This window comes from Ochotona princeps, chromosome 4 (assembly GCF_030435755.1).
Source record: "Ochotona princeps isolate mOchPri1 chromosome 4, mOchPri1.hap1, whole genome shotgun sequence".
NCBI classification, from domain to species: domain Eukaryota; kingdom Metazoa; phylum Chordata; class Mammalia; order Lagomorpha; family Ochotonidae; genus Ochotona; species Ochotona princeps.
In genome coordinates this window covers 39,118,160-39,171,830 of record NC_080835.1, presented here as the reverse complement: position 1 = coordinate 39,171,830, position 53,671 = coordinate 39,118,160, and the positions used below count along the sequence as shown (strand labels likewise).

The 53,671-nt window shown below is 47.3% G+C and overlaps 2 protein-coding genes across 4 annotated transcripts; both read left to right on the top strand.

The window, feature by feature from the left end:
* Positions 1-2,151: 2,151 nt before the first annotated feature.
* On the top strand, positions 2,152-11,568 carry LOC101536610 (L-lactate dehydrogenase A chain). Of its 2 annotated transcripts, none has more exons than XM_004593734.4 (8): positions 2,152-2,309; positions 4,172-4,327; positions 5,834-5,951; positions 6,363-6,536; positions 6,825-6,998; positions 9,302-9,419; positions 10,540-10,663; positions 11,348-11,568. In XM_004593734.4, the coding sequence occupies exons 2-8, from the start codon at positions 4,202-4,204 to the stop codon at positions 11,510-11,512; spliced, it is 999 nt and encodes a 332-aa protein (XP_004593791.1). In that variant the 5' UTR covers positions 2,152-2,309; positions 4,172-4,201; the 3' UTR covers positions 11,513-11,568. The 2 variants fall into 2 exon arrangements, with proteins under 2 accessions (XP_004593791.1, XP_004593790.1); XM_004593733.3 differs by lacking the exon at positions 2,152-2,309 and adding an exon at positions 3,798-3,999.
* A 3,217-nt stretch (positions 11,569-14,785) lies between these two features.
* On the top strand, positions 14,786-51,021 carry LOC101517020 (L-lactate dehydrogenase C chain). 2 transcript variants are annotated; one of them, XM_058662476.1, is made up of 8 exons: positions 14,786-14,853; positions 15,094-15,228; positions 22,739-22,856; positions 33,003-33,176; positions 34,026-34,199; positions 41,176-41,293; positions 45,748-45,871; positions 50,778-51,021. In XM_058662476.1, exons 2-8 carry the CDS (start codon positions 15,103-15,105, stop codon positions 50,940-50,942), a joined length of 999 nt encoding a protein of 332 aa, XP_058518459.1. In that variant the 5' UTR covers positions 14,786-14,853; positions 15,094-15,102; the 3' UTR covers positions 50,943-51,021. The 2 variants fall into 2 exon arrangements, with proteins under 2 accessions (XP_058518459.1, XP_058518460.1); XM_058662477.1 differs by lacking the exon at positions 14,786-14,853 and adding an exon at positions 14,904-15,009.
* Positions 51,022-53,671: the final 2,650 nt, after the last annotated feature.

Here is a 53,671-nt window from a genome sequence, read left to right as displayed (position 1 = left end):
TGTATTTGAGGTGGGAGCTCTGGTAGGACAGGTGGGAGAGATGCCAGGCTTTTCTGGGGTTGTGGTCAGTGTTTTTCCTTGGAAACCCAGGAACCCACAGCTTAAGAGCTGGTGCAGCGCCAGCAGGGAAGAAATACTGATCCATCTGTGCCCTGGAGGGGATCACTTTCTGGCAGGGCAGCCCAGCACCCACCCCATCTGTCTTGCAATGCGTGGAAAGGATGTCAGAGCCGTGTGGGGAGCAGATACATGGGTGATGGAGTGTTCAAAACCTTTCCCCTTGTACTCTGGCATTCCCTCAGAACACTTCTGTAGCCAGAGCAGTGGGTTTCCCCTCTCCTGAGCAATCCTCCAGCACACACCAACTGGGTGTCCTATAATCGGATTTAATCTAACTCCATTCTGATAGTGTCCATCTGGAGGAAGTACCCACAGGGACAGACTCGGTGCCGCAAGATTGTCCCCCACTACAGAAACTAACCAAAAGCAATAGTTTGTGATTGTTTCGGGACAACTATGGGGAAATAGGGTAATCCTTTTTAAAAAGATTTATTTATTTTTATTGGAAAGTCAGATATACAGAGAGGAGGAGAAATAGAGAGAAAGATCTTCCGTCTGATGATTCACTCCCCAAATGGCCGCAACGGGCTGGTGCTGTGCCGATCTGAAGCCAGGGGCCAGAAACTTCTTTCGGGTCTCCCACATGGGTGCAGGGTCCCACAGCATTGGGCTGTCCTCGATTGCTTTCCCAGGTCACAAGCAGGGAGCTGGATGGGAAGCGGGGCTGCTGGGATTAGAACTGGCAGCCATATGGGATCCTGGTGTATTCAAGGTCAGGGCCTTAACCACTACACTATCGCGCCAGGCCCGAAATAGGGTAATCCTATGATTTATTCTGCTTTGGTTTGATAATCTCCTAAGATGACTTGCAGAACTCACGGAAAATGTTTATTGTTTTATTTAAGATTTATTTATTTTTATTAGAAACGTGGATTTAAAGAGAGAAGGAGAGATAAAAATCCTTCATTTGCTATTCCCTCCTCCAAATAAATGGCTGCAATGGCTGGAGCTGAGCCAGTAGGAAGCCAGGAGCCAGCAGCTTCCTCCTGATCTCCCATGTAGGTGCAGGGTCTCAAGAATTTGGGCTATCCTCTGCTGCTTTCCCAGGTTATAAGCAGGGAGTAGGATTGGAAGTAGAACAGTTGGGTCATGAACTTGCCCATGTGGGATGCCGGTGCTTTAACGATTAGCCTGCTGAGCCATGCATCGGCCTCTGTTTTATTATAAAAGTCAACATGAAGGACACGAAAGAACTGTGCTTGTGGGCACCCACAGTCTGGCCACTTCACCCTGCCGACACCTGCAGCCCCAGGCTCAGCAAACATTGTTCCTAGAGGTGGGTGGGTGGGGGCAAGAGCTCCAATCTTGCAATGGTGGGATCTTTGCTTTCACTTAGGAAATCCCAGGGATCTACCAAATGTTATTTCAAATCATTCCACAGTGAGGGAGCACCAGAAATGAGAGATGCGGGAACAACAACGCCTAAAAATATTGAAGAAAAAAAAAAAAAAAAAAGAGAAGTGGCAGCAGCTCAGAATGGCGGTGCCCAGGGCCCAAGTCGAGGGTGGGGTGTGGAGATGTTGAGACACCAACGTAGACGGTGTGGGTGCAGCTGAGCCTTCCGAGGGGTGGGGCACGAGGCAGCGCGGAGGAGGAGGAGGAGGAGGAAGCAGGTTTGACCTGAGTCACCCAGCAAAGGCCGGCGCGGCCCAGGCTCCCCGAGTTGCAGGAAGCAGTGTAGGATTCACAGACGGTCGGAATGGACAGATAGATAGTCGCAGGGCTGGGCACCGACTTCCCCTAATTCAATAACTGCTTTTCCACTGCTTGTTGCGGGGGTTGGGAAATCGCGATGAAGACACACACTAACCTCCGGAGTTTGTGTAAGGGAGAACATAAAGGGTCCGCCCGCCTACAGCTCATGGCTCCCGCCAGGCTCCGGCGGCTGCCGGGAGCACAGCTCGTGGTACCAGCCGAAGATGCCGGCGCGCACGAGGGTCGTGCTGCAGGTCAGCGAACCGGCGGCGCGCGCAGCCCAGGGCTCTCCAGCGCCCCGCCCGGCTAGGCGCCCGCCCCCTGCCCAACCCACACGTGGGTTCCCGCACGTCCGCTCAGCTCCCCCCCTGACGTCAGCCTCGTGGTTCCATTTAAGGCCCCTCCTGCGACCATCTCCGAGTGCTGGAGCTGCTGCCGCCGAGTTCAGATCTCATCTCTTCCCGTCTCCCACGCCCGCCCGACTTTCACCCCAGGTAGGTCGGGCCCCACGCACACCGCACCCCAGGGTAGAAAGGACTAGCCCTTGTCTCCGGCTGCGTAGCTGGGTGCTGCCCAGCTAAGGGTCCGTGCTCCTGGGGCTGAGGGTGTGTACGCGTTGCTTCCCAGAAACCGAAGCGAGAGACCTAGGCGCGCCACGCTCTGCGTTTCCATAAGTGGGGAACGTGGTCTGCGGCCTCGCGGGACTCCCAACAAGTGGCCGCACACAACATGAGGGCGGATGCAAAAGGGGGTGCCTTTGGGTGTACGCGGGCCAATGGCTCAAACTTGGGAACTCGTGGAGCCGAAAAATCCTTAGTATGTCCGGGGCGGGTTCCTGGGAGCCAGAAAGCTGCAGAGCGCCGCGCGGTGTGCGTTTTTTAGCCCAGGACGCCGGAGAGGGGCCCTCCAGGGGGGCGCCTGCCGCCTGCGGGTTACTCGGCATTCTTGGCGCAGTGGTATCTCCTACTTGGCTCGTGCTTAGCGTGTTCCCCTGTCTCCCAGCGCGGTGCATGCGAAGGTAAAGATGTTTCAGGCAGAGCCCCAGTCCTCTGGCACCTCAGACGGATCTCGGAGTGGAAGAACCTCCAGTCCATCCCCCGCCTTTGGACACGGAAAGCTGGGAGAGGGTTAGGAAACCTGCAGTCTCCCCTTGGGCGCTTGTCTCCACAGGCAGCCCTTCTCCACGAGGAAGGGAGCCTTGCAAGCCTAGGGTTGGGGTGTTGGTGAGGCCAGCAGGTTTTTGCTGGGGAAGCTCCCTTCCCCCTGCCGCGCCGTAGGAACCTTTACGAGGCCGTCTCGAAATAGCAAGGATTTGTAAGGAGAGACCTGGCTCCTGCCCGATGTCTCTGGCAGCCTGCCCTGAGGCCCTAGTAAGTATTTTTGCCCTTCTGGGACTGACCTGCAGTTCTGTCCCGGGGAAGGCAGCGCAGGATTAGGGGTGCAGGACGGGAAGCCTCTGTCCGGGCTCTGGGATCCCGCAGATCCATCCCATATCTGTTAACTACGGTGCTCCGGGCTTCTGCACTCCCACGGCTTATTTCTGCATTTCCTGCACTGGTAGAATGTCCCAACCCCGGCCTCACACCTTTGCTCAGGATCACGGCAGCCACACGAGGCTCCTCCCCGCCGGTTGGCTAACAGTTTTACACCTCTTTCTGGAGGTTTAAGAGGCCCTGACCCCCACGCAGGTCAGGCCTGCGGCCAGCCAGGCTTCACGCTCCTCGCGGCTGCTTCTGAAGTCTAAAGTCGAACTCTTGACTGCAGAGCTCTGGATTATCTCCCTCTCATGCGGCCGGCACTCGGCCACGCACCGCCACTGCTGTGCAGTGCGCACGCGCAGCTTTCCGGAGCTCCCTCGCCTTCCGGATCTGGGCGGGGCCTGCCACCTGGGGACTTCCTCCCCTAGTGGACTGGAAGCCAGCAGTCGCGCATGCGCGGAGTGGGTGTGTGTGGCAGCTAGTGGCCGTTAATGGCACTTTCTGCGCGTAGTTCTGGTCCTTCTAGGAGGGGCTTGACCGTGTCCTTGCTGTAGGAGCCTGTGTGGCTGGAGAAGAGTAGGACGGGCCACTCTTTGATTTCCTGTCTGAGGAAAGGTCTGCCCCTCAGGGTTAAATAGCCAAGATGAGTGAGCCTTCAGGAGGCTATACTTACACCCAGACGTCCATATTATTTGTGCATGCCAAGGTGAGGTCTTCCAGGCACATGATGACTGTGGCTATGCCATGGACACCTTTCGGTTTTTTTTTTTAAAGTCATCTCTTGTGGTTTTCAGTGGCAGGTACCTAAAGGGGTGTTGAGGTCTTGGTTCCAAAACATGAAGCAGACTGGTGACCCTGAATGTTTTTCCTCCGTGTAGATTCCTGCTGGTTCCAAGTCCAAGTCCAAAATGGCAGCTCTCAAGGATCAGCTGATTCACAACCTTCTGAAGGAAGAACAGGTCCCCCAAAATAAGATCACCGTTGTTGGGGTTGGTGCTGTTGGCATGGCCTGTGCCATCAGCATCTTAATGAAGGTGAGAGTTCGAACCCCATCCACTCCTGCTCCCTCCCCAACACTTGCTTTGTCATATTGTATATGAAAATATGGCTTATGCCATCAATTCAAGATCTTTATGTGGAAGCAGCTTTCCAAGCATGACCATATAAAGTGTACCTGAAATAAAATTTCAAAGGACCTAGAACTCTGTGCTGCATGTAGGAGGAGGTATGTATGGATTGAGGAAGAGTTCAGAATCTACTTTGCTAAGGTGATTTTTTGACATGATAACATTGAAATCGTACTGAATCTGGGAAATGTTAAGTTCTCCTACTCTAAATCTTCAGTTAAAAATTGTGGAACCAAAATTTCACTAGAAGAAAAGAACTTGTGAATAAAAAACACTTGAGAATATTAAAACTTGGTTTATTTCAAAAAGAAATAGAGGCAGTTTAGAACAAGTCTCGATTTGGAGCTCCAAATTGGGAATAAAAGGAGGAATTTAGTTTTCTGAACAGAAGTTAACTGGAGGAAGAAGGGCCCCGGGCAGGAATGGGTAGGCAGGGCCCTGTGTTTCTCCACGTGTGTCCAAGCTTCAGAGGAGATGCGTGATACACCAGCTCTTAATTCTGTTCCTGCTGGATCAGAAACTGATGGTGTGTTCCCCACACTTGGAGGGGTGTGTGTGCTTCATCTGGAGCCTCTGACTCACTGGGTGGTAGCTGGGCCCAGAGCACATCCCGTTTGTATTAAAGCTGTTCTTGGCACTCCTGGCCTATGATGCACCCATACGCTTCTTTCTGTAGGTGCAAGGCTGTTTTTTGCCTGTACTATGCATTACATAATCTGTTTATGAACTGACAGTTCATAAACTATCTTTATGAACCAATATGTTAGTATTGGCTCATGTGAAAAATGTCCAGAGAATGATACAGGTTCTTTTTTAAACTTGTTTTTATTGATCTGAAAGGCACAAGGCAGAATCTACTGTCTGCTGTTCCCCTGTCTAAAAGTGAGAGCCAGGATTAGGCCTGGCTCAAACTAGGAGCCAGGTCTCCATCTGGGGACCCACACACTTGGAGCCTTCTCAGGGTGCACATTACAAGGAGGTTAGATTAAGTATGGATACAGGCATCCCAGCAGCGGCCCAGTCCAGAGCACCATAGTGCTCACCCACACCAAAATACGACTTCTTATTTCCAAATATTGATATTGACTAATATAACCTACTTAATGAATAGCAACCTCAAGTCATTAGACTGAATTTGAGGTAACAGAACAATTTTGCACAGTTGGGAGTTATTCTAGATACTTCCAGTCTGCTCTGCTGCGGTGGAACTCCCGTCCAGGTTGCTTTACTGGAAAATGGGGCACTAGAGCTGGTCAGTGTTGGATTTGGGGGCTTCCGTGAGTCAGATTTAAAAATGGAAGCGTGTGTCTGATATATGTCCTGAAACATGGTCTCTGTGCTGATGTTTTAGAAATTCTGTAATAAAATATAGGAATCTTATTTCTCCATTTAACTAAAAATGTCGTCTCTTAGGACTTGGCTGATGAACTCGCTCTTGTTGATGTCATGGAAGACAAGCTGAAGGGAGAGATGATGGACCTCCAGCATGGCAGCCTCTTCCTTAGAACCCCCAAGATCGTCTCTGGCAAAGGTCAGTTGAGCAAGTCTATATAGTTCATACTAGGCTTACATCTTTAGGGAGAGGGAGAGATTTCTCCTCCATTGTTCCCTTCCCCAGTGGCCACAGTTGCTGGGACAAGGCCAGGCTGAAGCCTGAACTCCCATCTTAGCCTCTCATCTGAATTGGGAAAAATTAAAGAAGCCTGATCCCAGCTTCCCCAGCTGGTCATATGAAGCTGCAAGTGGGGTTCAAATTGGATTTCAAGGAAGACATTGATGTAGTCTTCCTCCACTAACGGGGCCAGAGAACCAGTGGAGAGATCTCCAGAGAAGGAGGAGCATGTACTCTACTCTATGCACAAAGCTCTGATACAACTCCCCTGGCCAGTTGGCTAGAGAGAAGAGTTCTCCCAGAGGTTATAATCCAGGTTCGTTTCTCTAGACTACAGCGTGACTGCCAACTCCAAGCTGGTGATCATCACAGCTGGGGCACGGCAGCAGGAGGGAGAGAGCCGTCTGAATTTGGTCCAGCGGAACGTGAACATCTTCAAGTTCATCATTCCCAATGTTGTCAAGTACAGCCCCAACTGCAAGTTGCTTATTGTTTCCAACCCAGGTGAGACTTAACTGCATAAAACCAAATAGAAGAGCTGTGGGAAAGCTGCTAATGCATGCTGGGGTTTGTTAGTTGCTGTCCTCCCTATTGCTATACAGTGATTTAGTTAATGCACAATTACTTAAGCTAAGTATTGTTTATTTTTTAATAACTAATTTTTTTAAGTGCTTAGTGGAGTTGGCCTATATTAGCTGGTGATGTTAAGCTGTTAAGAAAAATATTGATTCAAAGAGCCAGTCCTCAGCTAATGATTTAGCTACTAACTTTTCCTCAATATGTTCTCTGTAGTGGATATCCTGACCTATGTGGCTTGGAAGATAAGTGGCTTTCCCAAAAACCGTGTAATTGGAAGTGGCTGCAATCTGGATTCAGCCCGGTTCCGATACCTGATGGGGGAAAGGCTGGGAGTTCACCCGTTGAGCTGTCACGGGTGGGTCCTTGGGGAGCACGGAGATTCAAGTGGTAAGCATAAGTTGTTTTCTTATGTTTGCAAAGATTGTGTGAAAGTTGACAGGCGTATTTATTACTAAATTAGAGCTTAAATCAGGTATCCATTAATGGTGTGAGAATGGTTCCCTGCTATGGTTTGAATAAGAGTTCATGCAACTAAATCATGCAAATAAGAAAGGAGAGGGTTCAACATTGTGGCATCCCATATGGGTGCTACTTTGAGTCCTAACTGTTCTACTTCTGATCCAGCTTCCTGCTAGGAAAGCAGCAGAAGCTAGTACAAGGAGTTGGGCATGTATATAGGTCACCTGGAATAATAAGCTCCAAGTTCCTGGCTCTGACCTGGCGCAGAACTGTTGTGACCAAAAAAAGAGGGTGGAATCTTGATAGCATGTTTAGGGGGTTGCCCTAGTGGGACGTCACTGGGGGTCTGTCTGGAAAGGAATTCAGGAGAGGAGTGATTATAAAGCCTGAGTGGGACCTTACATCTTTGGTTTCTTCATCAGATGCCTAAGTGCTGAGGCCACCTGATCTTGAACCTCCATAACATTGCTTTCTAAAATTAGTTTTCCCATATTTTGTTGTAGTTATGTAAACTTGATTAATATACTATAATTCTGTATTATATGGTAAGAATTATTAAAATTTAATCATTTAGTGTAGATTTTTGATGGTGCAAAAGGTGGGAATAGAAGCTTCTTCGATGGGCATGTTAAAGGCAGTTCGTGGCTAACGTTGTGGCAGAGTAAGTTAAGCTGCCACCTGTGATGCCAGCATTCCACATGCCCTCTACTTTGTGTCCCAGGTGTTCCACTGCCAATCCAGTTCCTGTTAATGTTCTGGAAAAAGTAGTAAAATATGGCTCAAGCGTTTGGGCTTTTACCACCAACCTGGGAGACTTAGAAGAAATTCACTGCTCTTGACCTTGGTCTGGCCCAGTCCTGACCATTGCAGCCTTTCAAATTATTTTTGTTGAAGATTTTTTTAGCTCATGGAATGACCTCAGTTACTATTTCTTAAAGATTTATTTATTTGATTAAAAAATTCATTTGAAAGGCAGAGTTATAGAGCAAGGGACAGACAGAAAGCTCTTTCATCCATTTGTTCGCTCCTCAAATGGCTACAAAGACTAGGGCTGGTCTGGGATGAGATCAGCAGCCTGGAACTGCATCTGAATATCCCATGGGGGTGCCTGGAGCCATCATCTGCCTTCTGAGTTGTATTAGCAGGGAGCTACACCAGCAATGGAGCAGGCCGGAGTCAAGCCAGCACCCTGATGGTGGGATACCAAAACACTATGCTAACCCCAACTTCAATTGCCTACCTTGGCAATTCAGTTAATCTAGCCCAACAGCCCATTGGCTAAATCCTTGCTTCCACTGGGATCCCATATAGGCTCTTGGTTTGTATCCTGGTTGCTCCACTTGCCATTTATTTCCCTGCTTACAGCATAGGAAAGCCATAAAGAATGGCCCAAAGCCTTGGGGCCCCTGCACCTGCTTGGGAGACCCAGAAGAGGCTCCAGGCTCCACTTCAGCCATTGCAGCCACGTGGGGAGTGAACCAGTGGACAGAAGATCTTTGACTTTCCTTCTCCATAAATCTGCTTTTACAATAAGTTAATAAACTAAACCAAATACAATACATGAAAAATCTTATCAAAGTTGAAAGCAATTCTGTTTTTTTTTAAAGATTTATTTATTTTATTACAAAGTCAGATATACAGAGAGGAGGAGAGACAGAGAGGAAGATCTTCCATCCGATGTTTCACTCCCCAAGTGAGCCGCAACGGGCCGGTGTGCGCCGATCCGAAGCCAGGACCCAGGAACCTCTTCCAGGTCTCCCACGCGGGTGCAGGGTTCCAAAGCATTGGGCCGTCCTCAACTGCTTTTCCAGGCCACAAGCAGGGAGCTGGTTGGGAAGTGGAGCCGCCGGGATTAGAACCGGCGCCCATATGGGATCCCGGTGCTTTCAAGGCGAGGACTTTAGCCGCTAGGCCACATGCTGCCGCCGGGCCCAGCAATTCTGGTTTGTGCAGAATTTTAATTCTTATGTCGACGTTCCCCTTATATTCTCATTTCGTCTTTATATTTTGAGTGTATATGGATTTAGCATTCTAACAGGCTAAGAAAACAGGTTACAATGTTATTAGTTTTATACAATCTAAACAGATGAAAATGAGTAAGGACAATGATAATGTTGATCATCTAGCAACAGGGAGTAACCCTTTTATGCAGAAAGAGTTAGAAAAATGAATCATGATTACCAAATTTCTTGTGCACAAAAATGAAGTATCCTCTGTTGTGTTTCTTTCAGTTCCTGTATGGAGTGGAGTGAATGTTGCTGGTGTCTCCCTGAAGACTCTGCACCCAGAGATGGGCACTGACACAGACAAGGAGCAGTGGAAGCAGGTTCACAAACAGGTGGTTGACAGGTAATAGAGCTTGTAATTTGGTAACATGGAAGACTAGCTTTTAAAGTTTTTATTTGAAAGATTAGATCTCAGGTCTTTTTGTTAGAAAACTTTAAGATCATGCAACAAAAAGTTAACAAGAACAGAAAAACACTAGAAGAATGGCTTAAACGAAAGCCACGACAGCACCGATTGCTGGTGAGAATTTGAGAAATTGGGTCACTCAGCCATGTTTTGTGTAAGATTTGTTTCAAAAGCAGAGTTACTGAGAGAAAAGGGAGAGATCTTGAATCTGTTGGTTCACTTCCCAAGCAACTGTAAGAGCTGGGGTCAGATCAAGCCATAGCCAGGAGCCTGGAATTCCACCCAGGTCTCCCACATGGGTGGCAGTGGTGCAAGCATTGCACCATTGTATTCCCAGCTGTATTAGCAGGAAACTAGATTTGAAGTTAAGCAGCTGGGACTTGAACTGCTACAGATATATGATGTTGGCATTGTAGGCCAGTGGGGTTCATCTGCTGTCACATATACTAGTTCCAATTCATCCATTGTCGGTGGGCATGTTAAATTGTACAGCTACTCAGATAGGTGCTTTAAAACTAAAAATGGAGGGATCAGTGTGATGGCTCAGTGACTAAAGTCCTCGCTTTGGCATGCGCCAGGATCCCATATGGGTGCCAGTTCTTGTTCTGGCTGCTATGCTTCCCATTCAGCTCCCTGCTTATGGCCTGTGAAAGACAGTTGAGGACAGGCCAAAACCTTGGGTCCCTGTGTGGGTGACCTGGAAGAAGCTCTGGGCTCCTGGCTTCGGATTGCCTCAGCTCTGGTCGTTGTGGCCACTTGGGGAGTGAATCAGCAAATGGAAGATCATTCTCTGTTTATCTGACTCTCCAATAAAAATAAAGCCTTTTTTAAAAAAACCCTAAATGGATTCAAATGGATTTGCATACAATTCACCAGTTAATATATTCCAAGGAACTAGAAACTTAAGTTTACATGTACAGAAAAAAAAGCTACTGCACATTAAGGGTTACTTTTAAGTACACAATACAGCTGTGGCATTACTTATTGAAACATGCAGTTCAGTAATAGTTTGTTTTGCTTTGTTCCTCTTGTTTCTCTGCGGTTTCCTGCACTGCAGTGCTTATGAGGTGATCAAACTGAAAGGTTATACATCCTGGGCCATTGGACTATCTGTGGCAGACCTGGCAGAAAGTATAATGAAGAACCTCAGGCGGGTACACCCGATTTCCACCATGATTAAGGTGGGTTTCTGCAGTGAAACTTTGTATTTGTGTGCTGTATTTCATGTGTTTTTTAAATGTTTCTGAGGAATTTAAATAATTTTGAGGAAGCAGGAGATGAATGTAAGTCTTCAATCACTAACTTCTATGGAATCCTGGAAAGAAGTGGTTGACACTGAATATTGGTGTTCTAGGACTGTGAAGCACATTAGGGGTGGGGAGCCTTTTTCCTGCCAGGGTCATCTGAATATTTATAATGTCATTTGCAGAGCATCTAAAAGGATTGCCTTAATTTGCCTGCTCTGGATTTCTCAAATTTCAAGTGCTGCCTGCTGCTGCCTTGGCAGGGCCAGACCATATTTGTTTCAGGCTAGATGTTTCCACCCCGACAAAGATTTTTTATTTTTGAAAATTTGTGGCGCAAGCTAATTATTGAGGTAAATCAAGACTAAAAGAAATTGTATCTTTTTTTTAATCTAGAAGAAATAGAAACTACATTGAAGGTACCAAAATGTTTAACAATGAAAATTGGAAAGTGCTATGCATAATGATAGGATTTAGATTATCTAGAATGGAAATCTTGTATTTTGATGACATTGTTTTATAGCACTAGGAACTAGCGAGTTGTGTTAAATAAGCTTCCTAGGGATCAAGAAACCCAGGATGCACATGCCAAGGGTAAAATATTTACTGTTTTGTCTTCAGGGTCTCTATGGCATCAAGGATGATGTCTTCCTGAGTGTTCCTTGCATCTTGGGACAAAATGGCATCTCTGATGTCGTGAAGGTGACGCTGACTCCGGATGAAGAGGAACGTTTGAAGAAAAGTGCAGATACACTCTGGGGGATCCAGAAGGAGCTGCAGTTCTAAAGTCTTCTACCATGCCGACACTCCACTATCTAGGCTACAACAGGGTTTAAGTTGGAGGTTGTGCATGTTGTCCTTTTAATCTGATGTGATGAAAGCAGTGTCACAATAATTGCCCCGAGAGAGGGAAGAATCTAGTTAGAACGGCCTCTAAAATCCCACAGCTACATCCAGATGCTGGCCACTTCATTTGGTGGCATCCTAGATTGGTTAGGGTGCGAGCTGACCACCTCTAAGGAGCCACTGCCTATGTTGCACAGGCTCCAGTTGCCCATCTGACTAGACGTGTTTTATTGTGTGCTTTGTAACTTCTGGTTCCTTCACCAACTGTGTTTAGTCCAACTTTCCCAGCCAGTCACATCCTGGATTTCCAATACTGTACAAATTCAATATCGCATGTCTTATGCAGAACTGTTGTTCTAAAGGATCTTATTTTGTATACTGTATGTATGAGTAGTATATGCTGCTGTGTAATGTAAAAGGGAAGATCTATGAACAATGCAACCAGCTATCCAAGTGTTATGCCAACTGAATCGCCAAATAAACCTTGAACAGTGACCCCTTTGATTTATTCAGTTAAACTTCTGCAGCTGCCATTTATTATAGATTCAGAAATTACTAAACATGAAATCAGTTAAAAATGAAAGGGCAATTGGCAAAAGTTTTTTTTTTAAAGATTTATTTTATTACAAAGGCAGATATACAGAGAGGAGGAGAGACAGAGAGGAAGATCTTCATCCGATGATTCACTCCCCAAGTGAGCCGCAACAGGCCGGTGCGCACCGATCCGAAGCCGGGAACCAGGAACCTTCTCCAGGTCTGCCACGCGGGTGCAGGGTCCCAATGCATTGGGTGAGGACTTCAGCTGCTAGGCCACGCTGTCGGGCCCGGCAAAAGTTTTTTTAAAAAGATTTATTTTTATTGGAGAGTAAGATATATAGACAGTAGTTGAGACAAAGGAAAATTCTCCCATTTGATGATTCGCTTCCCCCAGCACTGCAATGGCCAGAGCTGAATCCATCTGAAGCTAGGATCCTCTGAGTCTCCCACAGGTACAGGGTTGAAACTGGGAACTTCAAATCTCCAAGGTGTGACAGGACCCACCTATTTGAGCCATCATCAGGCTGTGCATTAACTGGAATGGAGTGAGCCGGGATTCAAACTCTGCCGCCAGCCCCAATGGAAATTATTTTTAAAGATTTATTTTTATTGGAAATACAGAGAGGAGAGACATCTTCCGTCCGATGATTCACTCCCTGGCTGATGCTGTTCCAATCCAAAGCCAGGAGCCAGGAACTTCTTCCACGTCTCCCACACGGGTGCAGAGTCCCAAGGCTTTGGGGCATCCTCGACTGCTTTCCCAGGCCACAAGCAGGGAGCTGGATGGGAAGTGGAGCTTCCGGGTTTAGAACCAGTGCCCATGTGGGATCCCGGCGCATTCACAGCAAGGTCTTTAGCTGAAAGGCCTTGCCATCGGGCCCAGCAGTTATTTTTAAAATAAGTAGCTGTAGGGGCTGGTGTTGTGGTACAGCATGCTAAGCCTCTACCTGTGATACCAGCATCCCATTTGAGCACTGATTTCTCTTATGATTCCTCTGCTTCCAACCCAGCCCTCTGCTAAGAGTTTGGGAAAGTAGAGGATGGCTGGAATCTTTGGGTCCCCATATCTTGGAAGAGCTGGAAGAAGTTCATGGCTCCTGGTTTTAGACCGACCTAACTGGCCTTTGGCCAATTGGTGAATGAACCAGCAGATGAAAGATGTTTGTAACTCTGCCTTCCCAATAAAGTCCTCACCTTGAATGCACCAGGATCCCATATGGGCGCTGGTTCTAATCCTGACACCCCAGTCTAGCTCCTTGCTTACTTCCCATCCAGCTCCATGCTTGCAGCCTAGGGACAGTAGAGGACTGCCCAAAGCCTTGGGGCCCTGCACCTGCGTGGGAGACCCAGAAGAAGCTCCTGGCGTCAGATTGACTCAGCTCCAGCCATTGTGGCTTGATCCTAGGCACTCCCATATACATTTTGGGCATTCCAAGCAGCAGCTATTAACTAAATGCACGATTCCTTCCACCTTTAAATCTTTTGAAAAAATGTATATTAGTATATTTTATAAAGTTAATACCAACAAAGTAGATTCATTTACATGAATGAATTTCAGATTAAAGCTTCCAAAGCTTCTTTGCTCTCCGGCACAAGTGTTTCTGGCTCACGTTGTGCCCTCTTGCTTTGGATAAATAGGTCAGTCCTGTGAGGAAGCTCCGTAAGGAGATTAGGCACCAATTGGTGGAGAACAATGTGGCAGTCCCTTATTCACCAATTGAAACTTGAAAGGATGATCTTTCAAAAATTCTTTTCTGCCTACTGCTATACCAGTGGTAGATGCTGCAATACAGAGGGTACTGTTTCTGGGTGGGCCCAGCACAATAGCCTAGCGGCTAAATCCTCACCTTGCAACTGCCAGGATCTCATATGGGCGACATTCCTATCCTGGCTGCTCCACTTTGCATCCAGCTCCCTGCTTGTGGCTTGGGAAAACAGTAGAGGCTGGCCTCAGAGGAGACCTGGGAGAAGCTCTTTTTTTTTTTTTTTTTTTTAGATTTATTACTGGGAAGGCAGATTCACAGAGAGGAGGAGAGACAGAAAGATCTTCCATCTGTTGATCATAATTTTGAAAATGCCTGCAAGTCAAAATGTTAATAAGCATGTGGTAGCTGCATCATCCAACGTTCCTTAAACTCTGGTTGGTCACTCCAACCTCCGTAAATTCCTTTCTCCAGGTTTCTGGGCTGGGTGTGGTGTGGTGGGCGTGCCCTCTCCGCTGCCTGTGAACTCTGCCAGCTTGTCTCGCCGCATGCAGCCAACCGCTTTCGCCTCAAGAGCGGGAAGCCTCAGTGGGCAGCGTGGTGGAAACCAAGTGTTCCAGATATCTCCCCAGGAACCTATACTCTCAGTGGCTGAGGGGTGGGGGTAGGGTTTCCAAAGGAACCTGGAGCTTCACATTAATCCCGGACCTAGTTGGGTTGAGGGAAATTAAACAACATCGGTATCCTGGTCTTGCACACTCAGGGTGCCTCTAGAAGCCTCGAAATCAACATTGGGATAACCACGCAAAGGAGCTGTGCACACGGACACCTAGCCTTGCCCAATGCGCCTGCGCCTGGGCCGCTGTAGGGGTGGAGTTTGCGTGTGACGTGGACAACAGCGCGTGGAAGCGTCCTCACGTGGCAGCTCGCGGGCAGTGACAGTTGCTGGGCTTGGCACGTTAACTGTCGTTGGTGTCGTTTGCCGATGCCACTCTGGTCTTTGCGCTCTCGGGCCATCTGTTGACGCCAAGCAGAGCATTAGTGAGTGGCGGGGGCGGGGGCGGGGGAGATGCTGGTGGGGGGTGGGGAGAAGAAGTAAGGAAGCTTTTCCTCAGAAGACAACTTTCCCACCACACTGACTAGGCCGTTCTTTAGCTTTCCTCCTCCCAGCTCCAACATTCTGTAAGCTCAGGAGAGGTAGGTAGTTCCTTGGCTGTTCCCTGTGTTTAGTACCTCGTGGCTGTGAGAATGGGGCTCCCTGAATGGCCGTATTCCTGTCAGGCCCTCAGGATGTCGACAGTGAAGGAGCAACTTATCGAGAATCTGATCGCAGAAGACAAGGCCTCCCAGTGCAAGATCACCATCGTCGGGACTGGTGCTGTGGGCATGGCTTGTGCTATTTGTATCTTGCTGAAGGTGAGTGCTTAGGCAAGTCCATCAGTGGCTAGACATCAAGGAGGCACTTTTAGGTCTTCGATGTTGCTGAGTTCAAACAGCAGGGTGAATTTTCGACAGCAAATACGTGTCTTCTCATCCGATTTGGATTTAGTTTGTGAAATATTTATTTGGAGCTGAATATGGCTAGGCTATTGAAATTTATTCACGGGGTGACCTTTTGGGATGCACTTGGGATGTCTAGTTTCTGGTCATGACTGCTCCCCACTTCCAGATCAGCTCCCTGCTAATGAGCACGTGAGACAGCACATGATAGTTAACCTATTGGGCCCCTGCCACCTCCCCACACTGGAGACTCAGCTGGAATTCCCAGCTTGATCCTGCCTCGTCCCTGTTGCTGGGAGGAATTGTGCTTGCTCACTCTCTCCTTCCCTCCCCCTCTGTCATTCTGCCTTTCAAATACATCTTGAAAAGTGCATATTTCAGGCTAGTATTGTGGTGCAGTGGGTTAAGTTGGAATCAGGAGTCAGAGTTAGAAGTTAAAATCAGATACTTTTATATAGGATGCAGGATGTAGACCACATACCTCTAACAAATATGGACAACTAGCTTAGACCTTCCAATCCGTGAACTTGCAGTGTCTTTCCATCTGTTTTATGGTTTTTGTTCTCTTGTTTTGAATGTATTATTTATCTTCGTAGTAACTTTCAGAGCTTTGTTACTTTGATTGTCTACATTTATAAATAGACACCTACTAGGTGGATGAGTCAAATCTGAACATAGGTTCTGTGCTCCTAATTACCGTACTAAACAGTTTAGTGTTTGGAAACCTTCAGAGCAAGATGACAAGAAGCAAAGCCAGTTCAATTCCAGAATGCAAGAAAAGCTTAGAAATTGCAAGTGCAGATTCCTCATGAAGTGGAAGTGTGACATGGGGTTAAAAACAGAAGGGTTGATTGAAGGTTTATGAGGAGAAAGAAAAGCATGAGATTCCCATATGTATCTTAGTCCACCAGGCAGCCACCTTTCACATTCCCACAGGCAAACGGGGAGTTTGTTCTTTGGTGACACTGAATTTCACAGGCTTTGCCTTTAAAGACATCAAGGACAACAGAACACAGGCATCCTATTGGGTGCAGTAGGATTAGGTGAATGTCTGCATGGTGTGCAGTGAGTGTGAGCTTTCTTGCTCCTGAGCTACTGGGAAGTAGACTGTCAGACAAAGATGGATTGGAAAAAATCGTTGAAGTTAAAGGATCAATTCTTCAAGTGATCCAGTAACATTCAAGAGAAAACAGGGAGAAAATTATTAAAGATTAAGATGGGGCCCAGCGCGGTGACCTAGCAACTGAAATCGTTGCCTTGCACATGTCAGCAACCCATATGGGTGTTGGTTCTAATCCCAGCAGCTCCACTTCCAATCCAGCGCCCTGCTTGTGGTCTGGGAAAGCAGTTGAGGGATCCTGTACCTATGTGGGAGACCTGGAAGAAGCTCTAGGCTCCTGGCTTCGGACTAGCGCAGCTCCAGCTGTTGTGATCACTTGGGGAGTGAATTATCGGATGGAAGATCTTCCTCTTTGCCTCGCCTCTTCTCTGTATATTTGATTTTGCAATAAAAATAACTAAATCTTTAAAAAAAGATGAAGATGAAACTTTTTAAAATTATAATTATTATTTCATAATGCAGTTGCATAGGCTGTAGGATTTCCCCTTCCCCCTCCGAACTCTGCTCCCCTCACTGATTTCCCCTATATTATTACAGCAATATAGTCCTTCATAAACAGTCATATGTCCATCATTGTGCAATTTAAGCATACCCTCACATTGTAGATATGGACAGTGGCAGAGAGGCCTTCATCCTGTTGTCAAGATACATTTTTAAAAAAGATTCATTTATTTTTATTGGAAACTCAGATATACAAGAAGGAGAAGAGACAGAGAGGAAGATCTTCCGTCCGATGATTCACTCCTCTAGCAGCCTCAACGGTCGGTGCTGTGCCGATCCAATGCCAGGAGCCAGAAGCTCTTCCAGGTCTCCCACACGGGTGCAGGGTCCCAAGGCATCGAGCTATCCTCGACTGCTTTCCCAGGCCACAAGTAGGGAACTGGATGGGAAGTAGAGTTGCTGGGATTAGAACTGGTGCCCATATGGGATCCCGGGGCATTCAAGGCGAGGACTTTAACCACTACGCTCTCGTGTCAGGCCCTATCAAGATAGGTTTAACAGTTTCTTTGGCAGTTCATCTTTGATTTGGAATTAGAAATGCATATTGCATTGCATCTTCACAACTGGTTATGATAGTTTTCAATTACATAGTTATTATACCTTCCCTTAAATGAAAAGCTGTAAATGAAAATCATAACAGGAAGAGTAATAGAAAATTTACAACAACATGAAGTTCAAAATCATGCTACTGAATAACCAATATGTTGCTGAAGAAATAAAAAAGAAAATTGAAACCCTTTTTGAGGAAAACTTCTGAAATGGCAGGACATAATGTTTGTAGATACATAAACGTCACTGTTCAGCATGATGAATCACAAAGACCTACTTCCAAGGCATCTTTACCATGAGATGTCAGAACTCTAGTTACGAGGAAAGGCGAAGGGTAAAAAAAACCCTTAAAAAAAAAAACAGAAATAAACTACACTCTGGCAAGTAGCCAAGTGAGGTAGAATAGTTTAGGACCTTCATATAATGTTCATGTATATTGTGAATACATTGGAAGTAATGAAGGATATTAAATTATATATATTCATGGACTGGATGTTTAACCTGCGTGTAAGATGCCAGTGGAGAAACCCATGTTCCAGAGCAGAATGCTGGGGTGTGGTAGTTGGCTCCAGCATCCAGTTTCAGCTCTCTGCCAATGCACAACCAGGAAGACAGCAAGGGATGGCTCAGGTGGCTGGATCTCTTCTGCCCATGTGGGAGCTCTGGATTAAGTCCCTGGCTTCTGGCTCCAGCCCTGGCCCAGCCCCAGCCCTAGCCCTGGCCCAGCCCCAGCCTTTGTGGGTATTTAGAGTGTAAACAAGTAAATGGGGAACTTATTCCCCTTAGTTTTGTGAATGGTAGCTTCTAATTGTGGTTGCTGTCTATCTCTGGTTACCACAAATATTCCGTTTTTGCTCTTTGAAGCCTGTGAAATCAGTCTAATCAATTCCCTACATTAAATTCTGGAGGCCTTGATTGTGGTGTAATGGTTTAAGCTACTGGCTGCAGTCTACCATCCTTTATGGGTGCTTGTTTGAGTTCTGGGCACTCCACTTCTGATCCAGCTCTCTGCTGGTGTACCTGGGCAAGCAGCAGAATATGGCTCAAGCACCTGCTGCCCATGTGAGAAAGCCTGAGAAAGCTCCTAGCTCCTGGCTTGGCTTGGCTGAGCCCTTTGGAGCCATTTGGAGAGTGAGCAACAGAGGTCTCTCTCCCTCTGTAACTCTGCCTTTCATATAAAATCTTTCTAAAAATTTATGTTGAGGGCCTAGCGCGATGGCCTAGCAGCTAAAGTCCTCGGCTTGAATGCGCCCGGGATCCCATATGGGCGCCGGTTCTAATCCCAGCAGCTCCACTTCCCATCCAGCTCCCTGCTTGTGGCCTGGGAAAGCAGTTGAGGACGGCCAAAAGCCTTGGGACCCTGCACCCGCGTGGGAGACCCAGAAGAAGTTCCTGGTTCCTGGCTTTGGATCAGCGCGCACCGGCCGTTGCGGCTCACTTGGGGAGTGAATCATCGGATGGAAGATCTTCCTCTCTCCTCTCTGTATATCTGACTTTGTAATAAAATAAATAAATCTTTAAAAAAATAAAAAAATAATAAATGTAAAAAAATTATTGAAATGCTTGGAATTATTTCTGCTTTCCTGATCAGACTCTGAGACACAGACTGATATAGAAGATCCACACATGTGATCTGGTTTTCCTATCAGTTAGCTAAGAAGTGTCATGTGATCCTTCTGTATTAAATTTCTTATTCTCCTCCCATTTTTGATGTATTACACATGGCTTACTTTTAGAATATAGTTGGGCTTCCGTGTCTCCATAGGTTCCACATACATAGATTGAACCAGCCATGAATTGAAAATGTTAAAAGCCAGGAGCCAAGGGATTCCATTCAGGTATCCCGTGTGGCATTTGGACCATCAAATGCTGCTTCCTACAGTATGTTAGCAGGAAACTGCAGAGAAGCAGAGAACCTGGGACTTGAATTGACACTCTGATATGGAATGTGAAGATCCCAAGCAGCAATTTAACTGAACGTTCCACAATGTCAGCCCCAATTATAGCCATTTAAAACAAGGCTGGAGTGTCTGTGGTTGTTGGTATCTTGAAACCAGTCATCCCGTCATCCATGGGTAACATGGGTGACTGTCTACAGTTCTCCAAAAAGACCAGATGGCATCTGATCTCATAAAAAAAATAGTAGTAAGTAGGGACTTTGACCATGTCTTTTACTGTTAAGCTTTGGAAGTCTTGCCACTGGAATCTACTATAACTGAACTCCGTTTTCATCTGATGAATGTTGAAAATTAAAGTTAGCAAAAAGCATTGACATTGATTAAATAGCAGAAAAATCAGCAGAACAGGCTTCGTGTGCTCCTGGGTTCTGACGCTCAGATATAGCAAGACGTGGTTCCACATATCTTGTTGGTTTAGATTCCTTCTGTTGGCTTAATTCTTAGGCATGGTCTTTCCATATCGTGGTAAAGGTAAAGAGATACAATTTATTTATAGAAAGTCCTATGTCATTCTTCGAGCTCATGATTCCAAAGAAAACTAAGATTTGGTTTTCCATGTTTCATTTTCAAACCTGGTCAAAATTGTGTCCATGTGTTGTGTCTGTGCCATATGCCGTTTGGGAACTAACTGCTGTAGTTGGAAGAAAGGGATGGTACAATAGGCTGATGCTGGTCATAGCTAGCTGTTGAACTGCACTGCATCACATTCAATAGAGTTTCTATAGAAAAGAGGAATTTTATTACCAGAAAAGGGGATACCAGGGACAGATATGAAGAAGAGATTGCTGAAAACAGCAGATGTTCACTGTAATTAGCTGCCTTTTCTCTGGCTGCAAGATTGTAGGCTAAAAGTAGCTTCTGCCAACTCAAAAAATTAGGCTTAATATTTGGTATAGAAATCCTGTCAGAGAACTTCATAACTTTCCCTTTAGAAAAAGATTTATTTATTTGGAAGGCAGATTGTCAGAGAAGGAGGGAGTACAGTAGGGAGGGGGGAAGTAGTAGATGGGTGGGTAGAAGGGGTAAGAGAGAGACATTGATTCATTTCCCAAATACGTTGCAACAGCTTGGGTTAGGCCAGACCAAAGCCAGGCACCTGGAACTCCATCCAGGTGTTCCATATCGGTATCAGAAACTCAAGTGCTTGGGTCATTATCTGATGCCTCCCAGGTGTATTAGCCATGACTGAAACCAGACACTCTGACATGGGATAATGGGCATCCCAAGTACCATCTTAACACTCTTCCACAGTGCCCTTCTCGTCCTGGTTTTGTAACTGTTACATAAAGGATAACAATCTCAGTTCCAGCAATTTTTTTCATGATGTTTACATAGTTGAGAAGGATGCATGCCCATCTGGACCTGTGATTAGGGTGGGAAGGGTTGAGGAGTAGGGGCAAATGGATGAGACCATTGTTTTCAATTTTCTTTTACTTCTTCCTGTATCTAGAGGAAGGGGAGATAGAAGCAGGGAAGCCACACCCAGCATCCTAACTGCATCAGGACCTGGGAGTGGGGAATGGCCATCCAGTGTCATCCCAGGGTCCCTGATGTGGAGCATGCGCCAAGAGTACTGCTCAAGTGGTCTTGATGGTTCTGAGATGCAGTTGATGTCATTGCTCCAAGGTCCATTGTTGACATGGTGCACCTTGGTCTCCATTCGTGCAGATGCTTGCTGTCAATGCTTGTCTGGGAGAGTTGTTCAATTTGTTCTGTCCTCCATGCTCTGCTATGGTACCAGATGTCCTGTGCAGTCGCCAATGGACTGGCATATCTATCTTGCATGTGCGTCTGGGCATGCTGTCCACTACATCGTGTTCAGCAACTGAGGAAGGCCAGTTCTGACACAGGCACTCCATGGTCAGACCACAGATGCTGCAATTATTCTAGTAGTTCAGTTGGGTGGGTGGGAGGATCTCCAAAGAAACCTCCTCTGAAGTGACCCCAGACCTGACTGCTGTATGTGCTGGCTAGTCCAGGGTCTGGCTCAATCTGTCACAAGCATCAGCCTTACACGTACACTTGTGGTTGCAGTTGCTGGGTTCTACCTCTGGCCCCATCTCTTACGCAAACCAACGGATGCTGCAGCCTAGCCCAACCCTGCTTACCTCATGCTCGGTCCTAATGTACACCAGAGGAAACTGTAGCCCAGTCAGAATGACTCCCAATAACTCCTATAAAGCCTGCCCCTGTCCTGGTTCGTGCATATGCCAGTATGTGCGTGGACTGGTCCATTCTGTCCTATATCCCATTTAGCTTTTGTATACACCAGTGGGTGTTGGAGCAAAGCTCAGTCCAGTCAGTGCCACTGTCTAGCCCACACTTATGCTGGTGGGTGCCACACCTATCCAGTCAGGTCCACCCCTACCCCTGGCTCTCATGCTCACTGGTGGGAGCTGCAGTCCATCAGGGAGGTGCCCAAGTTTCCCTACTGGGCCCACTCCCAGTTCTGGATCTTGTACTTTGATGGTGCTTCTGCAGTCTAGTTTGACAAGGCTTGCCCCCGCATTTCCCAACACTTGCCATCTGATGGTGTCGCAAAATCTGACTAACCTGTGCTTGCTCTGGTTCATGCATGCACCAGCGGGTACAGTCAGCCTAGCCTGGCTCTCCCTCTAACCCAGCTCAGCTCACATGCAGGCCAATGGGTGTTGTATTCCTGGCTAACCTTGTCTGCCTTTGCTCCCAGTTCTCACACTTGCTAGTGGGAGTAGTTGCCCAGTAGGGCAATTTCGCTGCCTCTTTACCAGGCTCGCCTGTCACCCCAATTGATGCTGTAGCCTGGCCTTATCCAGACTGCTCCTAGTTCCAGCATATGCTGGTGGTTACTGCAGCCTAGCCCAGCCTGCCTCCAGCCCTGGCCCTAATGTGAACTGGTTACTGTTGCAGCCCAACCTGCCTGTCCCGTACCTCAGATATGGCAGTGGGTGTTATGAACTGGCCCAGCCTTGCCTGCCCCTGACCTGTGCCATTCATATGCCAGTGTACAGTGTAACTTGGGCTGGTCTGGACTGCTCTCAGCCTTGATTCTTGTGCTCACCTGCAGGGACTGCATCCTGATAGAGGAGTTGTTCTACAATTTCTTACAGTTATGATAAAGCAAAAACATAATTTTTTGCTGCTGCTTAATGTTTAATTTGACTGCTGGTCAGTCTGAGGTAATTTGTAAACCGTTTTTGTATCATGTATTGCCATACCATAAATATGAGACTCCTTTGATTATAAGCTTCACATTCTCCTAAACGTTATCTAGGAACATTTTCCGGAACATTTTAATTTGAGCTTTTATGTGTTTTAGGATTTGGCTGATGAGCTTGCCCTTGTGGATGTTGCGGAGGACAAACTGAAGGGAGAGACGATGGATCTTCAACATGGCAGTCTCTTCTTTAGTACTTCAAAGATTACATCTGGAAAAGGTTCATTTTAGTTTCATAAAGTTATTTTCAGAGCTTTAGAAAAAGTGGTACATTTATTAAACTGATCTTAGGCATAAAATTTGAAATACTTTGTCATCAGGACATACTGTCTAAAAAGTTAATTTGTAGGAAAAAGCATTATAATTTAGAGAACATTTTGAAAGTGCAGGCTAGTTGTAAAGAAGGTTTGAATCTCTTCTGTTACGATTTTGTTTATATCTGTATGTGACTGCAATGGCTGGTGCTGTGCTGATCTGAAGCCAGGAGCCAGGAATTTCTTCCAAGTCTCCCACGTGGGTACAGGGTCCCAAGGCTTTGGGCCATCCTCGACTGTTTTCCCAAGCCACAAGCAGGGAGCTGGATGGGAAGCGGAGCTGCTGGGATTAGAACTGGTGCCCATATGGGATCCTGGCGTGTTCTAGGCGAGCACTTTAGCCGCTAGGCCACGGCTCTGGGCCCATCTGCATGTATTTTTTAACCTGGTGTAATAATATTCAAATACCTCTTAAATTTGTCATTCTGTCTTACATATTTTCCTAAGGATATGTAGTTGTGAGTCATTTCTGTAATACAGTGAGTGTGTTTGTTTGTATGCTTCAACCTGGTTTTCTTTCTATAGTAGAGAAGCAAAATTCAAAACTTGGGATGAGGCCACCGAACACAGAACATCGAGAATTTGGCCCCATTTTTATTGACATCATAGCACAGACAATTAAGAAGCCTTAGAAAATTGGAAAAGTAATTGTTTTGTCATGCATTGAATTGTGCTCGTATAGTGCTATCATTGATACTGTATTTCAACAGATTGACTCTTTTTTTTTAAAGATTTATTTATTTGTATTACAAAGTCAGATATACAGAGAGGAGAGACAGAGAGGAAGATCTTTCGTCCGATGATTCATTCCCCAAGTGACCGCAATGGCCGGTGCTGTGCCGATCCGAAGCCAGGACCCTGAACCTGTTCCGGGTCTCCCACACGGGTGCAGGGTCCCAAGGCTTTTGGCCGTCCTCAACTGCTTTCCCAGGCCACAAGCAGGGAGCTGGATGGGAAGTGGAGCCGCCTGGATTAGAAATGTCATCCATATGGGATTGTAGTGCATTGAAGGCGAGGACTTTAGCTGCTAGCCCACGCCATGGGGCCTGCTTTCTTAAATTTCTTTACTTTTTTCAAAGTCAGAGCTAGAGGGAGCAGGAGTGGGGAAGAGAGAGTCCATGTGCTGGTTCACTCTTCAGATGGCCACAATGACCAGGGCTGCACCAGGCCAAAACCAATTCAGATCCCACCATTCTCCAAACCTCTGTTTTGAATGAATTTACCTTTACCATGTATCTCTTTCTCACTTAGTGAAGCGATGATGTCCTCACAAGGTGAGGACATTAGCTGTTAGACCACCACACCTGGCCCCAAAATACAACTTCAAATTGTGAAATGTAATGGGATAAAGGCTCAGTGGATTTAGGGATAGGTAGTATTTGAAGAAAAAGTTATTGAAAAGTCAGAAAGAGGGCCCGGCGATGTGGCCTAGTGGGCTAAAGTCCTCGCCTTGAACGCACCCCGGGGGTCCCATATGGGCGCCGGTTCTAATCCCGGAAGCTCCACTTCCCATCCAGCTCCCTGCTTGTGGCCTGGGAAAGCAGTAGAGGACGGCCCAATGCTTTGGGACCCTACACCCACACGGGAGACCCAGAACAGGTTCCTGGTTCCCAGCTTCGGATCGGCACAGCACCGGCCCGTTGCGGCTCACTTGGGGAGTGAAACATTGGATGGAAGATCTTCCTCTCTGTCTCTCCTCCTCTCTGTATATCCAGCTTTCCAATAAAAAAAATGAATAAAAATGAAAAAAAGAAAAGTCAGAAAGAAGCAGAAAATATGACAGATTGAGGATCACAGAGGGTAAAATAACAGTGTACTGTGCATCTAGTTAGAAAAATTAAGGGTACAGTGCCTGCCTGGCATGGTAGCCTAGTGGTTAAATGCTTGCTTTGCATGCACTAGGGTCCCATTTGGGTGCCAGTTCATGTCACAGCTGATCCACTCCCCATCCAGTTCCCAGCCTTGGGACCATGTACCTGTGTGAGAGACCGAGAAGAGTCTCCTGGCTCCTGGCTTCAGATCAGCTCAGCTCTGGTCATTGCAGCCGCTTGGGGAGTGAACCAGTGGATGGAAGATCTCTGTCTCCTCTAAATCTGCCTTTCCAATTTAAAAAAATTTAGGGGTACAGATGAAACATTCAATGAGATATGACTGAACCTTTTGTATAATTAATGAAAATTTGAAGCCCGCAGATACAAGAAGGCAAATAGTCTCAGAAAGGATAAATAATAAATCCTTCATGTAGGTACAATTGTGTGAAATTAGAGACCATTAAAGACATCAGAAGATTCTAACAAATTCCAGGGAGAGATGCATTTGGCCTGGTGGGTCAGTTGCCAGCTTGTCTGCTCATGTTCCCACTCAGGGTACCTGGATTCCATGCCGGCCCTGCTCCTGACTCCAGCATCCTGGCTGTGTGCATCCTGGGAGGAAGCAGTGATGGTTAAAGTAATGGAGTCCTGCCAGGGAGCTCATGGTAGCCAGGATTGCGTTTTTTTTTTTTTTTTTTTTTTTAAGATTTATTCATTTTATTACAGCCAGATATACACAGAGGAGGAGAGACAGAGGAAGATCTTCCGTCCAATGATTCACTCCCCAAGTGAGCCGCAATGGCCGGTGAGCGCCGATCCGAAGCCGGGAACCCGGAACCTCTTCCGGGTCTCCCACACGGGTGCAGTGTCCCAATGCATTGGGCCGTCCTCAACTGCTTTCCCAGGCCACAAGCAGGGAGCTGGATGGGAAGTGGAGCTGCCGGGATTAGAACCGGCGCCCATATGGGATCCCGGGGCTTTCAAGGCGAGGACTTTAGCTGCTAGGCCACGCCGCCTGGATTGCGTTCTTTGACCCTGCTCCCTACCCCAGCCATTTATGGGCATTTAGGGAATGAACTGGTGGATGAAAACTCTTCAAATAAATTTAAAATCTAGAAATGGGATATTTTGACTAAGTTTCCGAATTTACTGACATGGAAAAGAACTCTCAGCTATATAACATTTAGAAAAAAACCAGTAGTGCAGCTTGGGTTAATAAGCGTGTCGGCACTGGATTCAATATTTGAAACAATTTGAAGACTGGTGGTTAATTTTACTAATTAGTGCATCTTTTTGAATTTTCTTTTTAAAAATATGTATTTAGTTTTATTGCAAAGTCAGATGTATATAGAGAGGAGGAGAGACGAAGAGGAAGATCTATCTGATAACTCACCCCCCAAGTGACTGCAACAGCCGGAACTGCACCAGTCCGAATCCAGGAGCTTCATCTGGGTCTCCCATGCGGGTGCAGGGTCCCAAGGCTTTGGACCATCCTCGACTACTTCCTCAGGCCACAAGCAGGGAACTGGATGCACGACTGCTGGTATTAGAACTGGTGCCGATAATGGATCCCGGGGCGCTCAAGGCGAGGACTTTAGCTGCTAGGCTACTGAGCCAGGCCCTTTATATTTATTTATTTATTTATTTATTTATTTATTTATTTATTTATTTATTTATTTATAAAAGATTTATTTATTTTTATTACAAAGTCAGATATACATAGAGGAGGAGAGATAGAGAGGAAGATCTTCCGTCTGATGATTCACTCCCCAAGTGACCACAATGGCCGGTGCGTTCCGAAGCCAGGACCCGGAACCTGTTCCGGGTCTCCCACACGGGTGCAGGGTCCCAAGGCTTTTGGCCATCCTCAACTGCTTTCCCAGGCCACAAGCAGGGAGCTGGATGGGAAGTGGAGCTGCCGGGATTAGAACCGGCGCCCATATGGGATCCCGGGGCGTTCAAGGTGACGACTTTAGCCGCTAGGCCACGCCGCAGGGCCCTATTTATTTATTTTTAAAGATTTATTTATTTTATTACAGTAAGATATACAGAGAAGAGGAGAGACAGAGAGGAAGATCTTCCGTCCGATGTTTCACTCCCCAAGTGAGCCGCAATGGGCCGCTACTGCGCCGATCCAAAGCCAGGAACCAGGAACCTCTGCCAGGTCTCCCATGCGGGTGCAGGGTCCCAAAGCCTTGGGCCGTCCTCTACTGCTTCCCCAGGCCACAAGCAGGGAGCTAGATGGGAAGTGGAGCTACCTGGATTAGAACCGGCGCCCATATGGTATCCTGGCGCATTAAGGGTGAGGACCTTAGTGGCTAGGTCCTCCGGCCAACGCGCCGGACCCTGAATGAAAATTTTAAAAAGGGCCTGGCTCGGGCCCAGCAGTGTGGCCTAGCGGCTAAAGTCCTCACCTTGAACACCCCGGGATCCCATATGGGCGCCGGTTCTAATCCCAGAAGCTCCACTTCCCATCCAGCTCCCTGCTTGTGGCCTGGGAAAGCAGTTGAGGACGGCCAAAAGCCTTGGGACCCTGCCCCTGTGTGGGAGGCCTGGAGGAAGTTCCTAGCTCCTGTCATTGGATTGGCGCTCACCGGCCGTTGCGGCTCACTTGGGGAGTGAATCATTGGACGGAAGATCTTCCTCTGTATCTGAATTTCCAATGAAAATAAGTAAATCTTTTAAAAAAATTCATTCGGTTTTCTTATTATTGTAGCATAACATTATGTTGATGATGTTTATGTAATTGATAAGGATGGGAAAGGTTAAAAATTAGGGGAAAGTGAGTGAGACCATTTTTCCAAATTTTCTTTTTCTTCTTCCTGTATCTAGGGGAAGGAGTAGAGAAGGGTAGAAAGGGATAGGCCGCACCCAGTCTCCCAGCCTCCCAACTGCCTCAGTACCCAGGGACAGGGAATGGCCACTTGATGTCACTGGGTACCCAATGTGGAGCATGCTCTCAGAGTTCTGATCAAGTGGTTTCGATAGTTAAGAAATGCTGTTGATTTCGTTGTTCTAAGAATGAGAAAATCCTTCCAAGGTCCACTGGCTGACATAATCCACCTTAGAGTCATTGTTTATCCAGATATTTGCTGTCTATACTTGGCTGGGGTACTAGGCCAAATTGTTCTGCCCTCCATCCTCTGCTGTGGTACTAGATGTCTTCTGCAGGCCCTGATGGACTGCCATATGCTCCTTGTGCATGTGGGTATGCCATTCACTGCTCTGTCTTGGCCACTGTGGAGGCCCAGTTCTGACACATGCAGTTTATGGTCAGTCCACAGATCCTGTGAGTCTCCCCATGGGTAGAGTTCTGAGTCTAACAGTTCAGTTGAGGAGATTCCCAAAGAAACCTTGTCTGAAGTGATCCCAGACCTATTGTGTGTTAGTACAGGGTTGGCTTTGTTGTCCTGGGCTTGCCAGTGTAGGGTCACTCACAGCCTATGCACACATTGGTAGCTGCAATTGCTGGATCAGTACTGTCTCCAGCTCTGTCTTTTATATAAACCAATGGATGCTGCAGCTCAGCCCAACACTGCCCACCACACACACTAGTGGGAGCTGTAGCTTAGTCAGGGTGATCCCCAAACCCCCCATTAGGCTCACCTCTCGCTCTGACTCCTATGCTTGCCAGTGCAGCTGACTGGTCCAGTCTGTCACATATCCCATATAGCTCTTGTACAAATTCATGGGCATTGGAGGCTAGTTCAACCCCACTGACCTCAGTATTCAGTCCACATTCATACCTGCGGGTGCCACAGCCTGTCTAACAAGGTCTGTCTCCAGCCTTGGTTTTCATGCTTACCATTGGGAGTTGCAGCCCATCAGAGAGATGCCCACAGTTTCCCTATTGGGCCCACTCCCAGATCTTGGACTCTCCAGGTGGTTCTACAGTCTAACTTGACAGGATTTGTTCCCAATTCCAGCACTTGCCAGCTGATGCTATGGCAAAGCCCAACTAACCTGCCCTTACTCTGGCTTATGCATGTATCAGTGGGAACAGTCAGGCTAGCCTGGTTCTCCCCTAAACCAGCTCACATGCAGGCCAATGGGTGTTGTATCCCTGGCCAGCCTGGTCTGCTCCTGACCCAATTTCTCACACTTTCTAGTGGGAACAGTGGCCCGGTAGGGAGTCCTCGCTGCCCCTTTACCAGGTTCACCCCTCACCCGTCATAACCTGGACTGGTCTGGGCTGCTCCCAGCCTTGGTTCTTGCATTCATCTGCAGGGACTGAGTCCTGACACAGGAGTTCCCCAGGCTCCTTTATCAGATCTGCTCCCAGTGGCAGATCTCATGCACACTAATGGGTCATTGGCCCAGACTGATTTAGTCTGCCTTCTGTCCTGGCAGGAACAGTGCCCTGCCCGACTGGCCCAACCCTGTTCTGGTTCTTACTGTTGATGTTATAGTCCAGCCACTCCTGGTCCATACCCAGACCCAGCTCTCACATGGTTCAGCAGGTATTGAAACCTAGCCCATCCTCTCCTACAACCCATCCTGGCTGTTGTGAGCACCAGCAGTGGTGAAGCCTATCCCAGTCTGGCATACCACAGACCATTCCACCCTAATGCTGAGGGACACTGCAGTCATGTCCAGCCCAGACCGCAGCCCCTATTCCAGCTCTTGTGCTCACCAGTAGGAACCACAACCCAGTTCGGACATCCCCTTAGCTCCTCAACCAGGCCTGCTCTGTCACAGATCTTAAACATGCCAGTGGTCTGACACAGCTTGGCATAGCACATCTTCCATCTTGGCCTTTGCCATTGGGTGCTGCAGCCTGGTCTGGCCTAGTCTAGCCAGCCGCCCCTAGTCCCAACTCTCAATTGTGGGTGCCATAGCCTAGCCCTGCCCATTCTGCCCCACCCCTGATTTTCTTTTTTTTTTTTTTTTTTATAATCCATTTTATTGTATTGTTGTTGACAATCTTTACATAGTTAACTATAGTTGAAGGAAAATCAAGAAAGAGAAGAAAAAAAAAAAAAGGTTCAGGGGGATAGGGAGGTGGGCAATGCTATTATGTCCATATTGTTTCCATCATGTATCTGAGGTAAAAGGGGATATTGAGGGAGAAGCCCCACCCGGTTTCCCGCCCACCCCAAGTCCCGGATGTGGGGCATGCTCTGAGATATGTGCTCAAGTGGAGTTAATAGTTCTCCAGTTATGAGTCACTGCCAGTTTCGCTCGATGAGGTGGTCCACTGATTGATATGGTCCATCATGAAGTCTCCATTTGTCCCATATTTCGCTGCCAACATGTAGCTGAGATGAATGATTGTCCTATTCTGTCTTCTGTCTTTTCTTGGTTAGAATTCTGAGTCCAGCAGTTCAAGTGGGGAGATCTCCAAAGATACTTTGAGGTATTCCCAGACCAGATTCTTGTATGTTCTAGCAAGCACAGGGCCCGGCACAGTCCATCACCCTGATCAGCTGGTGGTTGCAATTGCTGTGTTGGTTCTGTTTTCAGTCCCGAGTTGCACTGGAACCAATGGGTGTTGCAGTCCAGTCTGGTTCGGCCCTTACATCAACCAGTGGGAGCTGCAGCCTAGTCGGGGCGACCCACAATAACCCCCACCAAGCCTGCCCCCTACCCTGGTTTGCCAATTTGTGTAGCAGAAGACCAGTCTGTCCCCCATCCCATTTGGCTCTGGTACTTGTCAATGGGTATTAAAGCTTAGTTCTATCTAATCGACTCAACCATCCAGCCCTCACAGATGTTGTTGAGTGCCTCTGTCTAGCCATCCCAGCCCCCGTCCTAGTTTTCATGCCCTCCCACGGGAATAGTGACCCAAGAAGGGGGAACCCACTTTTTCCCTCCCAGGTCTCTCTGTCCCGGTTTATGCACTCTTTAGGTGGTCCTGTGATTTGACTCGACAGAATTAGTCCCCAGTGCCAGCTTCTGCCAGCTGATGCTGTGGCCCTGATCTTGTCCACATGCAGCGCACAGGTGTTGTAGCCTTGCTTAGTCGTGTCTGTCTCTATCCCAGCCAACACTCTCCAGTGGGAGTGGTTGTCCAGCGAGGGGACCAGCCCCTTAACCCCCCCGCCAGCTCTGCCCCTCCCTTCCTGGATCTCACGTGTGCTGGATGGGTGCTGCATTCATATCCAGTACAGGCAACCACGCCCTGGCGTTCCAGAATGTGTACTGGTTTTGTCGCAACCAAACCCGGCCCATTCCACACTCTGTTCTGGTGATCGGATTTGCCAGAGGATGACATGAACTGATTCAGCCTGGCCTGCTCCTGACCCATGCCGAATGCATGCCAGTGGGAAACTTTCCATGGCCTATTCTGGGCTGTTTCCAATCATGCTTCTCGCGCTTACCTGCAGGGACTGTGTCCTGCCAGAGGAGTTGCCCAGGCTCCTCCATCAGAACCCCTCCCAATGCCAGATTTTGCGCTTGCCAGGGGGTTCTTGAGCCAACCCTACTCAGTTCACCTCCTGTCCTAGCAGGAACAGTGGCTTTTCCTGGCTGGCTTTCACCCCATTCTGACTCTTGTTGTTGGATGTTTCAGCCCAGCCATGGCTCGTCCATACCCACATACAGCTCACACATGGCTCAGAAGGGGATTGAGACCCAGCCTAGTCAGTCCCACATCTACCCTGTTTCTCCATAACACCAGATGGTGCTGGGATCTGAACCGGCCTGGTGCATCCAATCCCAGCCCACACTAGTGCCTCGGGTGACTGCAACTGTTTCCTAGATAGAACGCAGCCCCCATTCCAGCACATACACCCCTTGGTGGGAACCTCATCCCAGCTGTGGCATCCCAGATTGGGACCGTTCCTAGCCGTAAATCACGCACCTGCACGTGGTTGCTCCGAGGACCATTAGGTGCCAGCCTGCTACACAAGCCGGAGCTTATCTTTTACTTGATAGGTGTTCAAAGCTCAGCATTATTAAGGGATTGGAAGTTCTTCAAAGGAAGAGTTACTGGCATTGGGAATCTTTAGGATTGACTCAGATCCCAGAAACAGTGGGGTCACTCTAGAGCTATCTCAGCAGCGATTCAGATGTCCAATACCCCAGAGCTCCCCGGCCGGGCGGCCAGCAGGCACAGCCCCCAGGCATGTCCGGGCCCAGCCCGCCATGAGCCATGGGCACATGGCGGACTGGGTTCGGGATCCAAGCTAGACGTCCTCTCCCGCAGCCCTCGGCTCGCCTCTGGCAGCCGGAGGTTAAATCCTGCAGGCCCGAGGTTGCGCCCCTCCCCAATCCCGTTCACCCACCACCCAATGAGGGTGTTGGGTGGGTCCCGGACATGCCCAGTCACGGAGGCCTCCCCCCTCGGCGTACTCACCCCAGAAGGAAGCAGGCCGCACCCAGGCATGTCCGGGCCCAGCCCGCCATGAGCCATGGGCACATGGCGGACTGGGTTCGCCCACCCCTGATTTTCATGCAGACTAGTCTGAGACCTCACCTCTCCACTCACCTGGGATGCAAGTGCCTACGTAAGACCCCAGGCATGGCCCACAGGCATACCATGCTAGCCTGAGGTATTTCGTTCCCCTTCATCCACCCCTGCCCCTTGGGCCTCAAACATGTGCCTGATCTCAGGCCCACTCACTCCAGGAAGAGTCGCCAGACCCCAGGACTTATGAAAGAGTGAGAACACTGGCAGATCTTGCTCTGAAAAGTCGTAATTAGTATATCTTGTGTGCATCAAGAACTGGTTTACAATCTGAAATTTAGTTATTTTTAATAGAAGTAAATGCATTCCTACTCTTAGAATGCAGAAGTAGATACAGATTCTGAGAATTGAGTTTCTGATTATAAATTATTCTGAAAAGCCAGGCAATTGACTTTTTTTCCCCCTTTTTTCTTTTTTTTTTTTTTTTATTCATTGATTACATTGTATTATGTGATACAGTTTCATAGGTACTGGGATTCTCCCCACCCCTCCCCACACCCTCCCCCCCCCCCAGCAATTGACTTTTAATTGCCTTAAGTGTTAATAACACATGAGAATTTGGGTTAGGGGGATAATAAATTCTGTTATTCTAAAAAATTTAGAGCTGCCTATGTGAGAAATAGCAAGTAGTAGTGACAAGTGTTTTTCCAGGTTGTGCAAGATGATCACACTGCAGGAGTCTGTTGGTCTACAAACCTTAGGCATGGAGCACTTCAGTACCATGAAGGCTGATGGGTACTTCGCTACCAAGATCATGCAGTGGACTTTTTAAAGAGTCAAGGCATGGTGATCCTGGGAGTCTTGATCCAAATATCATTTCTTTTTTTTTTTAGATTACACTGTGTCTGCAAATTCCAAATTAGTTATTGTCACTGCAGGTGCAAGGCAGCAGGAGGGAGAAGGTCGCCTTGCTCTGGTCCAACGTAATGTGACTATCATGAAATCCATCATTCCTACAATTGTCCGTCATAGTCCTGACTGTAAAATGCTTATTGTTTCAAATCCAGGTGAGTCTTTTCCCCTCCTAACTGCCTAAGGAAAATATTTCATATCATTGCTTTTTGAAAATATTTCTTTGATTTTTTTTTAATTGGAAAGGCAAATTATAGAGAGAAGGAGAGACAGAAAGTTCTGTCCAGTGATTCACTTCCCTCGTAGCCTCAACAGCTAGAACTGAGCTGATCCAAAGCTGGGAGCCAGGAGCTCTTCCGGATCTCCCACATGGGTACGGGCAGGCCACAAGCAGGGAGCTGGATGGGAAGGTGGGCAGCCAGGACACGAACCAGTGCCCATATGGGATCCCAGCCATGTAAGGCGAGGATTTTAGCCATTAGGCTACTGTGCCAGGCCTCCATTGCTACTTTTTTTTTTAAGGTTTATTTATTTATTTGAAAGAGCCACAGAAAGAGTGGGAGGGAAAGACAGATTTCTCTCCCATTTTCTAGTTCATTGATAAGATGAATGCATTGTCAGGCATGAGTCAATCCAAAGCCAGGAGCCGGAAGCATCCTCTAAGGCCTCCCACATAGGTAGCAGGGGCCCAAGCACTTGGGCCGTCTTCTGCTGCTTTTTCCAGGTCATCAGCTGGGAGTTGGATTAAAAGTAGAGCAGCTGGGTCTTGAACCAGCAACCTTGTGGGCAGCAGTTTCACCTGCTATGCTGCAATGCCAGCCCCTACACCGTTGCTTTTTTTTTTTCCCCACGAAAACAACTTTACTGACATAGTAATATTTATGTACAATAAACTCATTCAAAATACAGAAAGGAAGGCATTTTGATACACAAAATCTGTATTCAGAAAAGCAAATTGTAAAAGTTATGATTTTATTTCTAACGTGATGCCACTGTTCTTACAGTGGATATTTTGACATATGTGGTCTGGAAGATAAGTGGCTTACCTGCCTCTCGTGTCATTGGAAGTGGCTGTAATCTTGACTCTGCTCGTTTTCGTTATCTAATTGGGGAGAAGTTGGGTGTCCATCCCACAAGCTGCCATGGCTGGATTATTGGGGAACATGGTGATTCTAGTGGTGAGTATAAACCTACCACTATTAGGTAGTTACCTGTCCTACCTCCATTACTGTCTGTTTTCTTTAAATTTTGTTTTTATGCTATCAGTGAAGCTGTATATACTTTCATTTAGTTGCCATTTCCTCGGAGTATCTTTTTGTATCCCTTTCTTTTTAAAATTTTTTAAAAGATTTATTATTTATTTTTATTACACAGTCAGATATACAGAGAGGAGAGACAGAGAGGAAGATCTTCCATCCAATGATTCACTCCCCAAGTGAGCGCAACGGCTGGTGCTGCGCCGATCCGAAGCCGGGAACCAGGAACCTCTTTAGGGTCTCCCGTGTGGGTGCAGGGTCCCAAAGCTTTGGGCTGTCCTCAACTGCTTTCCCAGGCCACAAGCAGGGAGCTGGATGGGCAGTGGAGCTGCCGGTATTAGAACCGGCACTGCCAATATGGGATCCCGGGGCGTGTTCAAGGCAAGGGCTTCAGCCACTAAGCCACACTGCTGGGCCCTTGTATTCCTTTCTTAGCTTTTTTTTAAATTGGAAAATAGTATTTATGACATGAAACATATCAAATATAATTCAGTGTGATAGATCACAGTAACTGGCATATCGAATACTTCCTACATTTACAATTTCTTTGAAGTGGAACATTTAAAAACAAAAAAACCACTCTTCTAGTAATTTTGGGATATCCAACACGTTGCCGTTGAGTGTCGTCACCTCACTGTGAAGCACAACACTAGCAGTTATTCCTCTCTGCTTGTGCCTTTACCTGCTCAACCAATCTCTTCATTCCACCCTTCCCCCACATCTTCCTAATTTCTGATAACCACTGTTCTCCTCTGAACATGTATATGTGCTCAATGTGGTTAGATTCCACATAAGAATGAACTCGTATATTGTTTGTTTTGTCTGTGTCTGATTCATTTCACTTAATATAATGTCCTCCAGGTCAGAAATGACAGAATTTCCAACTGAATAGCCTTTCCCGGTGTGTGTGTATGTGTATACATATAACATATACATGTCATCTATAGGACACACATTTTATACATGCACATATATGCAATATACACACATTCACAAATGTACATGTACAGATGCATACATGTGAAAATGTGATAATTATAATGTAGACATGCATGTATACTTACACACATATAATATATTCACACATGTGTAATCATATATGCCATATATGCACATTAATGTGAAAAATATTATTAAACTATGCATCTGTTATTGGACTTTCAGTTTGATTTTAAACCTTGGCTAATATAAATGATGTTTACATAAGCATGAGTGTGTCTGTTTGATATAATGATTGTATTGGGTTTAGTTATATGCCTAGTAGCAGGCTTGCTGGATATTATACAATTCTGTCTTTTTCTGAGAAGAAACATGCTTTCTGCAATGACTGTACTGATTTATATTCTCTTTTTTTTTTAGTAAATTTTATTCTTTATAATGATTACGTAATGGATTAGGGTGGGAAGGATTGAGGTTTGGGAAAAATGGGTGCACTCATTGCTTCCAAATTTGCTATTTTTTCTTGTTTTTTTCTGGGGGAAGGGGAGAGGCAAAGGGGGAAACCACTCATGATTTTCCATATGCCCCAGTACTCAGGGATGAGGAGCTGCCACCTCATATCAACCCAGAGGCTCGATGTGTACATACCCCAAGGGTTCTGATTTATATTTTCACCAGTAGTGTATGAGTTTTGATTTCTCCATAACTTCTCCAGCATTTTAATTTCTTCTCTTTTTGTAAAGTTATTTTTGATGATGTTTACGTAGTTGAGAAGGATGCATGCCCATCTGGACCTGTGATTAGGGTGGGAAGGGTTGAGGAGTAGGGGCAAATGGATGAGACCATTGTTTTCAATTTTCTTTTACTTCTTCCTGTATCTAGAAGAAGGGGAGATAGAAGCAGGGAAGCCACACCCAGCATCCTAACTGCATCAGGACCTGGGAGTGGGGAATGACCATCCAGTGTCATCCCAGGGTCCCTGATGTGGAGCATGCGCCAAGAGTACTGCTCAAGTGGTCTTGATGGTTCTGAGATGCAGTTGATGTCATTGCTCCAAGGTCCATTGTTGACATGGTGCACCTTGGTCTCCATTCGTGCAGCTGCTTGCTGTCAATGCTTGTCTGGGAGAGTTGTTCAATTTGTTCTGTCCTCCATGCTCTGCTATGGTACCAGATGTCCTGTGCAGTCGCCAATGGACTGGCATATCTATCTTGCATGTGCGTCTGGGCATGCTGTCCACTACATCGTGTTCAGCAACTGAGGAAGGCCAGTTCTGACACAGGCACTCCATGGTCAGACCACAGATACTCCCTGTGGTTGGAGTTCTGAGTCCAGCAGTTCAGTTAGGGTTCTCCAAAGAAACCTCCTCTGAAGTGACCCCAGACCTGACTGCTGTATGTGCTGGCTAGTCCAGGGTCTGGCTCAATCTGTCACAAGCATCAGCCTTACACGTACACTTGTGGTTGCAGTTGCTAGGTTCTGCCTCTGGCCCCATCTCTTACGCAAACCAACGGATGCTGCAGCCTAGCCCAACCCTGCTTACCTCATGCTCGGTCCTAATGTACACCAGAGGAAACTGTAGCCCAGTCAGAATGACTCCCAATAACTCCTATAAAGCCTGCCCCTGTCCTGGTTTGTGCATATGCCAGTATGAGCGCGGACTGGTCCATTCTGTCCTATATCCCATTTAGCTTTTGTATACACCAGTGGGTGTTGGAGCAAAGCTCAGTCCAGTCAGTGCCACTGTCTAGCCCACACTTATGCTGGTGGGTGCCACACCTATCCAGTCAGGTCCACCCCTACCCCTGGCTCTCGTGCTCACTGGTGGGAGCTGCAGTCCATCAGGTAGGTGCCCAAGTTTCCCTACTGGGCCCACTCCCAGTTCTGGATCTTGTACTTTGATGGTGCTTCTGCAGTCTAGTTTGACAAGGCTTGCCCCCGCATTTCCCAACACTTGCCATCTGATGCTGTCGCAAAATCTGACTAACCTGTGCTTGCTCTGGTTCATGCATGCACCAGCGGGTACAGTCAGCCTAGCCTGGCTCTCCCTCTAACCCAGCTCAGCTCATATGCAATTCAACAGATGTGGTAGCCGTAATAGGCCTGGTCTGTGCCTGGTCCCAGTTCTCCTACTCACCTTGGGAGTAGTGGTCCAGCAGGGTGGTCCTCACTGTTCCCTATTAGGCTTGCTCCCTGCTTCCTACCAGGTCTCACATATGCTGGTGGGTGCAGTGGCCCAGTCTGGCATGACCTCCCCCCCACCCTACCTTGGTCCAGCCAGGTCTTCCCTCAGTTCCAGCATATGTCTGTAGGTGCTGCAGCCTAGCCTAGCTTAGCCTATCTCTGCAGCCCTTAGTCCTGACCCTAATGTGAACCTGCTGCTTTGCAGCCTGACCCTACCTGTTCTGTCCCCCACCACGGCTCTCATATCTTCCAATGGGTATTATAAACAGGCCCAGCCTGGCCCGTCTCCAGACATGACAGGTATGTATACTGGGGCGGGCACTGTCACTTGGCCTGGTCTGGGCTGCTCCCAACCTTGGTTCTTGCATTTGTCTGCAGGGACTTGCCCTGACACAGGAGTTCCCCAAGCTCCTTTATCAGATCTGCTCCCAGTGGCAGATCTCATTCACACTAATGGATCATTGGCCCAGACTGTCTTAGGCTGCCTCTGTCCTGGCAGGAACAGTGCCCTGCCCAACTGGTGTAACCCCATTCTGGTTCTTACTGTTGGTGTTACAGTCCAGCCACTCCTGGTCCACACTCAGACCAAGCTCTCGTATGGTTCAGCAGGTGCTGAGTCCTAGCCCATCCTGTCCTATACTTAGCCTGGCTCCTGTGAGTACCAGTGTGTGCTGGAGTTCCAGTCTGGCATACCACAGCCCATCCCATACCCATGCCAAACTATACTGCAGCCATGTCCAGCCTAGTTCGCATCCCCATTCCAGCTCTTGTGCTCACCAGTAGGAACCACAACCTAGCCAGGGTACCCTTTTAGCTTCCCAACCAGAGCTGCTCCCAACCACGGATTTTGAATGGGCCAGTGGTTAGTCTGACCCTGTCTTAGCCTTTGCCTTTGGGTGCTGCAACTGGCTCAGCCCACCCCTAGTCCCAACTCAGTTGTGGGTGCTCCAGCCTAGCCTTGCCCAGTCTGGCCCACCCCTGGCTTTCACGCAGACCAGTAGGTGTGATAACTGAGCCCAGCATGGTTCACACTCCAGCCTGGCTCCTGCATGTGCCAGTGAGCTAGCCCAGTCTGTGCCCCACTCAGAACCAGCCCACACTCTGACAAGTGAAGCAGTCTTGCCCAGCCTGACCAGCATCCTACACTGACTCACATGCTCACAGCAATAGTTACAGATTAGTAGGTGAGATAGATCTTCCATCACTGGTTACTCTCTAAATGGCCACAGTTGTCAAAGCTGGGCTGGTCTGAAGCCAGGAGTCTGGAACTTCTCCTGGGTGTCTCGTGAGTGCACGAGCTGAAGCTCTTAGGCATCCTACACTTCTTTCTCAGGCCATTAGCAGGAATCAGAAGTAGAAGAGTCAAAACTCAAACTGGCACTCATATGGGATACTGGACACAGAAGTTTATGCTACTCTGCCATGGTGCTGGCCATAGCTCCTTAGATTTATGCAACGACAATGCCCCAGCAGCAAGGATTGTGGATAAGGAGCAATTTTATGGCATAGCATGTTCAGCCACTGCTTAGATGCCAGCATCCCCTATCAACATTCTGAGTTGAGTTTTGGCTGTTCTGCTTCCAGTTCAGCTTCTTGCTACTGTGCATCGGAAAGCACCTGATGAAGGGTCAAATATTTAAGTCCTTGCCACTCTCATGGGGGACTCCCATGGGATTCCTGGCTCCTGGTTTCAGCCTAGCCTGATCCTGGTTGCTATAGGCATGTGGCAATCAATGGACGGAAGATCTCTCTCTCCCTCTCCCTGTGTCACTCTGCTTTTGACATGACTTGGACACTTATTTTACTAGTGTCTTTTTTTAAAAAAATATTTTTTATTGGAAAGGCAGATATACAGAGAGGAGGAGAGAAAGAAAGGAGGATCTTCCATCCGATGATTTACTCCCCAAGCGACCACAACTGCTGGAGCTGAGCCAGTCCGAAGCCAGGAGTCAGGAGCTTCTTCTGGGTCTCCCACTTGGATGCAGGGTCCCAAAACCCTGGGCCATCCTCTACTGATTTCCCAGACCACAAGCAGGGAGCTGGATGAGAAGTGGGGCTGCCAGGATTAGAACCAGCGTCCATATAGGATCCTGGTGTGCGCAAGGTGGGGACTTTAGGTACTAGGCTACTGCGCCAGGCCCTTTTTTCTGTTATAATCCAGCTCTTCTTCCTGAGGATCATTAAAAATATTTTTTCTGGTACCAGCATTGTGCCTTATCTTGCAGTGCTGTCATCCAATTTGGGCACCAGTTTAATCCTGGCTGCTCCACTTCAGATCCAACTTTCTGTTAATGTGCCTGGAAGAGCAGTGAGACAGCCCAGGTCCTGTGGCCTCTGCACTCCTGGGGAGATCTGAAGAAGCTCCTGGTTCCTGGCGATGTGCTGGCCCAGTTCCAGCTGTTGTGGCCGTATGGGGAGTGCACCAGCAGAGGGAAGATTTTTCTCTATCTCTCCCTGCCTCTGTGAACTCTGCTTTTCAAATAAATGAATCTTTAAATAAAAGAGCTAAAATTTTAAAAATATAATTTTCTATACATTTTAATTTTTACACTTTATGCTCTTGGATTTCATTTTTAGAAAAGTAGTATATTCTGACTAGTATTAGTGTAAATGTGTTTATTATCTCGTTTGGAATGATTTTCTTTTTGCTTTCTATTGGTTAATTTTTAAAAATTTCCTGTTCTTTAGATTTTGCACTCTCCTTATAAATGATCACTTATAAGTTTTCAACATTCATGCTAAACATCCTTAAGATAATTAGCATCCTAGACTTCAGAAAGCTTTAAGCTTGATCACATTCTTTCTGCCATGTATGCAATTATTTATTTATTTATTTATTTATTTTTGAAAGATTTATTTATTTTATTACAAAGATATACAGAGAGGAGGAGAGACAGAGAGGAAGATCTTCCGTCCGATGGTTCACTCCCCAAGTGAGCCGCAACGGGCCGGTGCACGCCGATCCGAAGCTGGGAACCAGGAACCTCCTCCAGGTCTCCCACATGGGTGCCGGATCCCAGTGCATTGGGCCATCCTCGACTGCTTTCCCAGGCCACAAGCAGGGAGTTGGATGGGAAGTGGAGCTGCTGGGATTAGAACCGGCGCCCATATGGGATCCCGGGGCTTTCAAGGCGAGGACTTTAGCCGCTAGGCCATGCCGCCGGGCCCCATATATGCAATTATTAATGCCTTGCCTGGTTCATTCTTGTTTGGAAGTCTTGCAAGGTAGTTATTGTTCCAATAGTCAATATTTGGTTTGGTCTGTGTCCAGATTTACCAGTTTTGTTGCTTGCTTTCTGGCCCGTAACTCCTAGCTTTGGCTTTCCTCCTTACCTGTGGCTTGTCAGTGTTGTGCGTTAGTCTCCCTACATTTCAGTCACAGCTTCACTGGACACGAGCTTCCAGATGGCCAGTTTGTCCTCTCAGCTCTTTGCTACTGTTGAGAAGTGTGGTACTACTTAATATTTTTCTCCTAGTTGTTTATATTTTATCTTTTTAAAATCATTTTAGTCTTTTAATCATTTAATCATTTTAGTCATTTTCTTTGTGAAGTACGCATTTTATGTCTTGCTTAAAAATACCTCCTATGCCACACAGTGATGAATGAATTGTACATATTGTCTAACACTGTCTAATTTTGTTATTTATATTCCCCTCTTTGTCAGTCTGGAGCTTGTTGTGTGTATGATGTTAAGGAAGTAAGCTAGCTTATAAAACCCCCGCAAATTTTGTAATACTGACCAGAAGCGCTTATTCTGAGCTGCATGTTTTTTAGTGCCCTTATGGAGTGGGGTGAATGTGGCCGGTGTTGCTCTGAAGTCCCTGCACCCTAAATTAGGAACTGACTCAGACAAGGAACAGTGGAAAGTTATTCATAAACAAGTTGTTGAAAGGTAATGGCTATCATTCAATTTCATAATGCCTTATTAATTAATAGTAATAGCAACTTCACAGACAAAAAGTTGATACTTTACATTTTGTGGGACCAGTGATTCTAGGCTTCCAAAACCCCACAAATTCATATTTATGTTATGCATGACTTTATTTAGAGGCATTTTTTTTTTAAAAATGGGAATGGCAAAGGAATTATTATTAAAAGGAAAAATGAGGGATAATAAAACTAATTATGGGCATGAACTTTGAGATAGGTTGTCCATGTTTGGAACCAGCCTTCACCACTATTTTTTTTTAAAAAAGACTTATTTATTTATTTGAAAGAGCTACAGAGAACAAGAGGAAGAAACAGAGTAGGAGAGAGATCGTCCATCCACTAGTTCACTCCCCAAACAGCCACAATGACCAGAGTTGGGTTGGTCCAAAGCTGAGAGACAGGAGCTTCTTCCAGGTTTCCCACATGGGTGCAGGGGCCCACGCACTGGCACCATCTTGGCTGCCTTCTCAGGCCATTAGCAGGGAGCTGGATTAGAAGTGGAAGAGCTGGGACTTGGACCAGTGCCTATATGGGATGTCAGTACTGCAGAGAGAGGCTTAGCGTGCTAGGTCATGGTACTGACCCATCGTCACAATTTTAAAGAGATTTTTCATTTTATTTGCAAGGAAGTGTGAAACATTTGGACAGAGATTTGCTGGGTCACTACCCAGATGCCTTCAATAATCAGAGCTAAGCTAGACTGAAGCCAGGAGCCTGAAACCAAGTCTGTGTATCATATATTTAGTGGGAGGAACCCAAGTACTTGAGCCATCATCTCCTGCCTCCCAGGGTCTTTTAGCAGGAGGCTGGATCAGAAACAGGGGAGCCAGGCCTTGAATCAGACACTCCAGTATGGCATGTGGACATTCCCGTTGGCATCTTAGCCACCACGCCAAACTCTCGCCTCTGCCTCCACCTTTATTAGTGTGTAAAATTGGGAAATTACTTCAAATCAGTTTGCTGATATCTAAAGTGGAAACAATTATAGAAGCCATTTCTTTCTTTTTTGAAGATTTATATTTTATTACAAAGTCAGATATACAGAGAGGAGGAGAGACACAGAGGAAGATCTTCCATCTGATGATTCACTCCCCAAGTGAGCCGCAACGAGCCGATGCGCGCCGATCCAAAGCCAGGAACCAGGAACCTCTTCCGGGTCTCCCACGCGGGTGCAGTGTCCCAATGCATTGGGCCGTCCTTGACTGCTTTCCCAGGCCACAAGCAGGGAACTGGATGGGAAGTGGAGCTGCCGGGATTAGAACCGGCGCCCACATGGGATCCCGGGGTGTTCAAGGCAAGGACTTTAGCTGCTAGGCCACGCCGCCGGGCCCAGAAGCCATTTCTAAGGACTATGATGAGAAGTCAACAGTTCATATAAAATGTGAGAATCAGGGCATGAGATTTGGTAAATGTTTGCATTTATGAAAAAATTAAGCTGATTCAGAGGATCAGAAATCAACAGTGTGTTTTTATGGAGGAAACATCTGACTGCATATAAGCATACTTGAGGCTTAATAACATGCGTGATTGACCATGCCTCAACCCTATAGTGTGTTAATGGAAGTTGTGGAACTTAGAAATCACTTTTAGGTAATCACACTTTAGAATACATATTTTTATTTTTATTGGTAAGGCAGACGTACAGAGAGAAGGAAAGACAGAAATTTCACTCCCCAAGTGGCCACAACAATCAGAGCTGCGCCAATCCGAAGCCAGGAGCCAGGAACTTCCTCCAGGTTTCCCATGCGGGTGCAGGGTCCTAAGGGTTTGGGCCGTCCTCGAGCGATTGCTTTCCCAGGCCACAGCAGGGAGCTGGAGGGGAAGTGGAGTAGCTGGGACAGCAACTGGCACCCATATGGGATCCCAGTGATTAAAGGTGGAGAAAATTAGCCAGTCGAGCCATCATACTGGCTTCATAGTTTGGAAAATTAAATCTAGTAATGCTACAAATCTCCCATTTGAGAGAACTTCCAAAAGTTCACAGAAAAGGTGGAATTAAAGATACAATTTTGGTTCAAAAATGAAGTCTATGCACAAATTTTAAATCATACTAATTTTTATGAACTCTTTGAAGTTCTTTCATATGTGTGCTTATAGTAACACTACAAAAATGTGTAATTGGGAAAGAGACTAATAGACCACATAATGTAGTGATGTTAGATGAGTTTTTGAAAAGTTAAAATCATGAATTGTTTATTATAAAAACTAACAAGATGGGCTGATGCGGTAGCCTAGTGCCTAAAGTCCTCGCCTTGGACACACTGGAATCCCATATGGACGATGGTTTTAGTCCTGGTGTCCCCACTTTGCATCCAACTCCCTGGAAAGCATTTGAGGACAGCCCAAAGTCTTGGAACCCTGCACCTGTGTGGGAGACCTGGAGGAAGAGGCTTCTGGCTCTTGGCTTTGGATCAGCACAGCTCCAGTCATTATAGCCACTTAGGGAGTGAATCAGTGGATTGAAGATGTTTCTCTTTGTCTCTCCTGCTCTCTATATACCTGACTTTCCAATAAAAATAAAATAAATCTTAAAAACTATTAAGGACACGTGAATGGGTGCAGAATTTGCATTTGGGAAGATGTTCTGGAGAAGTTGGTTGCAAAGACTTTATCTCGGCATCGGTGTACTTAATGCCATTGAATTTTGCACCTAAAGGTGGTTGAAGTGTGGCTCAGTGCAACGGTTATGTTGGCTAATCCTCCACCTCCAAGCGCTGAGATCCCATATGGATGCTGGTTCATATCCTGACTGCTCCACTTCCCAAGCAGCTCCCTGCTTGTGGTCTGGGAAAGCAGTCAAGGATGGCCCAAAGCCTTGGGACTCTGCACCCACATGGGAAACCCAGAATTAGCTCCTGGCTTCAGATTGGTGCAGCTCCAGTCATTGTGGCCACTTGGGGAGTGAACCAGTGGATGGAAAATCTTTTTTTTCTCTCTCTCTCCTTCTCTCTGTAAATCTGCCTTTCCAATAAAAATAAACCTTTCACAAAAAGAAAAGATGGTTGTAGTGGTTGATCACAGTTGAAAAAGAACCGTGGCAGCTATTAGTGGTTTGAGATTCAGACTGTGACATTCACAGGCTATAACAGTTTCTTTCATTATTATTTTTATTGGAAAGTCAGATGTACAGAGAGGAGGAGAGACAGAGAGGGAGATCTTCCATTCACTGAATCTCTCCCCAAATGGCCACAACGGCCAGAGTTGTGCTGATCTGAAGCCAGGAGCCAGGAGTCTCTCTCACGCAGCTGCCGGGTCCCAAGTCTTTGCATCATCCTTGACTGCTTTCCCAGGCTACAAACAGGGAGCTGGATGGGAAGCAGCGCTGCTGGGATTAGAACCAGCGCACATGTGAGATCCCAGCACGTGTAAGGCGAGGACTTTAGCCACTAGGCTACCACGCTGGGCCCACAGACTTTAATAGTTTTTAACCTAGCATCATTATCTAGTGTGGGAAAGGACACCAGGTGGAAAGCATGCTTTTGTTCACTGTGCAGCACACTCAGTTGCAAGGGAGGAAGCTACGGTGGGAACAGTCTCTCAACAGAGGAAATTTGCTTTGTTTCTCAGCCTTTTGAAATTCAGTTCTTGTCACATCGTCTTTAGGGTCCACCTGCCTAACCACTGTCCTCTTGATGCAGTACACAAAACATATCCAGTGCTGATAACCTGTTATGGCCACTAGTCCATATTTCTCTGAACTAATTTTTACATTCAGAAATCTGTATTGCTTTATGGCAAACTGAAGGCAATCTTGTAGTTAATCTGCTCTTAACCTGTTACCCTTGGTACCTCTCCATCGTTGGAGGTTGGCACCGCAGGCAGAGGGTTAGTCTGATATGCCAGGGACACTGGCCCCAGATTAGTTCTTACTTAAACCAGAATAATGAGATTGTATAAGACTAATATAGACACTTGCATTGCCCATTCAGAAATAATTTTTGGAAGAAATGTCTGAGGAAATTTTATTTTTTTGAAGATTTATGTATTTTTATTACAAAGTCAGATATATAGAGAGTAGGAGAGACAGAGCAAGATCTTCCATCCAATGATTGACTCCCCCAAGTGACTGCAATGGCTGGTGCTGTGCCGATCTGAAGCCGGGAGCCAGGAACTTCTTCCAGGTCTTCTACACGGGTGCAGGATCCCAAAGCTTTGGGCCGTCCTTGACTGCTTTCCCAGGCCACAAGCAGGGAACTGGATGGGAAGTGGAGCTGCTGGGATTAGAACTGGTGCCCATATGGGATCCCGGCGCGTTCAAACAAGGACTTTAGCCATTAGGCCACACCGCCGGGCCCAATCTGAGGAAATTTTAATAGGGTGACTTTGACGTGTAGATTGCTTCCAAGGGATGTTTGAGACTATTATTCTTTCTCTGAGTTGACATATGTTTAATGTCCTTCTGTTCTATAATTGTAGTGCCTATGAGATTATCAAACTGAAGGGGTACACCTCCTGGGCTATTGGACTGTCTGTGACAGATCTGGCAGGATCAATTTTGAAAAACCTTAGGAGAGTGCATCCAGTTTCCACTATGGTTAAGGTAGGTTTAAATTACCTCTATATTATTCTCTCCTTTACTGTTGATTGAGTCTCTACTAGGTGCCAGCAATTGTATAAGATATTGATGATAGTCCATGTGATTGCACTGAGTCTAATGAAAGAAATGAATTTAAGGAAATACATAAGTATATATATGAAACAAATTGTGGTAGTGTTTGTGATGGAAAAATCTGGGGAGGGGGTCATCAACAGGAGAACTTTGCTATTCAGAGAAGTGTAGATGTGAGGTGGGGAAGACTTCCTAAAGAAGTAAAGTGTGACCCAATCTAAGTGTTAAGTTGAGGTTGATTTGGAAGGCTGAGCTAATATTCCAAGCAGAGAGAACATGTATGCAGACAGTGTGGTGTCGGTCTTAGTGGAGGGCAGTTGGATATCTGGACTGAGTTCAGTGAAGCGCAGAGAGCAGAGGAAACAGTGCATGGTGAGGGTACAGATGTCAACAGGATCTGACCCCCCAAAGTCATACAGGTGGGATTCCTGTCCTCAACTTAAAAGCGATGGAAAACGAAGGCTAGGACTTGTTACTAGAAAGATGACTGTGGCTGTGATGAGAGAAGAGATTTGAAGAGGACAAGAGTATGTAAAGACAGGCACCATACCTCTAAGCAGGGAGTGTGATAATTGAAGAGGACAAAGTGGAGAGGGGCTGTCTCCATCATAGGTGTCTTTAGAAGAAAGTAAAAACAGTGTTTTTTTTTTTTAAAGATTTATTTATTTTTATTGCAAAGTCAGATATACAGAGAGGAGGAGAGACAGAATGGAAGATCTTCCATCTGATGATTCACTCCCCAAGTAACTGCAATGGCTGGTGCTGTGCTGATCCGAAGCCAGGAGCCAGGAACTTCCTCCAGGTCTCCCACATAGGTCAGGTGCAAGTTCCCAAGGCTTTATGGCCATCCTCGACTGCTTTCCCAGGCCACAAGCAGGGAGCTGGATGGGGAGTGGAGCAGTCAGGTTTAGAACCGGCGCCCATATGGGATCCCAGCACATTAAAGGCAAGGACTTTAGCTGCTAGGCCACCGTGCTGGGCCCCAAAACAATTTTTAAATGTTGAGTTGATAGTAAGTCCAGAATTGTGATTAGGAAGTAGTGATTTGGGGGCTCATTTAGATGTCAGCGTAACTTAACCACCACTGGTGACAACCAGATGCATCCCTGGAGTTGCCAGATGTTCCTGGGGGGCACGTTAAACTATTGAGGGCCTCTGGAGTGGACGGAGGAAATGCAGCCAAGTATGAAGAGCTGTTCTGAGGTATCTGTGCCAGTGAGGAGAAACAGTGGTAACTGGAGAGGAAAAACAGGGCAACAGAAACGGGCTCTTGTTGTTTTCTAAAGACAACATGCTCATGGTAAAGATCATGACCGAGGGAGAAGTTGCAGAGAGCAGTCGTAAGCTGTGGTGGGGAAGCGCCAGTCCTGGAAGGGAGGCGGGAAAGCTCTCTGTTCAAGAGTGTACCCCGAGAGAGGTCTAGTACCAGGTGGGGGTGTTGGTGGGTTTGCAAGTCTGGCACTGGAAGCTTCTGTCTTTGAAATGGAGGAGACAGTTATCAGCTGAGTATTAGGGGAGGTTTAGGATTTGAATTTTTTTTTAAGATTTATTTTTATTGGAAAGGCAGATTTATAGAGAGGAGAGACAGATCTTCCATCTACTGGTTCACTCCCCAAGTGACCACCAGGGGCAGAGTTGAGCTGATCTGAAGCCAGGAGCCAGGCACTTCTTTCAGATCCACAGGGGTACAACTTACACCATAAATAGGGAGCTGGATCAGAAGTGGAGCAGCCAGGATCCCGTTTGGGATCCTGGCACATGCAAGGCAAGGATTTAGCCACCTAACCATCATGCTGCGCCCAGTATTTGAATTTTTTTTGTTGGAAATAATGGGAGAAAGAATTTAATAGGAAAACAAAGCATAGAGTTACTACTTTTTTTGGTTTGTTTTTTGTTTTTGTGCGTACTCTAGGTTGGTTAGCATATTAGCTTGTCAGTCTGAATGATTGAATGAAGGATCAGTTTTGTGGTAAGTTTTTTTCCCCAGGAACCCAGGTATAGGGTTAGAGAAAGCGGATGGCTAAATTCATTCAGGGCTGAGTGTTACTTGTGGAATGCAAAGGGGCGAGGGAGAGAGGCTGAGAGGGCGGAAAGTGAGGTGAGGGGGCAGGGGGGTGGTGGAGAGTGGGGTGAGGGGGCGGGGGGTGGAGAGTGGGATGAGGGGGCAGGGGGTGGTGGAGAGTGGGGTGCAGAGGGGTGAGGGGTGGTGGAGAGTGGGATGAGGGGGCAGGGGGTGGTGGAGAGTGGGATGAGGGGGCAGGGGGGTGGTGGAGAGTGGGGTGAGGGGGCGGGGGGGTGGAGAGTGGGATGAGGGGGCAGGGGGTGGTGGAGAGTGGGGTGCAGAGGGGTGAGGGGTGGTGGAGAGTGGGATGAGGGGGCAGGGGGTGGTGGAGAGTGGGGTGCAGAGGGGTGAGGGGTGGTGGAGAGTGGGATGAGGGGGTGGGGGCAGGGGAGAGTAGAATGAGGGGGTGGAGGGCAGGGGAGAGTGGGGTGAGGGGACAGGTGTGGCTCAGATTGCACACATATTGAAAGAGTTGGACCTTCTGCTGAAGGACCACAGAGAAACACAAGACTTTACCTTTTGGATTTTGTTAATGTCTACATATGAACAAATTATTAAAAATAAAAAATTTAGAAATATTTATAAAAACTGAAGATTAAAATGGACAGATGGCTTAAGATATGGTGAAAAGGCTACAGAATGACATCACAAAACCTCATTTGTGTGTGGAGGAGCCTCATGACAAGGTCTAGGGTGACTGGAGTAGGAGGAGAAAGTGCTTTGAGCTGAAGAAGTCAAGAAACTGGACAGAAAGGGAATTGTTTGGCTTACCTGTATGGACAGTGATTCCAGCAGTGACAGTGGCAGTAATTGGGATACAGGAGGAGGCAGGCCAGCATCAGTATAGCAGAAGAGTTTGCGAATGGGATGGCACAGCCAGGAGGTTCAGAGAAGGTTCCCTGAGTAGGCAGGAGGTCATCAGAAGGGAAGAAGTGCTAAAATACGTTCTGTTGTCACAAGAACAGGGGCTCATGATTTGGAAGAGCTGAGGAGGAGGAGCACACAGTGGGTCCAATGCCCAGGTTCTCTTTAGGGGATCGGAAGCTGTGGGAGAAGAGTTGGTGAGGGCTCTGAAGAGACATGAGTGAGTTACAGCAGGATTCCATGACCTTTACAGGACTAGTCAGTACACAAGGGACAGATTGTTAAAATGTGTCTATGTTTTGGAGAGGGAGGGAGGGAAAGAGAGAGAAGAGCTCCCATCTGCTGATTCAGCCCCTGAACCCTGTGGCAGCAAGAATTCAAAGCCAGGAGCCAGAAATTCAGGCCAGGTCTGCCTGGCACTGCTGGAGCCACTGCTTTGAGCTGGAACCAGTGCCAGCGTTGCCACTGGGGCAAGCTGGGGCGGGGCGCAGCTGTGAGCTGAACACAGCTACTCCAGAGCATGGCGCAGAAAGGTGACCTGGTCAGGGCAAGGAGTATTCTCCTGGTTCTTTTAGTTTTTTATTTAAATTTTAAAGGTTTATTTTTATTTGAAAGGCAGCAGAGAGACAGAGAAAGAGAGAGAGAGAAGAAAGAGATACAAGGGAGGGGTGGGTAGAGAGATAGAAATAAAAATTTGGGAGTCAGTTGCAGAGTTTTATTTGCAAAGCGACCAGGTGAGTGTGGAAAGAGGAGGGAAGGGGAAAGCACCGCCCAGGAGAGATCCAGGAGATGGTGTGTCATCTGAAAGGAGAGAGGAAGAGACGTGAGTTTTAGGGAGCGCCCTGAGTTTTGACGGGCTCGCTGACTCCTCTTTGAGTGGGAGTCTGCAGTGGAAGTCACTCCCCATTGGTGGTCTCTCAACCAATTAGGAAGCGGCTGGGCAATTCCTGTGCTATCCTCTGGAAAGTGTGATTTGCTAGCTGCCTGCTGAAGGACAAACAGTGGGCTTCCTGACAAATGGCACAGTTCCCTTCCCACTGAGGGGTCAGGCTTCTCAGGGTCTAAACACTATCCTGCTTGCCAGCATTCGCACGCCGTGCCAACATGCGGCAGTGAGATGGTGGCCCAGGCAGAATGGCCTCTTAAGGCTTGCCCCAGACCTTAACACGAGATTCCGGTGGGCTTAGATAGACTTATCTCCCAGCCACAGTTCTCCAAATAGCTGCAATGACCGGGGCTGTGCTAGCCTGAATCCAGGAGCCAGGAGCATTTTCTGGTTCTCCCATGTGCATGTAGCTTCGGCCAGCCCCTGCTGCTTTCCCAGGCACGTTAGCAGGCAGCTGAATCTCAGTGGAGCAGTCAGGGCTTAAAAAAACTGGTGCCTTTATGGGATGCTGATGTCACAGCTAGAGGCTTAGCCCTCTGCCCTACAATGCTAGCATTCTTGGTTCTTTTAAAGGCATGTATTCCTCATGGGATTGAACTTGAGTTACACGGCCATAGGACTTGGCTAGGTTTTGTTGACGATGTACTTCTCAAATAATTACTTTAAAGGCAGAGTGAGAAAGATTTTTTAATTTACTGGTTCACTGTCCAAATATAAGTAACAGCTAAGGCTGGCCATAATTCCTTCCGGGTCTCTCATGAAGGTGATGGGAACCCAGGCAATTGGACCGTCATCTGCACCTCCGGGCACTTGAGCAGGAAGCTGGATCAGAAGCAGAGAGTGGCCTGGACGGGAACTGGTAGCCCCAGTATGGGGTGTGGGCATCACAGACGTGAACTTCGCCCGCTGTGCCACCCTGCCCCACCCACCTGCCGCTCTGAGTGGCTCCTGTGGAGGCCACTCCAGGTCTCCTGCAGCTGCTTCTGCATCGGGGGACTGACCATGAATCTCGTCTTGCCTTGCAGGGCTTATATGGGATCAAGGAGGAAATCTTTCTGAGCATCCCTTGCATCCTGGGGCGGAATGGTGTCTCGGACATCGTGAAGGTGGCCTTGAGTTCCGAGGAGGAGGCGCTGTTTAAGAAGAGCGCCAGCACGCTCTGGAACGTGCAGAAGGACCTGGTGTTTTAAAGGCCCTCACCGTCTGCCGCCCATCAGCCAGGCACTCAGCACACCATGTATCTCACCTTTGGCAAACATCTTTATCCGACATTGTAGACTTAGGACATAACTTGTCCCTCGAGATGAGAAAGAGGGCTGGTGCGAGGCCTCTCCTGTCGCTCTGTTCTTATGACAACAGTCTGTCATCTGTGCAGTAGCGGTCACCAGGGCCAGCAGAATAGGTATAACGACTACTGTAACATAGAACTGACAACTCCTCTCACACAACAGTACTCTAACACTGAAATGTCCTATTAGAAAAGCAGCATATTCACGTTATATTGCTTCAATGACTTCCTGTGTCTGTATACACTTTATTAAATGCTTATTTTCAACACCATGTGTATTAGAAGTCAAAACAGAGGTGTAACTTTACGATGTAAAAATGTTGAAGTGAGATGATATATTGAACTCTGCAAGTATATGCAATTCATACACGTGCCAGTAGTTGATCTGGTGCTCTGTGGACGTCTCACACAGGAAATATAGATCATCTTGTAGCTTATTTAAACATTCAGCGACTCACTGCTGTCACGCCTACCATTATGCTTGACGAACATGAACTTTGTTCTCAGGTATGTGCAGTAGCTAGGGTGCCTCCGTTGATTGATTTATCAACTTCTGCTTGGTAAGTCAGTTCCTTATTTTCTAAGGGAGACTGCATGTGGACAGACACACATGGAAATGAAACTGTTCCTTAATCACACAGAGAATTTAAGGTAACTATAAGAAATATATATAGTAAAATAAAAAATTAAACAAGGTAATTGACAACTTTTGACAGAACAGGACCAGTGGGGTCAATGAGAAGGCAGCTGTGCAGGCCCAAGGCCATCGCTGAGAAGTGAAGGTATGCCCATTCGGCAGGCTCGGCCTCATGCTCATGGTCTCATGTTAATGCTGTTTTTTTAAAAAAGATAGATTTTTATTGGAAAGGCAGATTTATAGAGAGGAGAGACAGAAAGATCTTCCACCCACTGGTTTACCCTCCAAGCAGCTGCAATGGAAGGAGCTGAGCCAGAAGAACTTTTTCCAGGTCTCCCACGTGGGTGCAGGTCCCAAGGCTTTGGGCCGTCTTCAGCTGCTTTCCTAGGCCACAAGCAGGGACATGAACCGGCGCCCTTATGGGATCCTGGTGCTTGAAAGGTGAGGATTTAGCCACTGAGCCATTGCACTGGGCCCTGTTCTTGCTGCCTTGATAGCATCCAGTCATTTATTGAATGTGATTCATTTCCCACTGTATGTTTATTTTAAAAAGTTTTTCCCTGATTGGACAAGATATGTGACAGAGCGCAAAGAGAGTTTTCTATTTGCTTTTATTTATTTTTCTATCATATACTCTCAACAAGGCAATGTTGTCCCTAAGCAGATGAAAAGAGGTTCTAGGTGGAGAGAGGTGGAAAAAAAAAAATCTCAGTAATTACTGGGGTTTGGCTGTTTAGTTTTCCGCCTTCACCGAGAAAATACTTGTCCATGCAGCAGCCTGGGGCAGCAGATGGCTGGGAGTGGGGTGGGGGAGGAGGTCTGAGAAGGCTTTTGAAAGGCTGCTGCTGAGCCAAGGCTGACAACACTGCTCCAAGTAAAATGACTTCAGGTGTGCCTCATGTGGGGCTCACGCAAGAATTAGAAACAGTTAACTGAGCAAAGCTCAGGTTATCTCAGACCATAAGGAGCAAATATTAGGTTCTACAAAATAGTGGGCTGAGCTTTCCCTGCCACTTGGAGAAATGGTTACCACCTAGCACCAGTCTGACCAAATTCCTAGGGCTTCACGTTTCAAAATTCCCGTGACATAGAGGCGTTTAAACATTCTTTCCCACCTCAACCCACGTTTGAAGTGGCCAAAGAGCACGTGATGCCCCTTTCTCCTGCTGGTAATTAAGCTCGGAGGGCAATTCAAACACCCTTCCCGACACACGCAGACCGGCGCGGGCTGGGAAGCAAATCCCGTGGGCTCTCTGGTGGACAAGTTTGGGCCAACAGGGCTCTGCTCCAGATCTGCAGGAAGCCCTCCAGTTCCCGATGCCTGCCAACCTCAGAACCCCAGCGCCCTTCCGGCACCCAGGTGCGAGGCGGCTGCTGGCGGACGGGGGCGCAGGTGCACCGCTTCCACGCCGCCTCCAGACCGCGAGCCTGCCGAGGGGCGCGGCCTTGGGTAGCCGCTATGGCTGGCGGGAGAGCTATGGCCTGGTCTGTCTCTTGCCGCCCGGCTGAGCGTGCAGCTGCCTTCTTTCTTGTGTTCCACCTGTTGAGTGAGACACCGTGAAGCTGCGCTGTGAGTGTGGAGCCGACCAGAGGGCCTGAAGGTGTTGCGAGAGGTGAGGCAAACAGTTTGGCCTGGAGGTGATTTGGTGTGCTCTCAACTCAGGGACTGGGGGTCCTGCGCCTCCAGTGCAGCTGAAAGCTAAGGCAGGAGGGAGAGGGGCTCCCATAGCCAGTGTGAGCGGCTCCGCCTGGGTCGGCCAATCTTCCGGCCAGCATTGCCCACCGCTGCCTGTGGCTCTTGAGCTGTTGAACAAAAACTTCCCAGCCTGACCGTAGGCCCGCTGCACCTCCCACGAGAGCTCCCCGACCCTGGACACCCGCAGCACATCTGTGAATGGCTGGGTGGTGACTCTCGGTTGACTCTGGGAAGTTTGTAAGATGGTGGCGGTCAAGTGTAAACTCGGTAAAAGTGTCCGTTGGAGGAGGCCACAGGG

Excerpts from the sequence above, each read along its gene's own strand:
- LOC101536610 (XM_004593733.3), top strand. The coding sequence starts at position 3,937 with ATGAGTGAGCCTTCAGGAGGCTATACTTACACCCAGACGTCCATATTA. Across the intron at positions 4,000-4,171 it reads TATTATTTGTGCATGCCAAG|ATTCCTGCTGGTTCCAAGTC; the intron begins GTGAGGTCTTCC and ends TCCTCCGTGTAG. Across the intron at positions 4,328-5,833 it reads CCATCAGCATCTTAATGAAG|GACTTGGCTGATGAACTCGC; the intron begins GTGAGAGTTCGA and ends GTCGTCTCTTAG.
- LOC101517020 (XM_058662476.1), top strand. The coding sequence starts at position 15,103 with ATGTCGACAGTGAAGGAGCAACTTATCGAGAATCTGATCGCAGAAGAC. Across the intron at positions 33,177-34,025 it reads GCTTATTGTTTCAAATCCAG|TGGATATTTTGACATATGTG; the intron begins GTGAGTCTTTTC and ends CTGTTCTTACAG. Across the intron at positions 34,200-41,175 it reads GGAACATGGTGATTCTAGTG|TGCCCTTATGGAGTGGGGTG; the intron begins GTGAGTATAAAC and ends CATGTTTTTTAG.